Source organism: Pinus tabuliformis, chromosome 4_1, assembly GCF_031772625.1.
Source record: "Pinus tabuliformis cultivar Carrire ecotype Pingquan chromosome 4_1, CPIR1, whole genome shotgun sequence".
Taxonomy (NCBI): Eukaryota; Viridiplantae; Streptophyta; class Pinopsida; order Pinales; family Pinaceae; genus Pinus; species Pinus tabuliformis.
In genome coordinates this window covers 50,424,228-50,496,316 of record NC_142303.1, presented here as the reverse complement: position 1 = coordinate 50,496,316, position 72,089 = coordinate 50,424,228, and the positions used below count along the sequence as shown (strand labels likewise).

The following is a 72,089-nucleotide window of genomic DNA, read 5'->3' as shown; positions in this document are numbered from 1 at the left end:
ACTATTTCAGAACCAAAAGAAATTTCAGTTATAGTTCAAAATGAAATTATCCAAACTCAAGAGCTTTCAAATAGAAAGGATGATCAAGATACCTTAATCAAAGAATATTTTGTTCCCCCAGGCAGTAAGAATTATTGACATGAAATATTATGGCATAGTGAATTTGATGGATCAGTGAACAAGTTAGGAGCAGGGGTAGGAGTGTGGATTTACAATTTAGAGAATGATTATTCAAAGGGCCATGCTTACAAACTGAATTTCAAATTCACCAACAACATGGCTGAGTATGAAGCACTTCTTTTAGGCCTAAAATTGGTTAAAAATTTAGGAGCTATAAGAGTTTCTATTATGGGAGATTCTGAGTTTGTTATTAAACATATTAATGTTGTATATGTGACCAAAGATCCTAGATTAAGTTTTTATAGAGGAACAATTGTAGAAATATTGAACACTTTTCTAGAAACTAATCTTACAGTCATTCCAAGAAAACATAATATGCAGGCTCATAGTTTAGCAATGTTTGCCAGCACTTGTAAGTTACCGTTTCAACCTAATCATCAGTACACTGCTGAGGTTAGGCACAGACCTGCTATCCCAAGCAACTTGAAAAACTGGCAAGTATTTGCTAATGACCAACAAATAAACAATTTTTTAGAAGAAGAATTTGTAAATAGAAACATAGATACTGACATAACATTAGATATTGATTTTACAGATAAAATAGAAATTAACAAATTAGAATATGAAGAGATAGATATATTCCATCCCACAAAGTTTACAAAATCTGATATTCAAAACCTAAAGCAAGTTGAAATTGAATAGATAATTAATGAAGATTCTGAAATCATTAATCTCAAAGACAAATTTTTCTCCAAAGGATTAACCCCTTTGGAAGACTTGTTTGATTCAAATGATGTCCATAGAAAACCAAATATGGAACCCTTAAAATCTGATATAGAGGAGTGCAACATAGGGACTAAGGAAAATCCAAAATTGATCAAACTTTGAAAGTCCTTACCTCCTACTGAAAAAGTGAAGTACATAGAACTGATGAAGGAATTCCAAGATGTCTTTGCTTGGAGTTATGAGGACCTCCAGTCCTATGACACCAGTATAATACAACACACCATCCCCATAAAAGAAAACAAGAAACCTTTTAGACAAAAGCTTAGGAGGATTAATCCTATTCTATTGCCTTCTATTGAAAAGGAAATCAGAATAATGTATGAAGCCAAGATAATAGCACCAATTAGATTCTCTAATTGGGTTTCAAATTTGGTGCCCACAAGGAAAACGACTGGTGAGATTAGACTGTGTGTTGATCTCAGGAATCTCAATAAAGTTTCACTCAAATACAATTACCCTCTCCCTAAAATGGATCACATATTACAAAGGGTAGTAGGATCAACTAGGATCTCATTATTGGATGGGTTTTATGGTTACAATCAGATTTTAGTTCACCTAGATGAGCAGGAAAAAATAGCATTCACTACTTCTTGGGGCACATTCATGTATGTGAAGATACCTTCCGGATTAAAGAATGTAGGGGAAACTTTTCAAAGAGCTATGGATATAGCTTTTGCTAAGGAAATCCATGACTTCCTAGTAATATACTTAGATGATATCACTGTATTCTCTAAATATGATAAACGACACTTAGATCATCTAAGGCAGGTTTTCATCAAATGTAGGAAGTATGGAATTTATTTGAATCCTAAAACATATTTGTTTGGGTCAGAAGAGGGTAAATTGCTAGGCCACATAATCTCTAAAGATAGTATCCTAATAGATCCTACAAGAATTGGATCCATCTCATTGATACAGCATTCTAGGAGCATCAAAGAATTACAAGCCTTTTTAGGAAAAATAAACTTTCTTAGGAGATTTATTTCTAACTTAGCAGAATTAATTAGATCACTGAATAACATGTTGAAGAAATATTTGGCCATAAAATGGACAGTTGAGGCTAAGAAGTCTTTTGAATATATTAATTTAGCCTTAACGAAAACACCAATTTTTATTAGTCCAAAGTTTGATAGGGATTTCATTATATTTTCCTTTGCCTCACAACACACAATTGCTGCAGTCCTACTGCAGAAAAATGATGAGGGTTATGAACAACCTATTTCCCTTTTTAGCAAAGCCCTGAGAGATGCCCCTTTAAAGTACAATATAATGGAAAAACAAGCTTTTTCTTTGGTCAAAGCTATCAAAGATTTTAGATTTTATATTTTATATTCTCATATAATAGCCTATGTCCCCAATGCAGTAGTCAAGGATATCCTAACATAGGATGGTCCAAATGGAAAGAAAGGGAAATGAATTGCTACTATATTAGAATATGACCTAGAAATAAAGCCAACAAAGTTAATCAAAGGCCAAGGTTTAGCCAAGCTCATGGCTGAATTGAAATGTCAGGGTTTAGACATAAATTTTATTATAGAAATGGATAATGGAGAGGAGATGGCGACTCCACCAATCAGCCAGGCCTTTATTGAATCACCATGGTATTTGTGGAGCACCTGGAAGGTATGCTTTTTGATAAGTAATCTAGTGGTTTTTCAAATACTATTTCTAATCTTTTCTGCATATTGAGCCTAAAAATATAAGGGTTTTGGTAAATTATGTGAAAATGGACAAACGAAGCTCAATCACTAATAATCGATGTTTTCTATGCAGAAGGATGCGGAAATAGGGGATTATCGAGTAAAAACGAGAAGCGCAAGGAAAGTAACTGCTGCCCCGTCGACAGGGAACCGGATGCGGACAAGATCAAGTAAAATTGGGCCGAATAATCCAGGAAAAGAGCGCAGGATACCGTGACGGAGAATGCAAGAGACCTGAACGATTAGCGAATACCTCAGGATCTTCGATCCTGAGGGATCGCTGCTTTAAATCTTATCTTTTGTATCTAGACATCTCCGTCATTTATGTTATATAAAGGTACCACGCCATCGAGCGTGGGGGGAATGACTGTTATTATAATTAAAAACTCAGAACGATTTTGATCACTGAGCTTTTGTAAGATCTGATTTTGTACACTTTTGTTATGCAATCAATATAAAGGATTTGGTGTTCACTTCGTTTCTGTATCTGAAGTAACTCTAAGCAGTGTACCATCGTAGCCAAGGGCCCAGCTCCGACGGTCACTTGCTGTTGTATCATACAGTGATTTGTGTGGTTTGCTTATTTCTTTCATTACAGTAATCTGATACATTTCTTATATGATAGACTATGCTTCTTAATTAATATCTGAATCTGAATAAGTTCTGTAATTCACGTCTCTGTATTACACCAACTGAATCTATTCGAATTGCATCCATTTCTACAGTAAGTTATTGGTATGAATGTTATCATTATTGGATTCATATGAAATAAGTACTTGTGAGACTTGAAGATAATATCACTTTGTTCAGAAACATAGTCGCATCATACATTGCTCTCGGATCGCTACAGTAGTATAGACCGTGTACATACTTCGGGGTTGCTGTTCCATTTGGATTTGCTGTTCCATTTGGGTTTGCTGTTCCATTTGGTTTGCTGTTCCATTTGGGTTTGCTGTTCCATTTTATATGATTGACGTTTCCTGTTTATGATAGTTTGCTGTTCCATTTCTTTACTGCTGTTCCATCTCTTTACTGCTGTTCCATTTCATTATTGTTGTTCCATTTTAAGAATTGTTGTTCTAGTTTACTTTCACCAATCTGCCTTTATTGCTTTCGCGTGATAGCAGGCCTAAGGCTGTCATGAGCCCAGCAAGATGTTGCCTAGCTCCCTGACCTATAAGCCCATGCTTTGGTTTTATTTCTTTATCAGTTTCTAAAGGGAAGGGTTATTGGTTCCATACCCTTGACTGATCATTTGACTTGTGTGATTTCATTTCCTGAATTGGTTTAGTTACAGCTTAGTGTTTGTTTCCTTTCAAGTCATTAGAACGCTATACTACCGAGCACTACTTGGACAGAACAGCCTCGGATTGAGTTACTCCTTGAAAGAACAAAACGATCCCGGATTGACTTAATAATGTGGAATAATTGGTGGTGTGAGAGACCCTAGTTATAGCTCTACATTTTGGCGCCGTTACCGGGGAAGGGGTAATAGCCATTTGTCCTTTATAGAGTAGTGTGCAAATCTGCTAGGAGGGAGTTGGATTTTAAAAACGGAAGGTAAGAACCTGCGTACGGAGCATGTAAAAGCCCTGCTCCACCGTCCGCTCTCTTAGTAGAATTGCTGGTTAAATAGGATTTAGCAGTTTAATTGGAGTGCATGACTAAGCAGAAAAAGTTAGAAAAAGATCAAAAGCCTCCATCCAAAGCTAAGGGGCCGGTGACCCTTGGACGAATGACCTTCATAGATGAAATCTATAAGAAAGCCGACTCTCAGCCATCAGTAGGTTATAAGAAAGTCAATTCTAAGCAGCCTACTAGTTCCCTTCAGGCCTCGGGATCACCATCCGAAGCCTTTGCTGAGGTGCACAGTCGAACAGAGGAGCAGGATTTTCAAGAAATTGAAAATTTGACTCCTGGACCATTGCACGAAGGGACCCAAAGTAACCTTTGTGAAGGAGAAGGAGAAACAGGGGAAGTTGAGGAACCTAGATCTCCTATTGAATTGAACCAACCTTTGAATAGCCCGGACAAGGGAAGCGCTGTAAAAATCCTTGTTGAAGGAATTCATTCACCGCAGACAGTTGGGGCCATTATCATCCCTGATCAAGGGAGTGGTGTCAAGACAATCCCTGTTAAGACTACCCCTCCTCAACCAAGGAACACTCTCTTGGAAATTCCTGAAGATTACTGGCATATATTCGATCCCATGGCGCAGAACCAGCCAAACACCCAGACCTCCACATTGCAATATCCGATAGTAGATTCTGCAGCAAATGCGCCCATGAAAGCCATCCCTCTCCAGCATATTCCCACATTTCATGGCCTCACATCAGAAGATCCGGACGCCTTCTTGTTCGAATTTGATGTATTATGTAGAGGATACGATTACACCACCGACCCCCAGAAACTGAAATTGTTCCCCTCTACATTAAAAGGGGCTGCGTTGAGATGGTTTATGGGCTTAGGTGGTGGGGTTATTAACAATTGGGATCAAATGAAAGAAGCCTTTTTAAAGAAATACCAAGATTACTGTAGATCGAGGGAATTAAAAGATGAAATCTTTCAAATGTCAGCCAGACCAAACGAAACCTTAGAAGAATATGTGGAACGTTTCCAATATAACTTGCAGAGATCCCCTTATGCATCACTACCTCTGCCAGATAACGTGTTGAAAACTGCATTAATTAGAGGTATGAGAGAGCAATGGATCGAAACGTTAAACATCATGGGGAAAGGAGACATTTATCAGGAAAATTTTGCTGATATCATTGATCTGTGTATCAGGAGCTCAAGAGGCAGCACAAGGATAAAACCAGCGGAATATGATCGCTTCCCTAGAGATAACAGAACATTAACAGAGGGAGTAACACGGGTAGAACTTGGAAATTTGTTAGAAAATTTTAAAACTGATATCCTGGGAACACTAACTACACAACTTGACATTGTGCAGGCTAAACAAAAGCAAGCCGAGGCAGAGCAGAATCTAGCCATCTTTTGCCCACGATGCAGGAAGAAACACAGCCACAAAGAATGCCCGCTGGATACAGTCCAAATATGTGCTATCTGTACCAAGGACCACCTGACCGAAAGCTGCCCTTTACTGCCTGGTTTGAAGGCAGTATACAAAGAAGCAGAAGAGGAGTCAGAACCAGCATATTTTGTTAACCAGCGTCGCCAATGGCAGCCTAGGCAACCAGGTATGTTTTCAGACCCCTCCTCTTCTTTTCAACCCCCGCAGTTTAGTACTCAACAGCAGAACATGTGGCAAAATCAGTCCCAACCCCCGTTTTCAAATTGGTCACCTCAAATGTTTCCTACTCCGAATCCTTGGATGTCCCAATTTGGTTGGCCAAACTGCCCTTATCCTCCACCATATTGGCAGAATAGTTCCTATCCTCCACAGTGGACCCCTTCCACTTCGCAAGGCTCATCCTGGCAGACAAGCTGGCCAAGATCGACATATCAGCCAGCAGGATCAATCCCATTCCCTCAACCAACTCTGCCAACCTTACAACAAAATCCCCAGTCTAATCTGAGACCGCAACTCCCAGTCCAACCCAATCCCAACCCTAATAATAGGCCAGTCCAATCTATTCAAATCATAGACACATCAGAGATTGAGTCTGACCTAAGGGAGTGCAACGATCTTCAGTTAAGATCGGGACGAATAGTAGAAACAGAGGGAGACAAAATGGTTCATATTGAAAATCAGTTACCCGTAGAACAACCCTCACAACGGGAGGATGAAAACAAAGAGAAAAACAATAAGCAAGCAAGCACATCCTCTCCTCCTTTCCCAGAACGATTAGTCATATCTCGACCTATACAACCTCCAGACTTTGACATTCTGGGAGAATTACAAAATCTGTATATAAAGATTCCATTCCTCCAAGCTATACAAGATATTCCTATATATGCGAAAACCATAAAGGAATTATGCATCAAAAAATCAAGGAGGAATACAAATACTAACCCTAGAGTCCAAGTAGTTGGTACTTTATCCGACCTATTATCAGGAAAGGAGACACCTATCAAATATGAAGATCCCGGGAACCCAATTGTGACCGTTCAAATCTATGGCCAAACCCTGACTAACGCTCTAGTCGACCTGGGAGCTGCAATCAACATTTTGACAACCTCCACCTGCCAAAAGCTTGGCATTACGTCAGTAGAACCTACCTCTACTCTGTTAGATTTGGCAGATCGATCTGTAGTTCGACCAAAAGGTACTCTGAATGATGTCATGGTTTCCGTAGATTCATGGGAGTATCCCACAGATTTCCTGGTAATTAATCCTAAAACCCGACTAGATGGACATCCGTTAATCCTAGGCAGACCCTGGCTTGCTACTGCCGATGCCTACATAGGCTGCCGGCAGGGAAACATGACTATAGCTAAAGGACCCGATGTCAAAAATTTAATTCTGTACCCTCCAGCTCAGCCAAGCCTACCAATGATTAAAACTAACCCTTATCCTATATCATATCTCGCTAACAATATTGGATCTCCATTAACTATACAGAAGGCGTTAGATTTCAAAGATCAAACAGAAGACGACGCCATTAACAATTTTATTAGTCAAACTGAAGCTAGAAAACATATGCAGTGTCTTATGATAGAGGCAGCATTTGACAATGAGCTAGAAGAAGATCCCTTAAAAGATCCGCATGATCAGACAATACCAGTAACTGTTGTTGCTAATACTAAAGTAGTGGAAATTGAACCTGGTAAAACTCTGAATATTAACGCCAATCTTACACCAGATCAAGAGATAAAACTTGTTAATCTGTTACAAAAATACAAAGATGCATTTGCGTGGGATTACCCCGACATGAAGGGGATTGATCCTCAATTATGCACCCATCACATCTATATAGAGAAAGACGCAAGACCTGTCCGTCAGCCACAAAGGAGACTCAACCCGCACCTAAAAGAGATAGTGAAAGATGAACTTCAGAAGCTCTTAGATGTTAACTTTATTTACCCTATCTCTGACAGTAAATGGGTCTCTCCCCTTCTGGTGGTACCAAAGAAAAACGGAAAATGGAGGATCTGCGTCGATTACAGGGAGTTAAACAAGGCTACACAAAAGGATCACTTTCCCCTCCCATTTATAGATCAAGTATTGGACACGTTAGCAGGGAAGAAATTTTTCTCCTTTTTGGATGGCTTCAGTGGATATAACCAAATCCAAATTGCCCCTGAAGACCAGGATAAAACTCCCTTTACGTGCCCTTGGGGAACGTTTGCCTATCGTGTATTACCCTTCGGCCTATGTAACGCCCCTGCTACATTTCAAATGGCTATTCTCAGTATTTTTGCAGATCTAATAAACGATGGACTTAAGGTGTATATGGACGACTTCACACCGTATGGGGATGAATTTGATCCAGCTCTGGATACCCTGGAAAAAGTTCTACAACGCTGCATTGCTACCAGACTCTGCCTGAGCCACGAGAAGTGCTACATGATGATGACGGAAGGAATCATCCTAGGGCACTACATTTCAGCAGCTGGTATCCAGGTAGACCCTGCTAAAATTCAAATTCTTTTGCTCATCCCTACCCCCACTACTCAAACAGAGGTACGTAGTTTCCTTGGATTTTCTGGATATTACAGACGCTTTATAGAACATTATTCACGAATTGCAACACCTATATATGCTCTGACAGGCAATGTGGATTTTTTGTGGACAGATAAATGCAACCAAGCTTTTAAAGAATTGAAAAAGTTGCTGTCAATAGCTCCAGTCCTTCGAGGACCAAACTAGAATCTGCCATTCCAGATCTCATCGGATGCCTCGGATACAGCAATCGGTGCAGTCCTAGGACAAGAAGAGGATAAGAAGCCATACGCTATTTACTATATTAGCAAAAATTTATCCTCTGCCGAACTCAATTATACTGTTACTGAAAAGGAATTTCTGGCTGTAATTCATGCTGTTAATAAATTTAGGCATTATATTACAGGTTACCCTGTTGTGTTATATACAGATCATTCTGCTATTAAATATCTAGCAAACAAACCTGTCACGAATGCTAGAGTAACTCGATGGTTGATCCTGTTGTAGGAGTTTGACATCACAATTAAGGATCGACCCGACAAGGAGAACCCTGTAGCCGACTTCCTCTCAAGAATACCCAAATCAAGCGAAGTAGCAGCCGTGGAAGATCAATTCCCTGACGAACATCTGTTTGCCATTGCCGTTCGCACACCCTGGTATGCTGACGTCGCCAATTACCTTGCAGTGGGTAAGTTACCAAAACACCTAACCCCTCAGGAACGAAAACAAATTGTTCAAAAAAGCACACGATTTTCGTGGATTGGAGACCATTTATTCCATACAGGGGCAGACATGCAAATCAGAAGGTGTATTCGAGAGGATGAGATCCTAGACATCTTAAAGGCTTGTCACAGTGGACCATGCGGGGGGCACTTTGCCGATAAGAGAACAGCACATAAAATACTACAGGCAGGGTACTATTGGCCTACAATCTTTAAGGACGCAAAAAAAGTTTGTGCAGGCCTGTGATAGCTGCCAGCGAGCAGGAAAGCCTGGTCAAGTTGATGAAATGCCTCTGAGACCACAAGTGGTTATTGAGCCATTTGAACGATGGGCTCTCGATTTCGTCGGGCCCATTAATCCACCATCAAACCAAAGGACATACATCCTGGTAGCAACAGAATATGTTACTAAATGGGTTGAGGCTGAATCATTAGCTAGGGCTACAGAAGATTCGGTAATACAATTTTTGTTCCATTTGTTTGTACGATATGGACTTCCAAGAGAAGTGATTACAGATGGTGGACCACAATTTGTTGGAAACAAACTAGCCGCAACACTTAACAATTATCATATCCAACATAAGATTACTACCCCCTACCATCCGCAGGCAAATGGACAAGTAGAAAACAGTAACAAGATAATTGAGTCAATCTTAACAAAGACCATCGCATCACACAGGCGTGATTGGGCTGCTCGGCTACCTGAAGCACTGTGGGCTTATAGAACCACATGGAGAAGTACGACAGGCTATTCACCTTATCAATTGGTGTTTGGGAAACAACCAATCTTTCCTATCGAATTCGAGATCCAAACACTACGAACTGCACAAGAGGTTGGCCTGGATCTGAATGAGGCACAGATCAATCGACTACGACAAATCAACGAATTGGATGAGATTAGGCTCTTTGCATTACAAAACACAGCATTAATCCAACAGCAGCGAGCTAAGTGGCACGATGCACTTATAAAGAATAAAGTTTTCCATGAAGGAGACTGGGCTCTGTTATACGATTCTCGATTCCAGGACTTCTCAGGGAAACTCCAGACTCGCTGGTTAGGACCATATGAGATCCAGAAGGTGCACGACAATGGGACCCTCACTCTGATCACGATTGACGGTTATGGACATACGTTCCAAGTAAATGGCCACCGAGTTCGTCTCTATCGAAGACCCCTTACTCGGGAATCCTTTTGTCAACAGCTTCAGCAAGATACTGATCTGGAGATCCTAGCAGAGGAAGTGAAATCTTCCTCACCCATAACTTAAGCAATCTATTTTTCATAATTTGTACATAACATCCTGTATATATGTTCTTTTCATCTTTGTTTTGTAGTATTTTGGTTACCTTATTTTGCACAGCACTCGTTTGATTTTGCTGTTCCTTTTCAAAAGGAACAACACTCGTTTGATTTTGCTGTTCCTTTTTAAAAGGAACAGCACTTGTGTGATTCTGCTGTTCCTTTTCAAAAGGAACAACACTTTTGGTGTTTTGCTATTCCTTTGCAAAAAGGAACAACACTTGTTGTTTTGCTGTTCCTTTTCGAAAAGGAACAACACTTTTTATTTTGCTGTTCCTTTGCGAAAAGGAACAGCACTTTTGTGTTTTGGAATTTTTGTTGTTCCTTTGCGAAAAGAAACATCACTTTTGTGTTTTGGAATTTTTGTTGTTCCTTTGCGAAAAGGAACATCACGTTTGTGTTTTGGAATTTTTTCTGTTCCTTTGCGAAAAGGAACAGCACTTTGACGTTTTGGAATTTTTGCTGTTCCTTTGGAAAACGGAACAACACTTTTTTTTCTGTTGTCCCTTTGCGAAAAGGAACAGCACTTTTTGGATTGTTGATGTTCCTTTGCGAAAAGGAACAGCCCGTGTGGATTTTTGCTGTTCCTTTGCGAAAAGGAACAGCACGTGTGGATTTTTGCTGTCCTTTGCGAAAAGGAACAGCACTCTTTGTGCTTTGTTGTTCCTTTGCGAAAAGGAACAACACTCGCATATTTCTTTTTTCAAGATGCAGAATTTGGTTTTTCTTTTCCGCAAGAGGAGTCATTCGCATGTTTCGCTCAGAGAAGACACCATCAGAACCTTTCTGCTTCTATTTGGACGTTTGGTGATTATGCTCTCCTAAAACCTTTAGATATAGCAATGACATTATGCAATGAACATATAAGCATGTTATACTAAAACCTGCATATCATAAATCGCTATTGTTTTAAACAGTCAGCAGATATAAGAAGACAAGAGGAAGGACATTAACTTTCGTCTTTACTGTCATTACCTTGTTCCCGAACCATGGTTTGGTAATTTTTATCATGTCGATTTCCCTAAAAAATTTCTTGATCATTACTGAGGAATATGAGCAAACAATTTATATCTGTCTGTTGGGATTGTAAGACTTCTTCCACCATTCCCCGCTCTTAAGGAGTGTGGAACCACCCTTATGTGTAATCGAACAAAGAAAAAAGAAGTGTGCTGCAAAAGAAGAACAAAAGAAAAAAATAAAAATAAAGATATGAAATCATCAAATACAGGATAGGGGGTCTCATTCAGAGCCAGCCTACCATGATCATAAGGATGGAAGCGAAGTGGCATACCCATTACGGCCACCACACCAGGGATATGGTCCAAAGGTAAAATAACAAGCAAACCTTGGAACAGGAGGTCTCATCACGAGCCGGCCTGACCACGTTTCGTGCCTACCTTGTGAATGGCATTATGGTTATCTGGTCATCAAGCCAGCATAATGGCCTGCATTTTGACAAAGCACTCTTCAGTAGATACACAAAGGATAATGGTTCCGGAGGGTGAGATAAACAACTTTGCCAAGGTTATGAACACCTGTTGGCAGCAGAGCTCTGTTAATGGCATTGGAGTCGTAATATTTACACCAACAGGTATGATATTAAGTCTGTTTGTCTTTTATTTCCTTCGCATGTATCATATGTCACACCCTGATATAATTATTGCATGAGCATTATCACCAATCATGGCAACGGAATTGACAATGACTACTGGAGACTTGGTACAGTTGACAGAGGTCCAACCCTCGGTTCCTCATTATATCACACTGGCTTATCTTAAAAGCGATCCATTTTTCTGCCTCGGTTTCGGTACTTCATTGTCCTTTTACAACATGGCATAATTTCCACCTGCTGTACTTTATGATTTGACTCCCGACTGGCTGCTGCTCCTCTCTTTGACGGCTGGGGGCAGCCTATCAGATCGCGGGGGGGGAGGTGACCTCATTACTCCAATAGGTTACGTGGCTGCACATCATTCGGGCAAAATAATAACACGATTTAACGGTATGATGATTTCATTCTACGGACTGCCACCCACGGTATTTCTCTTTGCTGCATGCTCTGCGAAAATCCTTCCCAAAATAGCATCGAGTACCCTCTCTGTTCGGTAAATACCGCGGACAGTTGCTGTGTCATTCCCGAGTTCATTCCTGAGAGTAAGCTATGGGCGGGAAAACAATCCGAAGTGAACCGCACAAGCTGATCGCGTCTGATGCTGCCCGCGAAATTCTGGAAAATGCAGGATGGTTGAATTACTTCAACCGCCTGCAAGAATCGAACGAGGTTGTAGCGTTGGAATTCCTGCAAAATCTGCAGGAAAACCACTCTATAGTCAGAGGGAAGCGGATAGAAGTCACGGAGGATATCATTGCAGAAACCTCAGGATTACCAGCTGTTGGACCCAGATGGGAGCTGAAGAAGGAAAGACTGCAGAAAGTAATGGAAATTTTCCAAAGCGAAGGCCAAAGTCTGACAGTCAAAGGGAAAGGAGTTCTGCTGACGACACTGGGGGAACCCTGGACCGAGCTGGCGAAAATAGTGCAGAGCTATATCACCTGCGAGGGGAGAAAATATGTGGTAAGGGCTCGTCACTTAAAACTTCTAGCTGTTTTGAAGGGAAAATGCTCTGTAAATCTCCCTGCCTTTTTAAATTCATTATTACATGATGCGGCCCGAAGTTTGAAGAAAGCTTAGCACACAGAGACGGTTGTTAGCCACCACGGACTGATTCGGCTAATAATAAGCCACAGTCTTGCCCAACAGCAAGACACTTGGGAGGAATTGGTCGAAACAGTTAAAATGGGACTGGATTTACCTCGAACCTCCAGCACACTGGAACGTTCAGAAGAACACAAGGAACCAGCAGCAGAAAAGCATGCTGTTTCAAAACAAAAGTAGTCCTCTAGCACGCCGGAACAATAAGAGAAACGTAAGAAGTCGGCGGCAGAAAAACATGCTGTGTCGAAACGGAAGCGATCCTCCGATACGCCGGAATGACCAGAGGAACCTAGAGACCTGTTGGCACTCCCAACCTGCCTGAAAGACCCAGGAAGTCAGCTCGATTGGTTCGAATAAGGAGAAGGTTGGAAAATATTCAGAAAACTGCGACCCAACCAATCGAAATCGAGGGCGAACCTTCGGAAGAGGAAGGTGAATTACCCGAAGGAAATGCTGAGCAATTAGAGGCTGGAACTAACCAGCCAGAAGAAGGAATTGAGGAAGAAAATGCACAATCCATGGGTAGCCCGTTGCAAGACCATCCAGGAGAAGAGGAATTGGCAGCAGTTCTGGCCAATATGGGAGAATACGGCCAAGCCTCCAGTCTAGGAGGCATCCCTGATGGTCCTGCAGAAGAAGAGTTACCTGAAGAAGGGCATGCAGAAGAAGCAGGGGAAGAAAACCTGCCCGGTAAAGAAGCAGAAAACATCAATTCGGGACAATCTATCCCCAGGGCACCGGAAGATGTTCCGGGAGAGGAAGAAGAAGTAAAATTAAAGGCCAAACCCTCTACCGAGGCTAGGGAAATTGCCAAATTGAAGAAGAAGCACTAGAGGATGCTGGGCACGATAGCCAGACTTCGGCAACAAATCAGAATGTTGAAAGCCAGTCTGAGAATACAAAAAACTGCAAGGCAAAAGAAAAGGACCATGGCAGCGAGGACCCCGAGGGTTAGGGTTCATTTTGAAGGACGAAACCCCATCAGGAGACCTACTGTTGAGGAACAGTCCGCTGTTCCGAATGTCAATGAGGAACAGGGTGCTGTTCCAATGGAAACTGCTGTTCCATTTGGCCCGGAGGAACGAATGGACATTCCAATGGAACAGCAAGAGGCTCCGGTGGTAGGAAGACCACACCAACCCTTTGTTCGCATCAAAAAGGAGACGGATAGCAAAGAGGTTCAAACGAAAACACCCCCCTCGGGTGTAATTCGGGTCCTAAATTCCAAGCAACGCAATAGGAAGGTCCAGGTTAAACTTCCAGCTTCTACGGCTCTGTGGAAGAAAGACCCGAAGACCAGGACCTTGCATAAAATGATGAAGGAAGCCCAGCAGGAGGCCGAGCAGTTGCGAGAACAGACGGTCCCCAAGGAAAGATACGAGGAGCTCCAACAGCAACTTCGAAACATCAGTCAGTCTGAGAGCCAGGCCTTTGAAGGATGGCAGAAGGAGCAGGAAAAGGTTGCTAAGGTAACTCGTCGACTAGATAGTGTTGTTAAGCAGATGGACACCTTGTGTTCCTTGTATACTGATGTTTTGACTTGTAGAGCCCCTGCTAAAAATTATGCTTTGTTTTTGCTTGAACGTTATTTGAGATTAAAAATAAAAGCTGTTAGGGCAGGAGCACCCATCCATATCAACATTGTTAATGATTTTATAGATTGCTGCAAGCACTATGGAGTTAAAGTTCAAAGATTGTTATGTGAATTCTACTTGCACAATCTTGTCTTAGACCAGGAAACTGATTTGAATCCTGGCCCTTTCGTTGGCGATATACAATTTCAAGCCTTTATCTCATTTGGGGTGAATCAGTTAAAATGGTTTAAAGCTTACAACATCTTCTAGAGGCAAGAAAATAGTTTAGACCTTTGGGTACGAGCTGAACCTAGGGACCCAGCAGCATTATGGAGAGAGCATAGGAGTATGATGAGGATCCCAGGTGTCATGAAGATATTAGGTCCCATGCATGGAGACTTGATCCGAAATGGTCTGGAGTATTTCCTGACTATTAAAGACCAGGCCTTCCATGCTGCAAAGTTTCGATACCGAACCTCTAACCCAAACATCCAGCTCAGAGAACCCTTTAACTTTGAGAATTTTGAATTGGCTGCCAGTCGATTGAGTCTCTATGGGGAACGGATTCTGCGAGCAGGCCCATTTTGGTTGGGGTATCGGTTTCGCAGCCCAATTGTTTGGCATCCTGCACCTGGATATCAGGCTCTATATGAGATGCCTGCAGATCAGTTAGACCAGTTCTTTGACCATCTAGTTGCTAATCATGGTTGTCGGCCTCTTCGAGAGATCCCTTCTCTAGCCTACTCTCTCACAGCCCTGCATGTCAATTACAACGTTTTCATGAGGACATGAAACAGGGTAAGCAGGGGGGTGTGTGGAGCACCTGGAAGGTATGCTTTTTGATAAGTAATCTAGTGGTTTTTCAAATACTATTTCTAATCTTTTCTGCATATTGAGCCTAAAAATATAAGGGTTTTGGTAAATTATGTGAAAATGGACAAACGAAGCTCAATCACTAATAATCGATGTTTTCTATGCAGAAGGACGCGGAAATAGGGGATTATCGAGTAAAAACGAGAAGCGCAAGGAAAGTAACTGCTGCCCCGTCGACAGGGAACCGGATGCGGACAAGATCAAGTAAAATTGGAGCTGAATAATCCAAGAAAAGAGCGCAGGATACCGTGACGGAGAACGTAAGAGACCTGAACGATTAGCGAATCCCTCAGGATCTTCGATCCTGAGGGATCGCTGCTTTAAAGCTTATCTTTTGTATCTAGACATCTCCGTCATTTATGTTATATAAAGGTACCACACCATCGAGCGTGGGGGGAATGATTGTTATTATAATTAAAAACTCAAAACGATTTTGATCACTGAGCTTTTGTAAGATCTGATTTTGTACACTTTTGTTATGCAATCAATATAAAGGATTTGGTGTTCACTTCGTTTCTGTATCTGAAGTAACTCTAAGTAGTGTACCATCGTAGCCAAGGGCCCAGCTCCGACGGTCACTTGCTGTTGTATCATACGGTGATTTGTGTGGTTTGCTTATTTCTTTCATTACAGTAATCCGATACATTTCTTATATGATAGACTATGCTTCTTAATTAATATCTGAATCTGAATAAGTTCTGTAATTCACGTCTCTGTATTACACCAACTGAATCTATTCGAATTGCATCCATTTCTACAGCAAGTTATTGGTATGAATGTTATCATTATTGGATTCATATGAAATAAGTACTTGTGAGACTTGAAGATAATATCACTTTGTTCAGAAACATAGTCGCATCATACATTGCTCTCGGATCGCTACAGTAGTATAGACCGTGTACATACTTCGGGGTTGCTGTTCCATTTGGATTTGCTGTTCCATTTGGGTTTGCTGTTCCATTTGGTTTGCTGTTCTATTTGGGTTTGATGTTCCATTTTATATGATTGATGTTTCCTGTTTATGATAGTTTGCTGTTCCATTTCTTTACTGCTGTTCCATCTCTTTACTGCTGTTCCATTTCATTATTGTTGTTCCATTTTAAGAATTGTTGTTCCAGTTTACTTTTGCCAATCTGCCTTTATTGCTTTCGCGTGATAGCAGGCCTAAGGCTGTCATGAGCCCAGCAAGACGCTGCCTAGCTCCCTGACCTATAAGCCAATGCTTTGGTTTTCTTTCTTTATCAGTTTCTAAAGGGAAGGGTTATTGGTTCCGTACCCTTGACTGATCATTTGCCTTGTGTGATTTCATTTCCTGAATTGGTTTAGTTACAGCTTAGTGTTTGTTTCCTTTCAAGTCATTAGAACGCTATACTACCGAGCACTACTTGGACAGAACAGCCTCGGATTGAGTTACTCCTTGAAAGAACAAAACGATCCCGGATTGACTTAATAATGTGGAATAATTGGTGGTGTGAGAGACCCTAGTTATAGCTCTACAGTATTCTGACATCATATATTGTTTACAAAATTTACAGGCTCCTCCTAAATTATCCAGGACCAAAAGCAGGTTTTTAAAAATGAAATCTTTAAAATTTTGCATAATTGACAATGCTTTGTTTTGTAGGAATCATGAAGGTATCCTTCTTAACTATTTATTAAAATAAGAATCTGACAAGGTGTTACAAGAGTTTCATGTAGGTGACTGTGGAGGACATCTTTACTGGAAAACCACTGTTGACAAGATTCTTATAGCTAGTTTCTATTGGCCCAATTTGTTTTCTAATGTAAATAAATTTGTAACCTCATGTCATAAATGCCAAATCTTTGAAGGAAAGAAAAAGCTTTTACCCCTACCCCTAAAACCAATATCTGCTGAAGCACCTTTTTAACAATGGGATCTTGATTTCATTGGTGAAATCCATCCACCTTCTTCTACCCAACACAAATGGATTCTCACAGCTACAGATTACTTTACCAAATGGATAGAAGCCATACCATCAAGGCAAGCCATTGATATTGTTATAATAACCTTCCTTGAATCCAAAATCCTATCTATATTTGGGTGCCCAACCAAGATCATCACTGATAATGCAGTAGCCTTCAAATCGAAAAGAATGGTTGATTTCTGTAACAAGTACCATATAACTTTGGGACATTCCACAGCTTATTACCCCCAAGGAAATGGACTAGCAGAGTCCTCAAATAAAATTCTGGTGAACATCATCAAAAAACTGTTAGAAGACAAAAAGAAAACATGGAACAAGAAGCTAATGAATGCCTTATGGGTAGACAAGCTAACCGCAAAGAAATCCATTGGTGCAGGTCCTTATCAATTAGTTTATGGAATGGAAGTTGTTTTCCCATCTTCCTTGGAACACTAGTGATGAAGTTGCTCCAGGAGTTGCAGGTTGAACCAAAAGACATCCAAAGAAGAATCAACCAAACAATTCATTTGCAGCAGACCAAGGAAAAAGTTTACAAAACATCTCAAGTTGTGTAGGAAAGGATCAAAAAGGCTTTTGACAAAAGGACTAAGGCAGAATATTTTTAGCTAGGGGACAAAGTTTTGAAATGGGACTCAAGAAGAGAGGATAAAGGTAAACATGGGAAATTTGATTTCCTATGGAAAGGCCCATATATCATCTATGCATTCAGAGGTAATAATTCTTTCTTCCTCAGAGATATGGATGGCACAGAAGCAGAAGGAGGACCAGTTAATGGTCGAATGCTTAAACACTACATTGAACCTAGTCACTGATTCCACTAATTATGTGTACATGTTCTGTTTTTCAAAGTCTAGAGTAGATTGGATAGTTATTCTTTGGAGTTGAAGCCCAAAGAAGAGGCCCTAAGCTTCAAAGGTTTTACTGTCATAAATAGCAATAATGCAGAAAAGTGAAAAGGAAAAAGTTGTAGAGTGACATCAGAGCAATTCAAAAGGCCATTGATCTACAATTTATTAACATTTCACCAGGAAATGCCATCCCCAAGTGGAGCCACTATTAGGTTCCTATACCAATAGAAGTCATAATTTTTGAATGGCTGATATTAAACCTGTAATATGTACATACTTTTCTTTTCGCAAATGTTTTCCATATTCAAAAAAAAAAATTAAAAATGTAAAGAGGGTATGTTCTAAAATAAAAATCAAAGGACAAAAAGAATAAAAAGGTCAAAAAAGATGAAAAATATGAACCCCAAGAAAATAAAAGACCATGAAAGTGTGCTAGTCAAAATGCCACTACTATTTACTTTTTATGCAGAATAAATGATTGTGTGTAGTTTGTAACCTATGCCACAATCCATGATAGTCAAAATGTTTAAACTTGGCTATTTCATGTTTCAATTTCATGTTTATAGATAGAGAATAAAAATCTGACCAAACAGTGTAATCTTGGTAGATAAATAGATTAGGTAGAGTAAATAAAAAGGAGCTCAACTGTTTAATCTGAGCCCTTGGATGTAATAAGGTTAGATTTAGTTAGATTTCCATTGTAAAGAAAAGAAAAATGTTTGATAAGTGTTTGCTAGCTCAAATGCACCCTAATAAAGAGAAGTAAAAATGGTAGGATGAGAAGATGGGTAAGTAGAAGAAAGGTTGCAAAATTGTGATGATTGTTAGACAAAAACATATTTATCACCCTCAGCATGAAAGTTATAAGTATGAATGAGAAAATGGACTGGCATAAAGTTCACAAAGTCAAATTGATTAATTTCCCCTCACTCATTTCACCCTTTACTTAACTAGTGTCCCACAATAATTTGGAAGTACCGAAAATCTTAAGTCAAAGGGGCTCAGATAATTTCTATGACTTCTGGAGGGACCGAACCCTCGACCTAATGACTTATATATCTTAAGCACTAAAATCCCCCCATAATCATTCACCCACTTCAATTCATTCATTTTCCTCTAATAAATCCCTTTTCCTAAGGTTAAAACACCATTCTCCCAAGGAAAAGCAATCACCCCCATGGACACCCCTTTGTATGAAAAACCCACAAAAATGCACTTAGCCTAAGTTATAATGTTTTATGTAAAAAGCAATAAAATTACAAAAACACATTATGCTTAGCGCACTTCATTTATCCCCCGCAATTTTCATATTAACTTTTAACATTATTTATATGTTAATTCCCGAAAAAATCCCTTTCTTGTATATTTTATTAAACCCCTTTAATATTAATATCCCTACCCCTAAGTTTGAAATATAAACTTTATAATTACCCAACCCTGACAAATGACATAATTAATCGATCTGCGATTAATTAAAGTCAAATCATCCGCCAATCATATCTCATCCGATATTTTAATCCCCACCCAGACCCCTCATTAAACTAAAACTACCACGTTTAAATGCCTACCGAGACCCTCCATTACCCTTCGTGCAATTCCTACGCCTGGCCATTGCATGATCTCCCCCTCCCCATCCGATGGCCCATGTTGATTTTGGAAGGGCCTGAAGTTCGAACGATACCTTTGTTATAGACATTTTTGTGCCTTACAGCATTAAGCATAAAATTTCCATAATCTAAGGGATCCAAAGTCCCTAAACATGTTGTTCCTACCCCTAGAGGAACAAGCCTAACAAACCACAGCAATTCACAGAAGTTCTCCACCAGAAACTGCTCAAAAACAAGTCAATTCAGGATCAATTCAGTGGCTCCACTAGCTGTTTGCACTGAATGTCAAAGCCAACACTGGCTACCTGCACTGAATGTCAAAGGCAACACTGGCTACCTGCGCTGAGTGAGAGTTGACATGTGGCAAGTTCATTCCACGAGGTGTCAAATCCCAGGAAGCTTCCAAAATCTTCCTCAATGACACTTGCCTCAGGGAATTCGACTGGTGATGAGTAAGAGGTTCCAAATCTCCAAGTGGAAGCAAGAACCTCCAAGTGGAATCAAGAACTGACAGAGGGAGAGGACACTAGTCAGATCTCAAGCTGACTCATCCTCTCTCCAAACATCTATATATGGATCTCTCCTCCATGAGATCTAGAGGCTGGAATTTTGTTATTGCAAAGAATTGCTGTTGGTTTGAGATTGGAATCATTGGGTGCTTAATGCTTTAAAGGGGGTGAAGATAGGAATTCCATTTTCTGGGAAGGAGATGCTGGATTGGAGCCCTCTGGGTTGTATCTCTTCCTGAACCTTGTTATTCATCAATAAAACTATCTTGGTTTCTCCTATATGCTGATGTATTTTTGATGTATGATTGCATTAGTATGTTTAGTTTATTTCTAATCCTGAACTAGTTATGAATATGAATCCATGTCTTGTGTAGCGTTCTCTTCTTGTGATCTTGCAGAAACCTCTTGAAGCTGGGCGAGCGAGAAGGCAAGTAGCTGGGAACTCTCCAAGAGAAGGGAAACTGGATCGAGGGACAAACGGAAGACACCGGTTAGTCCATCCATCTCTCTTCATTCTTAATTCATAAAGGAAGAATACTAGAATAGCTGTCTCTGTTTGTTGCTAAGGCACTGTCACACCTTAGGTGGGTAGGATCATCCTGCATAGGCATTTTTCCCCAGTGGCGACGCAACCCCATGACTTATATATTGTCGCAACAGTTACTGGGGGGCAAGTATTCAAAATGGATAGCGATCCTTCAAGAGTTTGATCTGGAATTTGTAAAATCCAAATCAAAGAAAGCTTTAGTTTTCGCAGAATTATTGTGCGATCTCCCATCGTCGTCCAATGATGAAACATCCGAAGAATCAATCGTGGACGAGAATTTGTTTCTGATATCTGCAAGCAATGAGTGGTATGGAGATATAATAATTTATCTCCAAACCCAAAAATTCAGGCCTAACACCTCTCACTCAGAACAGAAACGTATACGATACCAAGCGAAAGACTACATGATCGTCGGTGATACGCTTTACCATCGTGGTATCGATACAGTTCTAAGAAGGTGCCTCACCCATGAGGAGGCCGAAAAAGCCCTGAATGAGTGTGATTCAAGCGCGTGTGGGGGCCATCAATCTGGATATGCTACAGCACAGAAAATCTTACGAGCAGGATACTTCTGGCCAACCATGTTCAAAGATTGCATAACCGCAGTCAGAAGTTGCCATGCTTGTCAAATTTTTGACAGCAAAACCAGAAGACCACCCGCACCTTTACAGCCAATAGTTGCTGTTGGGCCTTTCGCCAAATGGGGCATCGATTTCATGACATGTAACCCCATCTCGACCGGGGGGCATGGGTATATTATAGTCGCCGTTGACTATTTTACCAAATGGGCCGAGGCGATGCCTACATTAGATAACACTGGTGAAACAGTTGCCCTTTTCTTTTTCAATCATGTAGTCGCCAGGTTCGGCGTACCACAGGCTATAGTTACAGATCATGGATCGCATTTTCGCAATCACATGATGGTTGAATTAGCTACCAAGCTAGGGCTATCTCACGACAGCTCTACCCCATATTATCCACAAGCCAACGGACAAGTTGAAGCGATCAACAAGGTCCTCAAGCGTATGTTGCAAAGGATGATCGGAGTTCACAAAAGAAGGTGGCACCTAATCTTGTACTCAGCCTTGTGGGCTTACCGAACATTGGTAAGGAATGCGACCGAGTTCACACCTTTCCAACTGGTGTATGGCCTGGAAGCAGTCTTGCCAATCCAGTGTGAAATCTCGTCTCTTAAACTCGCAATTGATCTCCTCCCCAGAACTTCAAAAGAAGAGGCCCGTTTCTTGGAATTAATCCAATTGGATGAAACCCGTCATGATGCTGCTTTGGCTAACAAAGCCCATAAGAAACGAGTCAAGGCGCAGTTCGACAAAAATGTCAAACCCCGTGTCTTCTCATAAGGTGACTTGGTCTTGCTTTATGACCAAGAATCCGATAAATTGGGAGCAGGTAAATTTAATTCTTTATGGATGGGCCCCTATATTGTTAAACGAGTGTTAGCAAAAGGAGCCTACGAGTTAATGGATTATGACGGAATTCCACTGGCGCAACCCCGTAATGGGTTGTACCTCAAGCGTTACTATGCTTAAATAGTGACCAATATGCATGAGCCTCGATTTGCGTTATTATGTTGGGGGCATGCAAACTGGGTAATCGAGCAGTTTTAGCAAATAGTTCATGCTCGTTAAAAAATAAACGCAAGATCCGAGCAGTTTTAACGCGGACTTCATGCTCGTTAAAAAATAAACATAAGCAATGAGCAAGTGTTTCCACCAGTGTTTAAGCTCATTTTAAAATAAAAAATGAACCACTACTCGGTAAATAACCACTGTGAATGTAACCTTATCAGCCATTAAAGCCTTGGTCGTGTTTGCACCGTCACCTCCACTTTTCATTTGGCTGATCGTTCACCTCCATATGATTGTTTACCCATTTTGAGGAACAGCTGCGAAGAGTGATTTCACCTATCCATCCTTGTGACACTGCCGTGATTGGAAAATTCCAACCTATACCTGGAATCAGCTGCTAACCCTGTTTATCACTCGTTCCTCAAAAGACGAGTCTTCTTTAAGCTCTTTTCAACTGACTCGTAAAATATGAAAAGATTGCTGAGTCCTTGGCCTTCCAGCTCGTTAAAGGGACAGGAAGTGCTATCCCTCCTCTAGATTTTAATATTTTTGGACCTGAGGGATTATTGCACAAAAAGATCGAGCGCTTGTTTTATTCAGCTCGTTAAAACTATCGAAAACTCATCCCTTCTGTATCGTTTTATACTTTTTCGGAATTAAGGGATTAGATGACAAAAAAGGACTTTTGGAGTTAACTTTATGTACCTTTTCAGACTCTCTAAAAATGAAAAGGACCGAGTTATCCTTGTCGTTAGACTCGTTAAAATCATTAAATAGCGACAAACTTGTCTTTAGACGAGAATGAGTTTCACTATCGCTAGGCTCGTTAAAACATAGTGATGGGCTTTCCCGAAGGGCAGGTTATAGAACAAGCATATGTTATCCTCCTCAAGCTTGACAAAAATAAAGAGGTACTGGTCAGTAATGACTGGGGAAAAATTGGGAGAAACTCAAGAAAACTTTGATGGTAGCAATTCGCTCTTGAACATGACACTTTTCTTCCATACCACAATCGGGTTGGGTTGTTTCATTCACCGGTCACATCCATGGTCTCGCCATACCATCCATATTTAGGGTAATGCTACCGATCCATCACATTAGTGTCTCCATATGTTCAAGAGAAGTCGTTCAGAAAAGTCAACCGTGTCCCATCCACTGCCATACATTATCCTTCATCCTTTCATGACCGCCACCCTGAATCATATGTCACAGATTGTTTTCACCTCCATCAAAATCATTAGCTCTATTCCGTGTCATTGATGTGGGATTCATTAAGGCCCTCATTTGATGGATCGCTTCTTGTCGACATTAGCTCATTATCCAAGAAGTTGATCTAGGAACAACCCCTTCAGTACTTTGAAGCTTGCATACCTCAATGGCAAGTTTCTCACTTCCGGCGACAGGTATACATCAATGACCTTCGATCGAAAGATTTTGCGTGGTGTTCGATGCCAAGTCCTTTATTCACACCACGTGAATTGTACTGCAGTACCTTGAGGGTCATTATCATTATCGGTGATTCCTCTCGCGCTTGTTAACGGTTTACATCATTGACCGGTAATCAAGCGATGTCTTTCCATGTTCGACTTCAGAACATTTCTCACATGGATCGACTTGTACTTAGAGTGAAGATCGAACGAGTTTGAAGACCCCGGATCTAGTTTCATCCATCCGGGCTGCGATATATATTCAGGAAAGATAAAGACATTGACATGTACATCATTGCAACAGATAATCATCCTACTCAAAGGATGATAATTTCATCAAAATTATCAGTCTACCATTAGACGATTGTCTGTTCTATGTACAGAAAAATGAATTTATAAAGCTGGGCATGGGAATGCCCGCCTCAACTAGATCATGAAAGCAGTATGAAAAATAATGTATTGTATTGTATCTTATTACAGGTCTCCTCCAAGCATTGGATGAACTTCGGATCCCCCTGATAAAGCATTTCACCCGATAAATAGCCTCATACTTTAGGGGGCAACTGTTATAGACATTTTTGTGCCTTACAGCATTAAGCATAAAATGTCCATAATCTAAGGGATCCAAAGTCCCTAAAAATATTGTTCCTACCCCTAGAGGAACAAGGCTAACAAACCACAGCAATTCACAGAAGTTTTCCACCAGAAACTGCTAAAAAACAAGTCAATTCAGGATCAATTCAGTGGCTCCACTAGCTGTTTGCACTTAATGTCAAAGCCAACACTGGCTACCTACGCTGAATGTCAAAGGCAACACTGGATACCTGTGCTGAGCGAGAGTTGACATGTGGCAAGTTCATTCCACGAGGTGTCAAATCCCAGAAAGCTTCCAAAATCTTCCTCAATGACACTTGCCTCAGGGAATTCGACTGGTGATGAGTAAGAGGTTCCAAATCTCCAAGTGGAAGCAAGAACCTCCAAGTGGAATTAAGAACTGACAGAGGGAGAGGACACTAGTTAGTTCTCAAGCTGACTCATCCTCTCTCCAAACATCTATATATGGATCTCTCCTCCATGAGATCTAGAGGCTGGAATTTTGTTATTGCAAAGAATTGTTGTTGGTTTGAGATTGGAATCATTGGGTGCTTAATGCTTTGAAGGGGGTGAAGATAGGAATTCCATTTGCTGGGAAGGAGATGCTGGATTGGAGCCCTCTGGGTTGTATGTCTTCCTGAACCTTGTTATTCATCAATAAAGCTATCTTGGTTTCTCCTATATGCTGATGTATTTTTGATGTATGATTGCATTAGTATGTTTAGTTTATTTCTAATCTTGAACTAGTTATGAATATGAATCCATGTCTTGTGTAGCGTTCTCTTCTTGTGATCTTGCAGAAACCTCTTGAAGCTGGGCGAGCGAGAAGGCAAGTAGCTGGGAACTCTCCAAGAGAAGGGAAACTGGATCGAGGGACAAACGGAAGACACCGGTTAGTCCATCCATCTCTCTTCATTCTTAATTCATAAAGGAAGAATACTAGAATAGCTGTCTTTGTTTGTTGCTAAGGCACTGTCGCACCTTAGGTGGATAGGATCATCCTGCATAGGCATTTTACCCCACAACAACCTTCCCTAAATGGGTTGTTTTCCGTTGGGCCCCTAAGGCGACGAGGCACTTGATGAGTTGAATCAGGCGGCCTTCCCTCAATACTGCCAAGTGCCCAAAGACTGTGTGAAGTAAACCACTCACCGTCAGCTCGCTACCCGCCAAAACTGTCAATGTTCATCCTGCTACGTGACAAACGGTCATTGTTCACTTGTACCCGCCAAATTGACTTTTTGCGCATAAATCCAAAAAGGCCCAAATAATTGTTTTTATCATTTTAACTGTAATTTTCCATGCACGCACCTATGAATGTTGAAAAGTTGTTAACCCCCCAAGAGAGGGCGAACCGTATGTACCTCTTATACAGAATGGAGAAGCAGTAACATCAAAGTTCTTTAGAGTTTTACACATGTGCCCTTTACCCAACAATGTCTTTAAATGAGGTTAAACTAATATAGAGACATGTGTAACTGCTTTTGATCCATCAGTACACTTGCACCTTGAAGACACCAAAAGCTCGCAGATTGCCTTCCAGCTTGATTGAAGCCTTTTCAACCGTTTAGAATTTCCAGTTACCTGGTTCACACCCTATTTTCATCAATTCTAGGTATTTAAGCCATAATCCATTGAAATCCCTGTTAATTTCTGAACTAGTCTCTAAAGCTTTCTTAATTGAAATTAAAAGGAACTTTAGTAACATAAAACCCACCTGGAATTGAACCCCCATTACCTCAAAGACTGAAAATTTACTTTCCCCCCATTCTTAAATCCACAAGAACTAAGGATGTTTACCCCTATTGCCATGGATGTCAAGCCAATTACTACTCCTCACTTGGACTTGCACCACCTTCATCTTGCTGATAAAGATTTCCAAATCAAGGACACCTCTGTCCTAGAATCCCCTATCAAACTGTACCGCCGATACAGAGACAAATACCTAAACCAAGCAAATAAAATAGGTCTGTGGGAATCTAATTTTCCCAAGCATCAATTCCCTGAGGTGCACATCTTCCTTGAAATCGTTCATTATTGCCATGCAAACTACATTCCCAGTCAAAGAGCAGTGATGTACCCCAACCAAACCATACTTTTCACCATCATTGTTGAGTCAATCAGTGAGATGCGGCAACTACAACCAGGGCAGAACTTAATCCCTACTTCAATTGGAGGCCTACTAGACAAATATCCCAAGCTTACCACTGCCAAGATTGTCGAAATGCTCCAAACCTTCATCACGGAGGAAAAGAATGTCCCAACTGAACCTCCTCCATATGTGCCTACCATATTTTCCCGATTTGGTCAGGATATAGTAGTAATGATTTCTTGTGTTTTAGGCTATATCGCCAGTGACTACATAGATGAAATCATTCTAGCATTCATGTCCATTTTCACTCCAGGATGGCGCCCTATTGTAATATATGAATATGCCTAATACATAGCTGATAGGATGCATGACCAATTTCTGAGAATGAGTAATGAAAGAGTGTTTAAGTATTCTTCAGTTTTGTACCATCGTTTCTTATAATACCAAGCTGACAAGTTCCCTTTCACTCTCCAAAAGCTTGACACTAAAGGTCATCCTAGGTCAGTAATTTTTTGGACTCCTCTGATACATAAGCATGTTTCCCCTTATCCATACATAAATTTCATTGATATTTTTGTACATCTAGTAGTGACCATGCTGCTAGGAAGTCCTCCTCCAAGAATCAGTTCAGATATCAACAGGATCCTACAGTTGTCAAAACAACACAAAGTGGGAGATTGGTACTTGTACCAAAATCACACAGAAATTAGGATCTATGGCTATGAGTTGGCCCCATATAAGCTGCCCAGATACCTTTGAATGAGGTTATTTGCTCTAGAATACTACAGGCAAATAATCAACTCAGATGCGGTGCATTTTGTTAAGGCCAAAAAGAAGGTCTAGCTCAGAATCAAAGATCAACTAGGCCCCTTTGTATGTAATAGCAGAGAAGATGGGAAAGAAGCAGAGGAAATCCTCCAGAGACTTAAACTTAAACAAAGCTTCATGTGGAGATATGACCCTTGTGACTTCATCTACAACAGGAGACAGAAAAACAAGATGGCTTCATACATTCACCACTGAATCCCTGAGATAGAGAAATATGCAAACCGATTGGAATGGGTGGAGAATACTTTAGTAGACAGGGATAGTATTCAAGTAGTAGTTGAAAATGCTCTAATTGATTTAGAGAGAAGGCTTGATGAGGGTTCTTTCTTGTAGGTGCCAAGAGAATCTCAAGCACAAATTGAATCACGGGTATAAAGTGAATCTCATATAGAAGAAGAGACCCAAGTGCAAGAAGAGTCAGAGCAGCTAGACCTATCAGAGGAACTAGGTCAAACAGGTATATAGCAGCCCACTATGAGTACTCCCCCTAACTTGCAAACTCCTATAAATGAGGAGAAAAGCCTCAGGAGGAAAAGGGAAGAGGCCACTATATCAGGTAGAGCAACCATACAAACATATGCAGAAACCAACCTAGTCAAAAGGCAGCGATTAAATCCTATGTCAAAATAGGAATTCACAAAAGAAACTGGTTGGACCACTAGCATAGAGAAAGAAAGAAGTAGTCTTGCCACTCCTTCTGGGGGCACACTAGAACCGTCCACGTCAAACACTCAGATGTTGGAAAGGCAACAGAGTGTTGAAGTGTCCTCCTTTAGGATGCTAGCTGACAGGGATCAAGATATCAAAGAAAGGTACAAGATATAAAGGCCAAGTGATCCAAAACAAATTTTGGATAGACTCCTAAGTCTAATTGTTCCTCACTGAGGAAAATGAAATTCCAAGGAAGTTCCTGGAACTAGCCCCATTGCATAGATCGTCTTGTTCTAGATCTGCTACAACTTGAATGGGAAAAAATGACTTAGGATGCAGAAGTTATCACTCAAAGAAGATGCCCTTTGTTCCATAGAAAAGGAGGCAAAATCCTTTAAAAATGGCCTAAAAGGCTTTATGAAGAAAATCACATCAGAGGAGGTCAAAGGTTGATTTAAGAAGAAAAGGGGAAGCACCCTTGATCGCCGATCCCCGACATATCGGGTCGGAGGTAGGCACATGCATATAACATCAAGCGAGACCTGGTCCGATCGCTGATATCGGGGGATCGTAATCGGTGACAGCATAAGGCAAAGCCGTGACCCTGTGACGAGTGATATCGTGATTGCCGATATCAGTGGATCACAATTGGTGTTGGCATCAGCCATGCCATATGCACATAACCGCGGGTCCATGCGATACATGAGTGTGATATCAAAAAACCACATCAGAGCTACACAGAGGAGCGGGGCTATATACATATATATATATATATATATATATATATATATATATATATATATATATATATATATATATATATATATGTGCGATGCAATAGTCGGACCTAATAGAGCTATAAATGATATTCCATAAAATTTGAGATCCATCAAACGACAGTTTCTATTTATTTTTGTATATTTTGTTTATTAAACGAAATACGAAGGGAAGCGTCGATGCAATGAAAATCGGACCCGAAAGGGTTTCTGAATGAAAATATATAATATTTCAAGTCCATCTAAAGCCATTTTTACGGCATTTTCCAATGTTTTGATGTATTTTCAAATATAAAGGAGAATCACAAAACAGGCGGGATTTCGGGAGGACCGAAGGTAGGAAGTGGTTTGGATAGGGCTCCGCCGATCCAATACAATGGCTGCCACGTGTCCATGGTGAGGAGAGAGAAAACCACCCTTATCAGGCGGTTAACCCTCGTATTCCTGGGCCGCCCGAGATTGCATATGGACCGTTGGATCGAGGATCCCGTAGATTGACGATGAGGATTGCACTAACTCCCAAAGGCGGACCTGATAGGGAAATATTGTGGATTTGGGGATATCTGAAGTCCGATAAACAAAATTTATATGGATTTTTCCTGTGTTTAGTGTATTTTCCTGTGTAAGCCTCTAACATCCCATTCAAGGATATTCCCCAAAACCCAGTAAACGCCAACCAAATAACACACAAGTGATGTAGTAGTCGTGAAGATCAAAGTGATATAAATAATAGTAATGCAACATACAATAATATAAACACGGAATACAAGCAGATACTCAAGAAATACAGAGAGAAATGCTAAGCCATTTTATTATACTGAGTAATGGGAAGAGTACAGGAGGTGATCAAGAAGATAGCACCTCAACTTGCTCAAGGCAAGTGAAGAAATACACTCAGAATAGCAAGGAAATGAACTCTCTCTGAACTGTGTCCAAGCTACCGGAGAACTTCTGTGCTGCTGCTACTGCTGGAACCAAATGAGGATTTGGGGCTATTTTCCATCCTTGGAAAATGTTGGAACTCTGGAATCAATCTCTACTCAATAAACCCAGAAAAGTCCAGAAAGCTTTTCTAAAATAGTTGACCCCCAAAAATTACCCCCTTGGGGATCTACGTTGTCCCTCAAGGATCTGCGCTGCCACTGAATAGAATCCTCAAAAACTTGGCCCGAAACTCTGCCAAAATCCTCCAAGATGCAAGGGCTGATCCCTTGCTCAATCTCCCAGCTCAAATCCTCCTCAAAAACCCCAATCCGGAACTCCCACTAAAAGAAACTGTGTCCCTCTCTCAAGACTGCGCAGTCATCAAATATGCTCAGTTCCTCCTCAACTCCAAAGATCAATCCCCCTGCAAAACACTGCTAAAAACTACCTTGCCCAAGCAAGCACTTGAAGTCCCCCAGGGCTAAGGGTGAGATCTCCAAACGGAGACACTCAAAGCACTAAACAGTGTTGCAGACAGGCTAAACAGCCAGTGTGCTCTAAGTCGAAGTGACTAGCTCAAATGCACATCATCGAATGCCAAAATGAGGAGGCTCCTCTCTTCTTTATAGCATTGGCCTCTATCAACCCTAAGGCCCACCTCCTCCAATGTAGCCTCTCTCTTGCCACGTGTTCTTCTCCATCTGCGCAGTCCTTCCAAGTGTTTGCGTGGGCCCCTTCTCTATGTGGCCTTTTGGCCCCCTTGGCTCCCGTTTTAAGTCACAATGTTGTGCTACTAGGGAGTTACTTTATTCTAAAAGTGAGTTATGTCCCCCTTTCCTCACCTTTTTATTTATAAATAACTATAGAAGGAAAAATTGAGCAAAATCGAATATTCCAATTAGCCATGGCTAATTAGTAATATTACAGTCTCCCCCAGCAAAATGTTGCTTGTCCTCAAGCAACTAAAGTGATGGATGCTGCAAAATTTTGTCACTCTCCCAAGTGGCATCCTCATCCAGTAAATTCTTCCACCTCACCAAGAATTCCCAGACCATCTTTCTCTGTAGCTGCCTCTCCCTGGTATCAATAATAGCCTCTGGCTGCAACACCAAATGCCCCTCATCATCTGTGGGTGGTAGCTCATCTGTCACTATCACATGCTTCCCCAATGCCTTCTTCAGGCATGATACATGAAAAACGTTATGAATCGTGCTGCCTTGTGGCAGCTCCAACTCATACACAACCTGTCCAATCCTGCGTATCACCCTGTATGGCCCATAAAAGTGGGGCTTGAGCTTCTCAGCCCCATTCTGCTTCAGTGACGACTGTCGGTATGACTGTAATCATAGGTAGACCAAGTCCCCTACCTCAAATTGTCTCTCCACCTGACCCCTGTCAACATACAGCTTCTGTTGGTTATGTGCTGTATCCATATTATCCTTGAGAGCTCAGAGAATATCTTGACTCTCTTGGATCCAAATCTTGGCTCTCGGAGCCTTGCTAGCACCAAAAATCATGTTAGCAAAAGATAAAGGATGATATCCATACAAAGCATAGAATGGTGACATACCAAGGGACAGGTGATGCATAGTGTTGTAGCAGTACTCCCCCAGATGTAGCCACTTCAGCCATGCTCGCTGCTGCCCACTGACATAGTTACGCAAGTAGCCCTCTAGCCACTTGTTAACTATTTCTGTCTACCCGTCTGTCTGTGGGTGATAACTGGTACTCGGTGTCAACTCCATCCGCACCAACCAGAAAATCTCCTACCAAAACCCACCCATGAAATAGTTATCCCTGTCACTGGTGATGGTATTAGGAAGACCATGTAACCTGAAGACCTCTCTGAATAACAGCTCGGCCACCTACGCTACTGTGTAGTGTGCGGATATGGTGAAAAAATGTGCGTGCTTTGTCAGTCGATCAACGACGACAAAGATGCAATTTTTTCCCTGTACCATGGGCAACCCTGTGATGAAGTCCATCGAAATACACTCCCATTTCCCCTCTAGAATGGGAAGAGGCTGCAATAATCCTGCGGGATGGCTCATCTCCCCCTTGTTCCTCTGGTAAACATCGCACTCCTGGACATGCTAGAGTATGTCCTCCTTGAGGCCCTTCCATAAGAACCTCTCTCTAATGGCCCTGTAGGTTTTGGTAAACCCATGATGGCTGGCCAATGGTGAATCATGTGATGCCTAAAGTATCTTCTTCTTGAGCTAATATCCCTTAGTCAAGAAGATCCAGTCCCTATAGTAGATGATCTCATTGACCACCCTGTACATGTCATCACCACCTGCCCATCCAGAACCTCACATGCAAATCTGTCCTTGGAGTACTCTACTAAGAGTTGAACCCTCTAGTCTGTGTCCATGCTCATAAGAGACAATGTGGCTGGTCTACGTGAAAGGTCATTTGCTACCACGTTGTTCTTACCCTTGACATACTCAATGTCAAAGTCATATGCTTGGATCTTACTGATCCACTTCTGCTGCCTCTCCTATAGCTGCTTCTGCTCCAAAAAGAACCTGAGGCTGTTGTGGTCAGTCGTCACCCTGAACCTGTTACCCACTAAATACTGTCGGAACTTGGCCAATGCATGCATGATGGCCAGCATCTCCTTGTCGTATATAGAATACAACCTCTCGTGCGGAAGGAGATTCCGGCTCTCAAAGGCTATAGGGTGACCTCCCTGCATCAGTACTACACCAATCCCCTCCACCGATGCATCACACTCCAAAACAAATGGCTGCATAAAATCCGACAATGCAAGCACTGGGAATCTGCTCATAACCTCCTTGAGCCTATCAAAGGCTCGCTGCACTGTATCCAACCAACTGAATGCCTTCTTCCTCGTCAGATCTATCAGGGGTGTAGCAAGCTGTGAGAAACTCTTGACGAACTTCTGGTAGTAGGTACAAATGCCAATGAATCCTTGAAGTTCTCTCACGTTCCTTAGCTCTGGCCAATCTCTGATGGCCCTAATATTCTCCTCGTGGACCCTCACTCCATCCACCCCTATGATGTGTCCCAAGTACAACATCTCTGTCAACCCAAACTCACACTTGGAGAGCTTTGCATAGAATTGATGCTCCTCCAAGATGCGCAATACTGTCTCAATATGTTGGAGATGCTCCTCCCAAGTCTTGTTGTAAATGAGGATATCATCAAAGAACACCAACACAAACTTCCTTAAGTGACTGCGGAAGATGTGATTCATGCAATACTAGAATGTAGCTGGGGCGCTGGTTAGCCCGAAGGGCATCACCAAAAAATCAAAGTGCCCATAGTGACACCTAAAGGCAGTCTTGGGAGTGTCCTGCTCCCGCACGCAAATCTAATGGTACCCAAATCTCAAATCAATCTTTGAGAAGAACCGTGCTCCTCTCAACTCATCCATCTTGGGTATAGGGTACCTGTTCTTCAGGGTCTTCTTGTTTAGGGCCCTGTAGTCAATGCACATCCTCAATGTGCTGTTCTTCTTCTTCACCAACACCACGAAAGAAACAAAAGGACTTGTGCTCGGCCGAATTTTCCTAAGAGCCAGCAACTCTTGAATGGCCTGCTCAATCTCATCTCAATATGCCTTGGGATGCCTATAGGGGGTAGTAATCACTACCTGTATGCCCTGCTCAAGCTCAATGGTGTGCTCAAAACTCCGGTCTGGTGGCTGTCCCGACGGAATCTTCCCAAACAATGTGGAATACTAGTTAATGATGGACTATATCTCTGGGTGCACCGTCTACCCTGTAGTCCCTGCCTCTGATGCACGCAACTCCACTGCCCACTCTACGTCTCCCTTCCAAAAGACTACCTCCATCTGATGAGCTAAAACAATTTGAGGCAATATGTGTGCTGTCCCCGTATCTTCTCATGCCTCCCTGTCTTCTCATCATCCCACTCCATATCTAGGGCCTTCCAATCTGTCGTGACCTTCCCTAGAGTGATAAGCCACTGAGCACCCAGTACCATGTTGGTATCCGGAATATTGACCACGAAAAAGTGGTCAGTTAGTGTGTAGGTGCCCATCGTCACTGACAACTCTGGAACATAATGATCACACACCATGGTTTGATCTCTTGGGACCAAAACTGAAAACCCATCGAATCTCTCTGTCTGTATACCTCTCCGCTCAACCATCTGTGTATCGATGAAGTTGTGGGTTGCCCCACTGTCAACCAAAACTGAGACTCGCTGGCCACGTACTGTCCCCCGTACGCGCGGCGTCAAATACTTGGGAACTCCTAGAAATGCTGCAAGGGCCCCTTTGCTAGGTACAAAAGCTTCACCACCTACTGGTGGTGGTGGAGGTGGCAAAGGATCCCGTGCAACATGGCTATCTCCTGCCTCCACATCATCCTCCTCATCCTCTTCCCCACTGCTCTTGGAGAAGACCTTAATAAAATGTGCTTTGCCAGTAGCACATCTATGTCCCAGTGCCCACGAATCCTGATAGGTAAAACACAACCGCTTCTTCTTTAGCTCCCTCCTGGCATCATCATCAATCTGGGCTCATCCTGGATTCCCCTTTGGAGGTGGAATCCTCACATCCTTCCCCTTAGGCTGGAAATCCTGTCGCTGGGGGTAAGGTGTTTGAGTCCTAGGTAAGACATCTTGTAAGTCCCGGGTCCTACTAATAGCATCCTGAAGTGTGGCTGGTCTAGAAGATCTGACTAGACCTCGAAGTGGCTCTGCTAACACCTCAACATACATGTAGACCCTTCGTGCCACGGACAGATCTGGCACCATCACTAAAACCTGCAAGAAGTCTGCAATGTAGGTCTTTGGGTTCCCAGTCTATTTGAGCCTCGTCAGCTCAACAAAGTGTTGTTCTGGATCCCTCTGGTCAAACCTCTCCATCAATCTCCTAGTGAACTCGGCATATGTTGTCACCGTGGAGTGTCCGAGTGTAACCAACCCATGGAACCACCAATCCTAGGCCTCACCATCCAAATGTAATGTCGCCACCTTGATGGCCTCTGTCTCCGACATCTGGTTAAGCTGGAAATAGATATCCAGCTTCTCCACCCAAGACCTTGCCGAACTGTTTAATGACCCATCAAACATAGGCAAGTGGAATCTACTAGATGTGTAGTGGGTGTCCCCATCATGATAATGCCGGTATCCTCTATGATGGTCATGAGGTATACTATCCTGCTGCAGCTGAACAAAGTCTCTAAATGAGAGAGCATCCTTGAACTCCTACCCATAGGCCTGGTACTCTGCAAAATAATCGCCCATATGACTGGGCTCTGCCTCCTGCGAGGCTCCGGCCCCCGTGTCTATCCCTAGGAAAGTGGGCATGGTAGAGCAGGTAGGGGCATGTGAGGCCATCTGCTGAGTAGTATCACACTGGGTGGCACCCTGCTCTAGAAAATGGTGGGATGTGCCCGATCTCTCACCAACCTGGAAAACTCGTGGGTTCTCATGTTGTCTAGCCTCTATTGCTGTGAATCTCTATCATGTTACCTCAATTTTCCTCGACAGATCCTGCACTAATTTGAGGAGCATGTCTACAAATCTCTTCCCATCCTCATCTGCCATCGGATCCTCCTGCTCTACGTCCACCATAGGCTCCTCCTGTTCTGTGTCCACCACATGAACATAGTCTCCCTCTGCATAGGTGTTCTCCAACCTACGCTCAGTGTCTCTGTATTTCCTACCTCTGTAACAAATGTAGGGATTTTCCCCTATTGTCATAGATTGCTAGCTCCACAAGCTGAGCTAGATCTATGCTCCGATACCAATATAATATCCTGTTCAGGGACATTCCCCAAACCCTAGTAAACTCCAACCAAATAACACACAAGTGACGTAGTAGCCGAGAAGCTCAAAGTGATATAAATAATAGTAATGCAATGTATAATAATATAAACACGGAATACAAGCAGATACTCAAGAAATACAGAGAGAAATGCTAAGCCATTTTTTTTATACTAAGTAATGGGAAGAGTACAGGAGGTGATTAGGAAGATAGCACCTAGACTTTCTCAAGGCAAGTGAAGAAATACACTTAGAATACCAAGGAAATGACCTCTCTCTAAACTGCATCCAAGTTGCCGGAGAACTGCTATGCTGCTGCTACTGCTGGAACCAAATAATGATTTGGGGTTGTTTCCCCTCCTCAGAAAATGCTAGAACTCTGGAATCAACCTCTACTCAATAAACCTAGAAAATCCCAGAAAGATTTTCTAAAATAGTTGACCCCCGAAAATCACCCCCTTGGGGATCTACGCTATCCCTCAAGGCTCTGCGCTGCCACTGAATAGAATCCTCAAACACTTAGCCTGAAACTCTGCCAAAATCCTCCAAGATGCAAGTGTTGATCCCTTGCTCAATCTCCCAGCTCAAATCCTCCTCAAAGACCCCAATTCGTAACTCCCACTAAAAGAAACTGCGTCCCTATCTCAAGACTGCGCAGTCGTCGAATATGCTTAGTTCTTCCTCAACTCCAAAGATCAATCCCCCTACAAAAGACTTCTGAAAACTACCTTGCTCAAATAGGGACTCGAAGTCCCTCAGGGCTAAGGGTGAGATCTCCGAACGGAGACACTCGATGCACTAAACAGTGCTACAGATAGGCTAAACAGCCAGCGTGGTCTAAGTCGAAGTAACTAGCTCAAATGCACATCATCGAATGCCAAAATGAGGAGGCTCCTCTCTCCTTTATAGCATTGGCCTCTTTCAACCCTAAGGCCCACCTCCTCCAATGTAGCCCCTCTCTTACCACATTCTCTTCTCCATCTACACAGTCCTTCTAAGTGTCTGCATGGGCCCCTTCTCTACGTGGTCCATTGGCCCCCTTGGCTCCCCTTTTAAGTCACAACATTGTTCTACTAGGGAGTGACTTTATTCTAAAACTAAGTTATGTCCCCCTTTCCTCACCTTTTTATTTATAAATAACTATAGAAGGCAAAATTGAGCAAAATCAAATATTCCAATTAGCCATGGCTAATTAGGAATATTACAAAGCCGAGAACGCTAATTTTGAGGATTTCAAAGGCTTGAAGGTCCTTTCCATTGTAGAATAGATGGCCACCATAACCTGGGACATTAGCAATGATTGTTAAATTCTCTAGAAGGAAGATGAAGGGACAGTGGCTAGAAGCCAGAGAGCCCGAGAGGGAAAATGAACAGACAATCACTGATTGGCTTAAAAGCCATGAATGTAAGAGACAGAGGGGTTGTTGGAGTTGCTGCTAAAATAGCAAATGTGCAAAGGCCGAGATAGAGCCAAGGAGATGAGATCCTAAGAGCCAGCGTGAGATCCTATGAGCCAAAGCCAAAGCAAGAAGGACGAGAGCTTCAAGAGCCAGGGAGAGATGGTGTTCTGAGCCCATTGTTCCTGTGTAAAATAGTCGAGTTGAGCCAAAGAGATTGTAAAAGGACTTTTCATAGTCCCAGAGAGCCTAGTCGAGTTGACTAGAGCTCACAGAGATGTAGCCCAAGATTTTTGGGTGAACTTCTAATTAAATTGTTGTTTTGTGTGTTTTTTTATTGATGCATTTGTATTTATCGTATTTATTTACATATCAGCATACACAGCAGATGTTAAAGATCATAAATAGCCAACAATAAATATAAGCATACACCTATAAATTCAAGTATTTTTAATTCTGTATTGGTTAATCAATAAGACTGGGGATTATTTAAAGCTTTGGAAGTGGAAGCGGTTCTTGTAAGTTAGATAAGGAGCCTAAGTGCCCCATTTTCAGATCAGTTGGTATCAAAGCCTAAGTTTGATTAAACCCACTCTCAAAGGAGGTTATATCAGAATTCTTGATTGACAAAGCAAAGATTGCTTGTCTAAAAGGTGTTTAAATAGTCAGAGGTTGATTGTATGCTTGTTTGCAGACTGACTATTGTTTGAGTTTGCAGAAGTGAAAGGAAAGCTACTAATAGCTCAGTCCAATAAGGACAAGAAAGAAGAAGGGCTGAAGGCACTCTTCTTATCCCAAAGGACCTCAAGGCAATCCTTGGAGCACAAGAGGTTTGTTACAAAAGGTTGTTGAATAAGCTCCTTATTAATCTTGTTTGAAGTTATTTTGTTCATTGGTATAATGACAACTTCTACAAGTGAATCCTCAAATTCCTCCTTCATCACAAGACTCTATGATGGATACTTAAAGAAATACTTTTTCATCATGATGGAAAAGGTGAGAGAAATGTATGAGGATGGAAGAAAGAGCAGCATACTTAGAGTGCAAGTAAATTCCATGAAGGAAGAGAAGCAGTTTCTTTCTGACAGACTGCAGGAAATGGAGAGGCAACTTCATATTGCAATTATGAACCTGAAAAGGATGCATGAGTTGGAGTCACGACTCTTTGTTGCCAAAGAGGCCTTGGTCAAGTATCAACTTGAAGAAGAGGTAAACCATTCCAGTTTGTCTTCAAATTCTTCTAAAAATGCTTATATTGGTTCTTTTGAAAAACATACTAGAGGCATAGGTTCCAAGCTAATGTCCAAGATGGGCTATGAAGGAAAGGGCTTGGGAAAGCATGCACAAGGTATTATTGAGCCAATAATGGTTGAGGAAATGCCTAATTATTTGGGTCTTGGCTATGGACAGTCTTATGGAGAGAGTTCTGAAGCTGCCATGAAGGCCATTGAAATAGCTCCAATAAGAAGTTGCATTGCAGAGTGTGAAGGTTGTGTTTAGGAGGAATGCAATAGCTTGAAACATCACTTGCAAGATGCAAGTGTTCAGAAGCACACACTTGAACCAAAGAGTTATGGAAACTATGAAAGCATTGAAGAGACTGAGGGTGTTCCAAAGGGAGCCACTTCTTCATTTGCTTCACCTCCTCATGAAGGCAATAAAGGTGAAAGAGGCAGGTATAAATCTGGTTCTAAACATATCCCTTTTGATTTTGAAAAGCATGGTAAATTTCCACATAAGCATGGGAAAAGTGCTGCATGTTCCTTTTGTGGTTTGGATAACCATCCTGTTTCTAGATGTTGGAAGAGAATGGCCACATATAGGAAACTTTTGAAGGAGAAGAAGCAGAAAACCAAAGGTCCATTGGGCAAGGCAAATCATGTTGCCAAGAGGATGCACGTGTGTTGCACTTGCTTCCATAAGCAAGGGCATCTTGCTTAAAGGTGTTGGACTCTAAATCCAGCAATGCTTCCACACAGGTTGAGGAAAGTGGAAAGAGAAGATGGCAGAAATGGAAAGAAAGATTCCATGAATGATGTGTCTCAGGATGATTCACATGTTGATGCTGATGTGCAGATAAAGGGAGGACCTTTGAAATGTATTGGTAAGAAATGGTTAGAGTTCTTTTCTAATTAAGGTTGTATGTCTATTGATGCATCTATTTTCATTTCTTTGTTGATGAGATGAAAGTTGCAAAACTTTACCAAGATGATGAATGGAAAAAGGTTGAGTAGGAGACTCACTTTGTTGTTGCAACAATATGTTTTATTTCAGCATTGAAAGTACAGTGTGCTTAAGTGAAAGTTGAAGGATGAAATGCATGCATGAGCATGAGATGCATGAACACAAGGATGTTGATGTTTTCCTTGTATATGAACATGTATGTGTAATTAATGTGAAGGGTTGATTGCTTTGTTGTAAACATGCATGTATGCAATATTAACTTGGAAAAAAGTTGAATTGGTCTCCAAGATGGAGGTAATAATGAAGTGTTTCATATTTTGAAAAAGAGTCCAAATGGTATTTTTCTACATGCTTGACTTGAAGGGTCATTTGTCTTAAAGGCATGTTTTGTGGGCTTGTTGCCTATTCCATCATTTGTATGCAGATGTAAGACATGGACATGTTCACAAGATATGAAATCTGTTCCTTTTGTTGAAGCAGGAGTTTAGGCCATCTAGTTGTTCTCTGTATTTCTGTTGTTCTTAACAGTTGTTGTTGATTGCTTGTTAAACAGGTACAAGTGAAAGTTTTGTGGAGCACATGTACTTCACATTTGTTTGAGCCACCTTGGATCAATGATCAAGGAAGAGAGGCTCAAACTACCTTCTATAACCATTTCAGCAGGAGTTCCGTAGGAAGGTAGGGAAGAAGACAGTTCTACCCAGGAAGGCTAGCCCATTCAAGAAGGGAAGTGGTCATAAACTTTGGTTCAGAGGCACTATGTAAGGAAAAGTGTCAGGAGGCTGAAAGAAGAGGGTGAGTCACTCTCATTTACTATTTAGATCAGTATATCATTATTTTGGAGACCAAAAGTTCTTTTAGTGGGAAGGTGTGATCCAAAACAGGTTTTTGATAGACTCCTAAGTCTAAGTGTTCCTCACTGAGGAAAATGAAAGTCCAAGGAGGTTCTTGGAACTAGCCCCATTGCAGAGATCGTCTCGTTCTGGATCCGCTGCAACTTGAATGGGAAAAAACAAACTTAGGATGCAGACGTTATCACTCAAAGAAGATGCCCTTTGTTCCTTAGAAAAAGAGGCAAAATCCTGCAAAAATTGCCTAAAAGACTTTATGAAGAAAATCACATCAGAGGAAATCAAACGCTGATTTAACTGGAAAAGGGGAAGCACCCTCGATCCCGATCCCCGACATATCGGTTCGGAGGCAGGTACATGCATATAAAATCAAGCGAGACATGGGCCAATGCAATATTGAGATTTCCGATATCGGCAGATCGCAATTGGTGACGGCATAAGGCAAAGGTGTGACCCTGCAACGAGTGATATCGCGATCGCCAATATCGGCGGATCGCAATAGGCGTTGGCATTGACCATGCCATATGCATAGAACCCCAAGTCCATGCGATATGTGATTGCGATATCGCATAATCACACTGGAGCTACAAAGAGGAGCAGGCTATATACATACATATATATATATATATATATATATATATATATATATATATATATATATATATATATATATATATATATATATATATATGCGCGATGCAATAGCCGGACCCAATAGAGCTATAAATGATATTCCATAAAATTTGAGATCCATCAAATGACAGTTTCTATGTATTTTCGCGTATTTTGTTTATTAAATGAAATATGAAGGGAAGCGCTGATGCGATGAAAACTAGACCCAAAAGGGTTTGTGAATGAAAATATATAATATTTCAAGTCCATCTAAAGCCATTTTTACGGGATTTTCCAATGTTTTCATGTATTTTCAAATATAAAGGGAAATCACAAAACAGGCGGGATTTCGGGAGGACCGAAGGCGGGAAGTGGTTTGGGTTGGGCTCCGCCTGATCCCATACAATGGTTGCCACGTGTCCAGGATGAGGAGAGAGAAAACCACCCTTATCGGGCGGTTAACCCTCGTATTCCTAGGCTGCCCGAGATTGCATATGGACTGTTGGATCAGGGATCCTGTAGATCGATGATGGGGATTGCACTAGCGCCCAAAGGTAGACCCGATAGGAAAATAGTGCGGATTTAGGGATATTTGAAGTCTGATAAACAAATTTTCTGTGAATTTTTCCTATGTTTAGTGTATTTTCCTGTGTAAGCCGAGAACGCTAATTTTCAGGATTTCAAAGGCTCGAAGGTCCTTTCCGTTGTAGAATAGGTGGCCACCATAACCTGGGACGTTAGCAATGATTGTTAAACGCTCCAGAAGGAATATGAAGGGACAGCGGCCGGAAGACAGAGAGCTTGAGAGGGAAAATGAACAAACAATCACCAATTGGTTTAAAAGCCACGAATGTTAGAGACAGAGGGGTTGTTGGAGTTGCTACTAAAACAGTGAATGTGCAGAGGTCGAGACAGAGCCAAAGAGCCAAGAGCCTAAGGGCTAGCGTGAGAGCCTATGAGCCAAAGCCAGCGCAAGAAGGCCGAGAGCTTCAAGAGCCAGGGAGAGATGGTGTTCTGAGCCCATTGTTCCTGTGTAAAACAGTGGAGTTGAGCCAAAGAGCTTGTAAAAGTCCTTGCCATAATCCCATAGAGCCTAGTCGAGTTGACTAGAGCTCACGGAGACGTAGCCCAAGAGTTTTGGTTGAACTCCTAATTAAATTGTTATTCTGTGTGTTTTGTTTATTGATGCATTTGTATTATTGTATGTATTTACATATTAGCATACACAGCAGATTTTAAGGCACATAAACAACCAACAATAAATATAAGCATATACCTATAAATTCAAGTATTTTTAATTCCGCATTGGTTAATCAATAAGACATGGGAATATTTAAAGCTTTGGAAGTGGGAGAGGTTCTTGTAAGTTAGACAAAGAGCCTAAGTGCCCCATTTTCAGATCACCGGGAATGAGAGGTTAAAAGCCCAAACTTATGCACAGTACCTAAAAATGACACCTACAAACCAGACAAGGTTTATGTCAGCCTATGATGTAAAAGAGGGCAAAATGCAAATGACATTTATGAAGCCTACTACCCAACAAACAAGGACAGGAACAGACTTTTAAAGGGTAGATTTTGAAGTACTAGCAAAGGACATACATCCTATTGACTAGATTGAGATGCACAAACAAAGAAGGGAGATGATTTACTCCACCTTGATAGGGAAAGCCATTGCAACTCATCAATTGCAAAATTCCCTAAATAATACATCAACTCAATTCCAATTAGAGAAAGCCTCTTCATAGGCAAAAGATACCAAAATAAAGTCCTTAGAGGACTTAATCATTGATTTGGGACATGATCCCAAAGATGTGAAGGCCACTGAAAGATTGATCAAGAAGAAAAATGATGACATAGCTGATTTGAAGAAGCAACATAAGATTCCACCACTACATCATCCACAGACAGCAGAGGTCCTAGAGACCCAAAAAGGACAAGAAGAGCTTATGGACTTTGTCCTAAAGCCAAGTGACCAATTGAAAGAAACAAAGAAAGAAATGGAAACATTGATTTTTTCCAAATAAAGTGAACTGGCCACTACTTCTACAAATGTTATTCCCACAGGCACAACTACAGTTCCTTCAACACTGGCAGCATCTTTGGCACCAACAACTCCACCTGCCACAACACTGCCAGTCACGACTGAGTCTACAACAGAAGGTACCCCAATAAAGAAGACAACAGAGTTAGTGAAAGCCATGGAGGAAATGTCCATCCAGGCAATAGAGATTATGAGGCTTAAGGAGAAAGTGGAAAGCCTAGAAACTGACTACAAGCTTGCCCAAATACAACAAAGAGAGGAAACACAAAAGGCCCTAAGGATGGGTGAGAAGATTAAGGTCCTAGAGAAGGGTATAACTCTACAAAATCCACTAGGACAAACTAAGGAGATGCTCTGGGCCAATATCGTTGACTCTGTCAATGATATTTGGCCATCAATTCAAGTAATATTTGAGCAAACAGAACTGGTGAAAGTGGCCACCAAAGCAATACAAAAGGTAAAGGAAGACCTAGGAGACCAGCCTGAGGATTCTAATCAACTCATCCATTTTTTAAATAGAAAAAAAAGGCATGAACTAAATGATCTTGGTGTGGAGGACAGAACTGAAGCCATCATTGAATTCAAAAAGGTTCTGTCTAAAAGAAAGCTTATGCTTAACCTAGAGGAAAAATGCCATAACATGCAGGTTGGAATTGACAGATTCATGGCAAAGTTTCAAATTTTGAGGGATAAATTCCTTCCAAGTCCTATGGTCATCCATGACAAGCTAATGACCCAATTGGATTATGTGGACAGATTAAGGAAGTTGTCCAAAGAACAGGCAAGCACTTCCAGGATCAAAGAATTGCCAATAGGGAAAGTATTGTATGATACTTTAGAAAATCTATTTTTCCTAGAGCATGAAGTGAAACATCTATTTGTCACCAAGCCAAATATTTCCAAATATACTAAGGCAGATGAGATATATAAAATGACGCTCAATGTAAAATTACCTAAAGATGAAGGGTGGGAAAATATGACAGATTTAATATTCCAGTGTACACATATTAGCCAGCCTAAAAGGGCTCTCAACTGCAATAGCCACCACTACCACAATAAGAGGGACAACATGATGTAGTTTTCCTTCTGTCTCTATCTTCATGCTTGAAGATACTTTATTTCCTTAATTAAATCTCAAACTGTTATGAGATATTTTGTAATATGTTTTGTATAAATACTTCCCATTTCGAAGTATTTAGTGTGGATTCAAAGACATTTTTGTAGACTTGTATCTAAAATCAAAGTGCTATAGTATCAAGACTGGATTGGCTTGCTGGATCAAGGAATAAAGTTCAGACATTTTACAAGATTCTTGTGTTAAGAGAAAATCAAATAAGTATTCTCTCGTGTGTATTATTGTTTTCCTTATGTTTATTAATAATCATATGTGTTTCTATGAAATCTGAATGGCAAACTAGGAATGATATTTCAGAATTTTCTTTAATGCAGTCTATTTTAACTGTTTACCTTCTTAATGTCTTCTACTAAACTATCTTAGTTAGGGAATTCTTAAATTCTCCCTTACTTCTGTAGTTTCTCCTTGTGGCCTATGTAGCAAAGAATTCTTAATTTCTCTTGTTACACTAAAATTTGTCACCATGACTATTTGCAGTTAGTATGGCTCCATCAACTGTCATACTATTCTCCTTGGTAAGTCTTATACCTCTGCTCTTCATGTCAAACCCCAAGAAAGAGAGAAAGTCCTTAAAAATCAATATAACTCTGGTTACACAGTTTCTCTTAACCTTACCTGCGTGTACGCACCTTAGGTTCACAATACCTGCGTACTTGGATGCTCTGTCTGTAAAGGGGTGGGTGCGTACTCCTGTAAAGGTCAAAAGGCGCAAGTTTTACTTCAAAAAAGTTACTTGTGGTCAATTCTAGAGCATTCTAGAAGATGGTTTGACGTGTATTGAGCGCCTCCAGATGGTTCATGCATCCCAAAGAAAGAGGAACTTATCCCATCAAGAGGGGAGCTATCCCATTGAAAGAGGGGCTTATCCCATTGATGGTGGACCTGATTAACTTCCTCCAAAGCATGATAAATACTGGCATTGGGCCAGAGGGAGGGGAGGTTGAAAGCTGAACATTCCTAAGGGTAGATGCTGCTAAAATTAGGACTCCCTTTATAGCTTGAGAGGAGAGATTCCAATCCTTTCTTAGCTTCATTTGGAAGTGGGTGAGCTGATCAAAGTAAAGGAGAACTCTTGCTGGACCCTGGGAGGGACCTGCACAACACCAAGGCACTGGTTGTAATGGTTTCTTTTGTTTCCAATTAATACAATTAAGTTCATTTTTCTCAACAAGTTGTTATATATAATTTGTTTCATAAACTCCTTGGTCTTTATGATGAATATGTTTTATTATATGAGTTATTTAGGTGCTATGTAATCGTTTGCTTGTTAGTGAATGCAGGTTTCAAAGAGAAGGAGGAGCTCATATGGATCGGAGAGGCTTGGCTACTGCAAACAAGCGTTGGACTAGAGGTAAGCCTTAAACACCTGGTTACTTTTATTTTAAATGCATATTTAGGGAAAGATAGTGCTTGATTGTTTTGTTTGTCACTAGAAAGCCTTATCTTCTAGGGAGGTCGGTTTTGTCCACAAAATTGACTCTTTCCGCATGAAAAAATGGCGACCATACTGGGGAATCCATGGATTTGATTGATTTCTCTTTTCATTGATACTTTGATTTGAGAAAAGTCGATTTCTTTCTGGTTTTTGGCTGATTGACTGTGAATTTGGGTGGAATAGCTTAGGATTGAATTAGTTTTTTATTTTTCTTGATTTTGAGAGCAGTACGCACCCTCTGCGTTAAGCACAGTGCGTACCTATACGCACTTTTGCTGTGTACACAGAGCGTGGCCGCACCTGTGCAAACAGGCTGCCTGCGTACCCCTGTCAAAAGCTTAGAAAATTTCCATTTTTTTCTTTTTCTCCCATTAGATTTTGTTTATAGATTGTTTTTGCTGCCCAGATCCACTGTTTACCTGTCAAAACTTTTCATCTAAGCTTGTTTCATTAGCATCAAGGGTTTTAGTGAACTTCATAGAGATTCTAGCCCTAGGTTTGATTTTTGCATTGGTCTTGTAGTGACTTTGGCTTTAGAAGTTGTAAAAACCTTGGATCTCCCTGGTCTTTTTAGTCTTCTTAGCAGTCGGACCTTTCGTAAAATTCACCTTTGTGAGAAACCTACCATTGTGTTGTCTCTTTGCGGAATTTCGAGAAGGCTTGTTGGTTAAGCTGTGAATTTAATTCTTAAGAAAAATAACAAAAGATTTTCATTTTTGTTTTTGACTAGTTTATGATTCTGCATGAATTAGTCCTTGGTTGAATTGTAACTAAGTAAAACATCCTGGAATTATATTTTGTAGGCTTTTACCTCATTAGATTTGCTTTTAGGTAAATTTCTCTTAGATTTGCTTTTAGGTAAAATTGATTTGATTTTCATAGATTTTTTAAAATTGATTTTTGTTAAGTAGTTTTACATGCTTTGTTAAAATAGAAAAAATACAAAAAATCTCTTTTGAGGAAAGTTTGTTTTAGTAGCGTTTGAAGTCTTTGAAAAGAGAAAGGAAGTTTTCGTGAAATAATTAGTGGTCATGTGTTGTGTGCTTTGGAAAAGATAAAAGGGATTGTTTCTTTGATTTTCATTGCCCAAAAAGTTGTCTTTATAAGTTTTGCATTCTCCAACTCTCTTAGCTAGGGAATTCATTGAAAAGGAAAGATTGATTTGTTTCATCCTAGGTGCATCCTTTTAGTGGATTTGAGTCGAGTCTACACACCCTCATTTTCATCTCCGCTACCTTTTGTCCTAAAGAAAAGCCATAAAAATTAACGCTTAAAGTAAAATCAACGTAGTAACTTTTTATTTACTAGGGCTCTGAAACACCAATATAGATCAGGCTAGTGTCTTGGAGTAGGAGAGTAATTAACTCTCCAAGACAGCAAAACCAAAGAAGTAGCTTATCTTGTGGTAGGATAAATCCAATTGTTTCATTTGTACTCTGGGAAAGCTCCTCTTAAAGGAGAAGCACGAGACCATGTCCGAACCAGTGAGGGAATCAATCCTCCTTCATTGGGAGTGATGCCAGATACGCACGTACTACAAACAGTAAACCTCAGATTAACCATTTTCGAGGAGCCTGGGGTCACTTTTTGGTAAACCTTGGATTATTGTCAAGGATCTGGCAAGGGGATTGAGCTTGTTACTCTGCCCTTGCATGCTATCGGGTCGTAGACTGTTCCCCCATGTATATTTGTTGTTGTTGGTAACCTTAGTGACTATTATCTTTAGGATTCTACCTAAGGTGACGGTGGAGGGAAGATCCCACTGTACCTGGAGCAGACGTCGGCTAGACTCACTTGGATTTTCTGGGGGGTTCACTTCACTCGAGACGGTTTAAGTGGAGGAAATTGGTCCAGTCTATTCATTAAGCAGGTTGCCAGGGTAACTGTTCCACCCGCCACTTCTGTACTGAATTTGGCGATGTTGGATTTCATCACCAACTAGTGTTTTCGGTCCGGAAGGTTACTGTTTGTGTTTGGTTTGACGCCCTAGATTCTTTAGGCGTGTGATTCAAATTTGTTTGGTTCTTTAGAGACTTTAGGTGGTTTGCTTTGAGATTTTACTTTGTTTGCGTGTGCAGTAGTTAAAAGTTTTAACTGTGGCTGAATTACCGAGACAATCTCGTAGACTTTGGGGCCAGTCTCCTGAAGTTGTAACCGTGGCTGATTTGTTGAGGAAGTCCCGTAGACTTCGGGGCCAACATCCTGAAGACGTCTTGGGTCATTACGAAGGTTTAAAAGTCCTTGTAACTCCTAGTGGTAGTAAAGTAGGATCACCTGAAGAAGGAGAGTCGTCATTGGTTGTTCATCCTGATTACCAAAGTCTAGAAACAGGTTATAATCCTGAAGCTATTGTAGTTTCTGAGCTTGCTGGTATTTTTTCATCTACTAGTGATATAGGCGAAGAACCTGAGATATCTGAACCTATTACTCCAACATCGGGGTCAGTCTCTCCAACTTCTAGTGCTCCTGATTCACTTAGGGTAGAAAGAGTCATCACCGAAAATCTTCCTTCTGGTTTAATAGCTATTGAAGAACTTGCTCTAGAAGAAGAAAAATGTGTCCCTATCCCTGAAAATCAACCTACTATTGATCTAAGGGAGCGTGAATCCATTTTCTACAGTCCACCTAGAAGTACTACTTGGTATCTTTCTTTAACTAATTATTTGGACAACTCAGGGTTAAGTTTTTCTCCACCTCGTGCTCCTTATCCACCTAGAGGTCTTTATACTCCTGTAAATATGTCTGGTCAGTCGTCGATGTTTACTCAATCGCCTGAATCCTTTTTGTACGACGGTCCTTCTGTTCCCTCTAGGTATCAGTCACTTTCTGGTACCTTTGCGGGAGCATCTCCTCAACCCATTGAACATGGGTTATTAACTGGAAACAATAGTAATAAACCATTGAGCGTACGAGACATTTACATGATGTCAGGTTCAATTCCCAGTTCTCAACCTCAAGGTGGCCAGTTACCGCCTGGGGGGCAACTTCAAGGTACACAAATTGTGTCTGGGGGCAACCTCAAGGACAGTATGTACCCATCGTGCAGTACATTCCTCAAGGTCAACCTCAGCCTCAATATGTACCCCAAGGCCAACCTCAGTATCAATTTATACCTCAGGGTCAACCCTAGTATTAGTACCTACCTCAAGGGTATCTACCCCAAGGTCAGTACTCGAGTCAAGGTTTCCAACCACCCCAAGGTCAATCTTATGTTCAAGGTATGGGAAATGTACCTTTTAATTATCAATGCTACCCTCAATCCAGTTATGGATCTCAATATCCTCAACCTGTTATGGGTCAATACCCCGGAATGAACATAGTGTGGGATCCATCGCAAGTTCAACAGGTATTGCAGCCAAGCGTACAGTTGTCATCTCAAACTGGAGAACCCTTAGTTTCTGGTTCACCCCAGCAACCAGTCCAGTCTAATATTCAAACTTCTGTACCTTCAGTAGTTTCTCAGTCCGGGCCTATTTCGCCTCGTACTCCATCTCAAACGACTGCTGCAACTACCGCAACATCTATTTCATCTACCACACTTATTTCTGGAGTATCGACAGCTCCGGTTTCTACTGTCCCTGTAACTACCCCTCAGATATCTTTACCATCGTCTGGATCCACGATTCAAACTACGGTTCATATGCCTGTAGGACAACCTGGTTTAAGTACGGTTGTCACAAGTCAACCACAATTCACTTATCAACCATACCAGGGTCAGTACCAATTCGGTCTTGCTGTCCAGCAACCAGTTTACCAGTATCAACCGTTTCCTGGGTACACTTATCAACAATCACAGCAACCCCAGTACGGTCCGGTTAATCCTGGTTTTCCAGGAGGATACAATATCCCGAACGCGATTCCTATTCCTAGTTATCCTAGATATCCTCCTCCTGGGACTGGTCTTGTGACCCAGAGTTTTAGGGATCCTAATTGGCAATTACCGTTTATCGCAACTTTGGATTTACCAGACTTGTCGCGCCTAACGAATGATCCAATAAATTATCTTCCGTTTTGGCCGCCAATTCCAAATAAGTTGCCCAGTGGCATTCCCAAGTTCGAAGGTAAGTTTGGAGAGGACCCGTCGAATCATGTGATGACTTACCACCTCTGGTGTGCCTCTAATTCCATCTCGAATGATTCGATCCGCTTACATATTTTCCAGCGTACTCTCATTGGTCTCGCGGCCAAGTGGTACATTGAGTTACCACGGGCCTCTTTTTATAATTTTAGCCAGTTAGCTACCTCGTTTTTAACTCATCTTCAGTTGCCGGTCAGATATGATAATGGCACGGAGTTATTAACTTCATTAAAACAATTGACATCCACATATATTTCCGATCATATTCATGAATGGAGACGTCGAAGGCGGTTAGTGAAAGTTTTTATCCCGGACCAGATCTTAGCTGAATGATTTGTTAAATCATTGTTACCGAAGATTACTGAAGACGTAGCTAAGGCCGGAGTAGTTACTGAGGAGCAAGTGATTGCTCAAGCGCAGTACCTTGACTTAGTTTATACTCAGTCAGGTACGTTACACGAAAATATCCCAGATCTTCCTAAGTCAAATCAAATCGCTGTTGCTCCTTTGGGATCTCATGCTGCTGATGGCATGATTGGTACGGTGAACACTAAAAGCAAGAAGAAATCCCCAAAGAATTCTTCTCCTATTATAACCTTACCAGACTCCCCGACAGGAGATTCTTCTGCTGAAGTTTCCGCCGATATTCACGCTATAGAGTCATCTACGGCTAAATCAAAATCTGGTGGGAAAAAGAAAGGCAAGAAGAAGAATAAATCAGACAAAACTCCAAAGGAGAAAACTGAAAAGTTGGAAACCAATGATGAAAAGCACAAACCTCGTTATCCTTGTCTTATTTGTGAAGAGGATCATTTTACAAGAGATTGCCCTCATCGGGCAGAGGTTGTGAAAATCGTCAAAGGTTCCCCAACTCCTGCTGTTTTGAAAGATCCATTTCCAAAGCAGGAGAGTAAGATGATAGGTTCTTCCTCGAGTGCTAGTGAAGAACCCATATTGATGATGTCTCATGTAAGGATTGCGACTCGATCGAAAGATTATGGTAGTAAAAGTCCTATTGATGGCAAAGAAGCAGAATCTTCTCACTCTAATCCATCAACCTCAGCTCCCGGTTCCGATCCACTACAGATCGAGAAACCTAACCCGGACTTAGTAATCAAACCGTCCGCCAAGGGTATACTTCAAAAGTCTGCTTTCAATCCACATGCGAGAGCGGCCCAGAATTATAACATTGTTGAGGACTTAGCTGTTTCACCCTCAGCAATGTTGGCTTTGGAAGTGCTGCAATCATGTCCAGCACAACGCAAATTACTTTTGTCGGCTATAGGAGCTGTTGATGTTTAGGACCCGAACCTAATAATCTTTGATCTAGAAAATAGTACACCGCGTTTACCTCATCAAATGGCTTTCTAGATCCCAGTGATAGTCAAAAACAGGCCTATTCATCAGACTGTAATTGATGAGGGAGCTTCCACGTGTATTATGTCGATACAATGTTGGAGATCGCTTGGTTCTCCTTCACTAAATCAATCCCTGACAATTCTTAAGGCCTTTGATGGCCGTGGGTTTCATCCTTTTGGCATTCTTCAGGATTTGCCTATAGGGGTTGAAGGAAAAACCATTAGTCTGGATGTGGAGGTGGTTGATGCCCCTCTAGACTACAACCTTCTCTTGGGTTGAAGTTGGTCTTACGCTATGACAATGGTCGTTTCATCGGTCTTCCGAGTAATAAAGTTTCCACATAATGGCAAGATCGTAACAATAGACCAGCTAGCTTACTTTTCATCCGACCCAGCCTCTTCAGAGAGTATTCAGCATGTCGGTAAAATGACTATCCCTTATAAGGATGTTGGAGTAGGATTAGTTAAAGATGCCAGTCTACTGGGAACTTTTCCTTTTCCTCCAATCAACGCATTGTCTTCATTTGCATCCATTCATATGATTACATCAGAGACCATTGTTTATGACGATCCTTGGATCGTTCCTTCTGAATTTGAGATAGACTCATTTGGTGATGCTATGCCTTTGAGTCCATATGAAATTGCCTATGAGGCCGTGCAGTCTTTTACCGACCCGCGTTCAACCAAAATCGACCAAATGAATGTGGTCCATGAGGAATCACTTTTCACATCAACCTCGGAGTTAATAGCATTTCCCGAAGTTGTGTCGTCTGACGAGCAACTTCGTGAAGTCCTGTGTGTAGATGATTTACCATGGGAAGATCTCCATCACAGATCTTCGTTTTTACTTGAGGATGATCATTTTGAAAATGATTTCTCATCAATCTTTACAGCTAAATATGTCAAAGAAGCTAAGAATCCAATGAAACATCCTGATTAAGAGCTGAATTTGGGAAACATCTCTCGAACTATTCCCATTGACATTTCAGTCAAGCCCGGAATTGTTGAGAACATTCATATAGGTGCCTCGTGTACAGATGACGAAATTCAAACAACAAGGCCCTATTTCAAGAATTCCGCGACGTGTTTGCCTGGTCCTATGAGGAAATGCCAGGAATTGATCCCGCAATTGGTGTCCATGAGATCAAGACTTACCTGGACGCTAAACCCGTCCGGCAACGTTTGCGTCAGATTCACCCACGAAAAGCGGCTGCAATTAAAGAAGAAGTTGAGAATCTGTTGAAAGCAGGGCTCATTTATCCGATCCCATTAACGGATTGGGTATCGAATATTGTTCTGGTTAATAAAAAACAGGGAAAAATAAGAATATGCATCGACTATAGGGACATTAATCGAGCTTGCCCAAAGGACAACTACCCAACACCCTATATCGATCAAATAATTGACGATTGTGCCGGCGGTGAAATATTTTCCTTTATGGACGGTTTTTCCGGTTACAATCAGATCAATATTCTACCTGCCGATCAACCAAAAACGGCTTTCATTTGTCCATGGGGGACATTTTCTTATCGCAAATTATCTTTTGGGCTAAAGAATGCCGGAGCAACTTTTCAAAGGGCAATGTCTTATGCGTTTCATGACATCAAACAAATTGTGCAACCGTATCTTGATGATTTTCCCGCTCATTCGTTACATCGAGCTGACCACCTTGTCCATTTACGAGAAATTTTCATGAGGTGTAGGCATTATCGAATTCGGTTGAACCCACACAAATGTGTCTTCTGTATAGAAGTGGGACGATTGCTGGGATTTGTAGTTTCAAAATCCGGCATTCGCGTCGATCCCTCGAAGGTCGAAGCTATCATCAAATTGCCTCCTCCTTCGAGTCTTCACCAACTCCAAAGTTTGCAAGGGAAAGCAAACTTTTTACGACGATTCATTCCTAACTACGCCGAGGTTACAAAGGGTTTTACACGGTTGTTGAAACAGAACGCTCAATTCACTTGGGATGAGATAGCTCAGAAATCTTTTGATGCACTCAAGCACGCGTTGACCCATGCACCGTTGCTGCATCCTCCCAACTACAACCAGGATTACTTTTTGTACCTCGCCGCCGCCCATTCCACCATCGGGATGGTCTTAGTATAGGAAGATGAATTCGGAACAGAACATGTGATATATTACCTTAGTAGGACGTTAAATCCCACTGAGCTAAAATACTCACATGTGGAGAAATTGACATTGGCAGCCGTTCAAGCTGTCCAACGTTTTCGTCACTACATTTTACTCCATAAAACTACAGTCATTTCGGATTGCAGCCCTATGATCTACGTTTTGACTAAACAATTGCTAGGGGGAAAGTACTCCAATTGGATTGTTATCCTGCAGGAGTTCGACTTGGAGTTTGAGAAATCTAAGTCTAAGAAATCTTTAGTTTTTTCAGAGTTAATGTGTGACTTCCCGCGTGCTGACACGAAAACTGTGGCAGAGGAGCCCATTGCAGACAAGTCTTTGTTTCTGATCAGCACTTTAGATCCGTGGTATGGGGATATCATCATCTATCTCCAGACCCAATCCTTTCCGCCCGAATTTTCAAAGACGGAACGACGGAAAAATCGATTCCAGTCCCAACAATACAAAATTATTGGAGATACTCTTTATCGTCGTGGGGCATACTTGGTTTCCCGATGTTATCACAAAATCAGTACTAAGGGCTGCAACCAAGCAAGATTTCATGTAACTCTTTCAACCAGACTTTAGACCAAAGATTAGCCTCTTTGGTCAGAGAGGGCTCTCTCACAGGCTCTTGATAAAAATCCTTCACTACAACAGATGGCTAACTCTTTACTCATTCATGAAAACAAAAGCTGGTTGGATACATATCAAATTGGTCTTCATTGGGCTATAGAGCCTTGACTTCCATGAAATGACTGTGCCTTTGTCTATTAAATGTGTAGGCCATATCATAATTTCTGGGGATATCACCAAGAAATGCGATACACATATAAAGCACTTTTAGTGGTTGCACAGTCTCTAGTATTCGGTATTGTTCTTCGTATGTATGAAGGATCCTTTTGACAAGACTAAATGGCTTAGAGAGGTTATAAAGGCTATCTAGGTATCCATCTATCTTATTCTTTAGTATGCAATTCTACAGCCTCCAGGGAATGCCATTCAATCTTCCACGGATGTCATTCACTAGTGCGAAATCTCGTGCATATTCATCATTTGCAACTTCAGTGAAACCTTTCTCGGCCCTTTCCAGAGCAGGGAAAACAATCCTTTCCTCCATTTGAGCATGTTCCTGCATTAAATCCACAAGCTATGCGTAGTTTTTATCTTTTTATTTGCATGGAACTACTTCTCTTAGCAGGATCTATAACCTTAAACCCTTGCTGCATTTTATTCGTCTTTTATAACTCGTCATTCACAAAGGAGGACATCAAACTTTGTGCTCAACGAAGTTTATTGGGTGAGAATATGGAAGTACAAACATGTGGAAAGCCTATTGATTCTTTGCTTGAAAAGGTTCTCTGTATGAACATCCTGTCTTCAGATTACTTCAAGGAACTGTACAGGCTGAAGATCTACCATGAAGTTATTGATGAGATCTATAATCAAGTTGATCATGTAGAACCATGGATGACAGGGAATTGTAGGGGCCCGTTTACAGCATTTTGTCTTCTCTACAAATTTTTTACCATGAAGTTGACAGTGAAGCAAATACATGGGCTTCTTAAGCACGAGGATTCTCCATACATAAGATGTATTGGTTTCCTGTACCTGCGTTATGTTGCAGATCCTAAGACGTTATGGGGTTGGGTTGAGCCTTATGTTAAGGACGAGGAGGAATTTTCTCCAGGATCAAATGGAAGGATGACCACAATGGGTGTTTATGTTCGTGATTTACTTCTAGGCCAGTACTATTTTGATACACTTTTTCCTCGCATACCGGTACCTATCATGTGTCAAATTACTGCTCATTTGGAACGAATGAATCCTCCTACTCGGCATGCAGGAGTGACTGGTGATACTAATCACTATGGATCAGATGACACTGCCCGAAGGCCACCATCAGTTAAAGCTGCTTTATCTGTGTAATTTGGCCAGCGTGCACCACATCATGCTTCTACCCGAGATGCCTCACCTGTGCGTCGAACACTGCCTCGTGACAGGAATGGCAGTGATGCTATTCCAAAATCAACCAATGGTGATCGTTATCATGACAGAGAGAGGAGCAGGGATCCTGTTAGGGACTATTAAAAGTACAGTAGAATTTATTACGCATATCACAAGACTGTGTTTTTGAAATCACACAGCAGTTTCGTAGCGCGCTACGAAACTGCTGTAGGTGATGATTTTAAAGTGCAGAGCAGCTAGTGTGATACTGTGAGCGGGAGTTGAGGAAGAGAAGCACCTGTCTATTAATATCACTTACAGCACATCTAAAACATGGCAGCATTCCATACTTGGGGTTATTAAAAGAGCTGAGACATGTTGCTGAACTTTCGGAGAATATTGGGAGACAGAGAACGTTAAAATAGGAGCACATCTTTTGGTCAATTAATGAGCCATCAGCGCTTTCAAGCATCCAAAGTCAGCATTCATTGCATCTGTAGCTCAGCCCTCTTAACCCAAGCAGCGAAAGGACATGTGTCAAGAGCCAGAAAAACATCATGCTACGAGGAGCAAAGATTGTGGATTTTGATTAAATGAAAACCATTTGTAATTTCAGTTTAGCCATTATGTAATTAATAAGTTAGTTATGCACTAGATAGGGATAGTCAATAGCCACCTTCGAGGCTCCCCTCATGCTGGAGGAGGAAGCTCGAGGTGATTTAGTTTGCTTGCCTATATATGGATCAAGGTTGGATGTAGAAAGGGTTGGACATTTTATACAAAAACAGAGTTATTTGGGCCATTGTAAGACTTGTGACAGTAATAGTAAAACAGTGTTGATTTCTTCTCAAGATTCTCGATGGATTATTGTGTTCAAATATAATGATGGTGTTTTATATTTTATGTTCTTTTACAGCCTTGTTGTAACACAATCACTCAGAATTCATAATCTTATGCTCTGACTTCCTGTGTGTTTGGCAAGCTGTGGTTTTGATGGAGTATGTTTGACATGTAATGCAAAGAGCCTTGACTTCCATGAAATGACTATGTTTTTCTTGTTTACCTAGTATATGAGACTCCATAGCCCAATGAAAACCAGTTTGATATGTTTCCAACCAGCTTTTGCTTTCATGAATGAGTAAAGAGTTAGCCATCTGTTGTAGTGAAGGATTTTTATCAAGAGTTTGTGAGAGAGCCCTCTCTGATCAAAGAGGCTGATCTTTGATCTAAAGTTAGGTTGAAAGAGTTACATGAAATCTTGCTTGGTTGCAGCCCTCAGTAGTGATTTTGTGATAACACCCGACGTTGCTTAACTCACGAAGAAGCTGAAAGAGTTCTGAATGACTGTCACTCTGGAGCGTGTGGCGGTCACATGTCTGGGTATGCCACAGCCCAAAAGATATTGCGCGCTGGCTACTTCTAGCCGTCCTTGTTTAAAGATTGTATTACTGCGGTCCGAAAATGCCACAACTGTCAAGTGTTTGATCGAAATATGCGCGCTCCACCTGCTCCTCTCCACCCTATAACTGCCGTTGGTCCTTTTTCTAAATGGGGTATCGATTTTTTTACATGTAACCCTCACTCAGCCGGGGGGCATGCGTATATCATCCTTGCGGTTAATTATTTTACTAAGTGGGCCGAGGCGATGCTTACATTCGAGGTAGACGGCAAGACAGCTGCAATTTTCATATTCAATCATATAATTGCTAGGTTTGGTGTCCCACAAGCGATAATCACTGACCATGGGTGCCATTTTCGAAACATTATGATGACAGAACTTACAGGCCAGCTTGGTTTGCGTCACGATAGTTCAACTCCTTATTATCCACAAGCAAATGGTCTGGTTGAGTCCATCAACAAAGTTTTAGTTATCATGATCCGATGAATCATTGGTATTCATCGGTCGAATTGGCACAACATGTTATTTTCAGCGCTTTGGGCATACCAAACCTCAGTGAAAACATCAACAGGGTTCACTCCTTTCCAACTAGTTTATGGTTTGGAAGCTGTGCTACCCATTGAATGCGAAATCCCGTCACTGCAAATGGCCATCGAGTTACTTCCAACTACTTTCGAAGAGGAAAAGCGTTTAGTATACTTAGCTCAATTAGATGAGACTCGACGTGATGCTACATTAGCGATCGAGACTCACGCAAAACGGATGAAAGCTCAGTATGATCGAAATGTGACCCCTCGAAATTTTTCGGAAGGAGACCTAGTGTTGTTATATGATCAAGCTAATGATAAATTAGGTGCTGAAAAATTCGTTCCTATGTGGCATGGGCCCTATATTGTCAAGCGAAAACTAGCAAAAGGGGCCTATGAGCTGGTAGACTTTGACAAGGACTCTTTAGGTAAACCCAGAAATGGTCTTTACCTAAAGAGGTATTATGCTTAAAAGATGGGTATGGAGATTTTTAGTTAGATTAGTTTTTCTTTCTAGGTTAGTTTTTCTTTCTAGCTAGTGTGTTTGTTAGTTTAGACAGTGTGCTTAGCTTAGAAAATGTGTTATCGTCGTTATTCTGGCTTATCTTGGTTTTACTCTTGATGATGCAGGTGTCGATGCCTCTCCAAACATACATTAGTTTCGCTGATGGTGCTTGTCGTAGTACACGGAATATCTCTTCTGTAGCTTGGGTCATCTATTCGCCCTCTGAAGAGTTAGTTTCTATGCATGGGGTGAGCCTCAGTCAAACAACAAACAACATTGCCGAGTACAATGCAGTGATTGAGTTATTGTCTGAATCTATTTCTTTTGGGATTCGGAGTTTGATAGTGAGGTTAGATTCTGAACTCGTTGTATTACAGCTTAATAGAGTCTATGCCATTAGAAATCCAGTGTTATTAAGGTTATTTTTGAGAGTGCGTCTCTTGGAACGTGAATTTGATTACATTGAACATCAGCATATTCCAAGGTCTTTAAATACATTAGCAGATGCAATTGCTTCTCGAATGTTAAATAGACATTTGCAATAATCATACATGTAAATTTAAAAACATTTCATCACACATGTTTAACAAGATAAGCCGGTAATAATGATATATATAGATAGGAGTGTGTCAAAAAATACATCGTCTTCGATCATAGGTTGAAAAACACCTTATGATCGGCAAAAATGATAAGTACAAAAAACCAAAATGTCGCATGTGTCTACAAAACGACCATCCAATCACTGGTGATGCTCTCTATATGACACCACTGCACGGGCTACTCTACACAAGAACCTTCTGAAAGGTCCTGGGACTGCGACTACATAGCACTGAAGCCTGATAGGAATATCATCTATAGTAGTCTCTGGTATATCTGCTCTAAGACGCTATAGGTCTTGTTCCAACTCAACCTAAGTCTCTGTGGCCTCGTCCTGTGGGGCCGGCGCCGCTACAACTGGCAGTCTCCTCTCGAAAGGCCGGAGATTGGATGGACGACGTGGGCCTACATCTGCATTTTGAAAATTGTTACCTGTCAGTTTTGAGACGATATACAAACAAAAAAAAATAAATAGTTTAAAAACTTGTGAAAAATGAATTACCTGTGTCATCCCATTGTTCTCCCGATGGAAGAATCATGTCCGGATCTCCACGAAAATCAACTCCGGCATAAGGAAAATCCTGTATCGAAAAGACCTGGTCCTCTAACCAGTGAAAGTACTCTGGAGTAAATCGAACAACCTCCGTTCCCTCATCAGGATGACGGGCCATAACCGCAACCCATCGCATCAATTTGGGCTCTCGAGAAGCCCAGCCTCAACAGTGAGTTGTTGTGGGATCAGCATCGGAACCCTCTCTAAGCCAAAACTCACAATTAAAGGCCCATAACCAAAAGTCTTTAGCTGTCCATTTTTGGCTCGAGTTAGTTGGCCTTTTACATTGGCCAACACAGCGTCACACCAGTTAAAAATGGTACCTCGATAGCAATCAATCGCCATCCGCATCTGGGACCCAGTGGCAATGTGCAAAGTGGTAGCCCCGCAAAGTCTGGTAACTGTAAAGGAAATCACCATAAGTTCAGGTCGGGATATAGTTTTGATCTCTATCCCCTTCTCCTGGTTCTGAGTGTTACACGACTCTAGTCGGAGACTAGCGATGGACTGGCCACCCAGTCTAGTCTAGAACAGAGTCAAGTGTTCGCCTCTCTTGGGCAAACCAGTGAGAAAGTAAATATCTGAGGGCTCTATCTTGAGTTGGTTCCCTCCGATATAAAAACATTGATCCTGAACATTCCACCTTTCTACCAGCCACTCTAGAAATCTCACCTGGGCCCTCATGCCAGGTATGGCCCAGTATTTGTAAAGGCCACATGCCTTCAAAGCATCAATGGACGATTGATGATTAATGGCAGCCAAATCAACATCTTCATGCTCTCTCTCGCACCAATCAAGCATGGTGAACGATCTACACACCAGAAAACATCCATTAGAATCCATGAAATTAAAAAATATTGGTCCAATTTGGAGAATTTGGGGTGTGTAAACCCTTTGCGCGGAGTACGCACCCCGCCTTTAGGAACAGAGCGTGGGTACGCAGGTTTCGTTAAGGCAAGGTGCATACGCCCAGCATTTTCCCAATTGAGAAAATGTCGGGGTACGCGGGTCCCCAGTGGAGCACCTGCGTACCCCGAAAGGCAGATCTTGAAACCCCAAAGCCTCAAAAAAATGAAACTAGGGGCTAAAAACGAATTCCAAATGGATGAAAATGAAGAGGAAGATGTTGTAGAATACCTGAAAGAGACGACGTTCGGTTTCGACGGTCGGATTCTCTGCAATGTCCACGAGAAGTTTCTTGCCAAAAGCCCTTTTTCTCTCCTCAACAGTAAAATGGTAAAAATGAATTGGTAAAAGCCCTTTTTATAGGATTTTTGGGTAAATAAATGGTAAATTTGTTTATTTTTCACCATGAAAAGGTATTTTTCAAAATATTTTTATCTATCTTTAAACAGGTATGAGTAATGTGTTGGTTTTTGTGCAGGATAAAGGATTTTCAGGAAAAATTGTCATTTTTCACAAACAAAAACAACAGAGTCATCTTTAAGCCCTTTTCTGACTCCTAAAACATGAAAAGATTGCTGAGCATTTCTTTTACACTCGTTAAAACGGAATTAAAAGACGGTCCTCTTATAGCCCTTTTCTGACTGTAAAAACATGAAAAGATTGCCGGATTTTTGTCGTTTCAAATTCGATATTGGAAATAAAACGACGTGTCCTTGATCGCTTTTTTACTTTTCAGGTCAGAGACACTAATTATGAAAGTACTCCTTGGTCGTAAAGATAAAGCGGTTCTCTCAAGTATTATTTTATACTTTTTCGGGCTTGGGAGACACAAATTTACGAAAAAGTTCAACCCTGGAGTCTTCTTAAGTTTTTTCAGACTCTCTAAAATTGAAAAACGCTGAGTTTCTCCTATACTGGACTCGTTAAAATTTCACAGTAAAGGACCTGTTCGATTACAAACAGGAACGGACCACTCCTTCTTAGGGTTCGAATCTAAACTAAGTTGGACTTATCCGAAGGATGAGCTTATAATCAAGCAAATGTTATCCTCCTCAATCTTGTAAAAAATAAAGAGGTACTTGCCAGAAATGCTGGGGGAAAAGAGAGAAAAGTGAGCCTATTTGTTATCCTTTGTCTCAGAGAAACCTTATCACCACTCTTGAACACGACACTTTTCATTCACCTGGGTTGGGAAATCCTTTGCCTCACATTTCATCAAACGACATTGAAATTCTTCATTCGGGTATTAACTTTGGGTCAATCGTCACCAAGCCATCTGTCGTGTCGTTATGTGTTCAAGAGGTCACTGCAAATAAACCGTTCATCTGCAAAATACCTGTCATCCATCTTGACCATCCCTGAGTCAGTCCTTACAGCTACATTTCTTCAACTTGATTTATGATTTCATGTTGTGGGCTTGCCTACGACGGATTACTTTCTATCGACATCAGCACATTATTTAGAAAGATGATCTAGAAATCATCAGTACCTTGAAGTCTGCATGCATCAATGGCAGGTTTCTCGCCTTTGACGACAGTTTACATCATTGACTTTCAATCGAAGGATTCCGTGACATGTTCGACGTCAACACATTCATTCACATCTCATGGAATGTACTGGGTACTTTGAGAACCATTGACATCACTGGTGGTCTCTCTCACACTTGTTAACAATTTACATCATTGACTGGTAATCAAGTGGTTTCTACCATGTTCGACATCAACTCATTTATTCACATGGATAGAATCATACTATTTCGGGAAGTAGAAATGAAGACCCTGGATCTAGTTTCCACCATCCAGGCTGCGAAGAGTTTTGTATTCATTATATAGTAGACTAATTATAAACAGATGGTTGCGTCCATACTATGTCTACATGAGTCTATGATTATGATGTACTGCGAAATCATTCCTGTATCAGAGCAGTAGTTAGTTTGTTAGTTAAAGTTTTCGATCTGAGTATGGGAATGCCTACCTCAGCGATGATATGATCTCATATATGTATTTTGTGTTGAATATTTACAGGTTCTAACTGGGCTCTCCACAAGATAATCCTTGAAATGATAAAGTACTTCACCCTTCCTAGATGATATGAAACCCTAATCTACTACAGGCTTCGCACTTTAGGGGGCAATCTGTTACACTAAAATTTGTCACCATGACTATTTGCAGTTAGTATGGCTCCATCAACTGTCATACTATCCTCCTTGGCAAGTCTTATACCTCTGCTCTTCATGTCAAACCCCAAGAAAGAGAGAAAGTCCTTAAAAATCAATATAACTCTGGTTACGCAGTTTCTCTTAACCTTACCTGCGTGTACGCACCTTAAGTTCACAATACCTGCGTACTTGTATGCTCTGTCTGTAAAGGGGTGGGTGCATACTCCTGTAAAGGTCAAAAGGCGCAAGTTTTACTTCAAAAACGTTACTTGTGGTCGATTCTAGAGCATTCTAGAAGATGGTTTGACGTGTATTGAGCGCCTCTAGATGGTTCGTGCATCCCAAAGAAAGAGGAACTTATCCCATCAAGAGGGAAGCTATCCCATTGAAAGAGGGGCTTATCCCATTGATGGTGGACCTGATTAACTTCCACCAAAGCTTTATAAATACATGCATTGGGCCAGAGGGAGGGGAGGTTGAAACCTAAACATTCCTAAGGGTAGATGTTGCTGAAATTAGGACTCCCTTTAGAGCTTGAGAGGAGAGATTCCAATCCTTTCTTAGCTTCATTTGGAAGTGGGTGAGCTGATCAAAGTAAAGGAGAACTCTTGCTGGACCCTGGGAGGGACCTGCACAACACCAAGGCACTGGTTGTAATGGTTTCTTTTGTTTCCAATTAATACAATTAAGTTCATTTTTCTCAACAAGTTGTTATATATAATTTGTTTCATAAACTCCTTGGTCTCTATGATGAATATGTTTTATTATATGAGTTATTCAGGTGCTATGTAATCCTTTGCTTGTTAGTGAATGTGGGTTTCAAAGAGAAGGAGGAGCTCATCTGGATTGGAGAGGCTTGGCTGCTGCAAACAAGCGCTGGACTAGAGGTAAGCCTTAAACACCTGGTTACTTTTATTTTAAATGCATATTTAGGGAAAGATAATGCTTGATTGTTTTGTTTGTCACTAGAAAGCCTTAGCTTCTAGGGAGGTCGGTTTTGTCCGCAAAATTGACTCTTTCCGCATGATAGCTCCTTGCTGATGGTGACCCTTTGCTCCTCATTCTGATCCTGATCTAAGGATTCTTCATTTCCCTTTTACCTTGGTTAGAATCGTTCCATCCATCAGCCCTTTGAAGATTTGCCTTTTGCTTTGCGAGCCCGCCCTATAAACAATCCCTTTAATGATCTGGTCCAGTTAAGCTATCCTTTATTTAACGCCATAGCCCAGTGGCTTAAAAACCTAGTTCTATCCATCTGTTCCAAGAATTCCACCACCCAAATTTCAATCAAAATCCTCATGAACACTAAGAACTAGCCTAAAATCTAATAAAAACAAAGTTAAATTATAAAGATAGAGCCCTCTCTAGACTTAGGTTGGTTAGAACCCGAGTCTAAAAGATTTGGTTTGTGGTTACCTCAGATTATTCCTTCTTTTAATAACTTCTAGGGAAAACTTCGAAGTGATAACAGAGTACATTTCTTGACACATATTCTCAATCCCCTTGGCTTGGTTGGTGGCTTGAGGGGGCCTGACCCAGGTTCAACATTAGTTAGTGTTAAGGATAAATTCCACTAGGGTCTTGGGTTGATACCCTACCAGATTAGAGGTTATTTACAAAGAGAAACACACATTCCATACAACCATGATGCTAATATAAACAAGCTATTCGAAGAGGGGTGCACCTGGGGGTCCTTCATTTGAGAAGATCCAGTTAGGGTCCAAACCCTCTTGGAGTTCCTTTAGTCCTTCAACCTGCAAAACAAACAATTCCAAAAAGTACAACAATATATTGACCAAGCATCATAAAGAAATCATCTTCATAACATAAGGAAAGGTAGTTAATTATACAATTAAAAACAACCATTCATATGTGAATCATAACATTGATATCATAAACATGAAGAAGATTTATATCAAGAACAAGACAAGTGTTTCTTTTATTATAAATAACTAAAGTACAGAAAGGAATGATTTCACCTGATTCATCCTTTCGCAGGCTCCAAGCGGAACTGTCCTCTGGATTCGTCCAATCTCAAGCCTTCAACAAACTCCTTCCATGACTTACTCCATGACCTTTCAAGTAGTAGAAAGACATCATCACATAAGGAAACAAGGGTTTCCTGCAAATGGGGGAAGTGCTGGAAGCACAAGGATCTTCAGACGTGGTCAGGGAAAATCTCAGCAGAGTGATCGTTTTCTCTATTCTCTCCTCCTTTAAGCCTTCCCATTGAAACCTTTTTATACTTCTCCCAAAGTAGTTTTTTAGTTGGGAATTCGTTGGGAACAGTTGGGCCACGGCCACTAATAGGTAATCAACAGGTAAAACCCACGATCTCCACCCGAAATTAAGGAGTTTTAATTTTTTTAAGTGTTTTAAGACATATACGCAGGTTGGGTATACATAGACATATGTACACATGCATTTAGCTCTGGACAATGTCATGTATAGGGAGTAAAACATTGTTTTTTGAATGTTTGGACCAGGTATAGAAGGAGGGGTTTCCCTAGGCCATGAGTGCAGCATCAAAAACATGAAGAGTGAGGTTTGGAGCTATAACAGATGCCCCCTAATATATGAGGGCAAAAGGGGTACATGATGGCCAAAATGTATTAAGCAAGTACATGGAAAGGAAATCTGCCAAGAACTGAGAAGGACTTCACCAGAGTTCAGCCTGCCAAACCACAAAAGGAGATCAGAAAGAAACACTGTCTGAGGCAGGCATACCCATGCTTAGAGAAATTAAAGCATGTCCGCATATCAAATACAAGCGGATCCATTGAGTATACAAGTATAAAGAACTAGAAAATACATAATGGATCATCTGATCACGATCGAACAAGTACATGTCTGAATATCACATATAAGAATGTCAATGATGTTGAAGAATAAACCGGATCACTGATATCAAAGGCTGATCACAAAAGGTACCAAGTGAACATGATGGAGTAGGATGGTACTACACTGCAAACTCAGGTTCCACCATATAGAATGTCACCATGGATGACTGCAACATATAAGGTAGAGTGGTATCAACTAGCAGCAATAGGAATAACTGTCAAGTGACCCAATGAATGCTGATATAACCTGAGGTCTTCACCGACTGCCGTGGTACATTTCTACACTATGGGAATAAATTATCTGGAGTCGACCATGTGAGAAATCATTTGATTACTGGTCATTGATGTATACCGTTAACAAATGCGAGACTACTGACCGATAATGATAATGAGTGTCAAGGTACCCAGTACAATCTAACAAGTGTGAATAAATGAGCTGGAGTCGAACACCTATAAGAATCTATCAATCAAGAGACAACGATGGTTTCCCACTATCGATAGCGAAGGATCTGCCACTAATGACTGCAAACCCCAAGGTACTGCCAAATGGACTCTAGATCTTTGCCCCAGAGCAATGAGTTGTAGTCGATGGGGAAAGATCCGCTAGAAGGAAGGCATTAAGGCATCTTTCATCAATCTAGCATGAGTGTAACCCGTAGGCCAATAATGTGGAAGGAATCGGACGAAAAAAGATGTAGTAACCCAACTGAAGCATGTTTCCGGTGTACACAAGATATGGCTAGCGCACGACAGAAACCCTCTAAACCAACCAATAATGAAAGCTGATACAGAGGCAAGGTATCCACCAATAGGGTCAAATGGAAACCAAGGTACTGCATGAATCCCAATGTGTATAATGTAAGCTAATGTCGAACACAAGGGAAACCACTCAGTCAAAGACCCATGATACTGATTGATGTTGAGTACAAGGTGACCTATCAATAATAAAAATAGGGCCAGGGTGCAACTCTAGGCTTGTCCAAAGAGCAAGATGTCATCGTCGATAAGGACAAGACCCGCCAGCAAGAAGTCGATGGGGACCTTCTCAAACCGGCACGAGTAAAGGACCAATATAGCTGATGTGATTATAGACAAGACACTAACAACCAAGGATGGCCGACTGAAATATGAGTCAAGATACACTGCAAAGAGGCCGACTCAAGCTAACTTAACTTGAACAAAAGCATGACTCAATGTGACTATGTGGCAGCATATGATGACTTTGTATAAGTTCGTCATGCAGGAGGCATGAACGAACCCTCCATATGATTCGAAGAGATAACCAATCGGGGGAGAACTAAGTCGATAACAAGGTCAAGGCGTGCCTAGGTCAAACTAAATCCCGCCCAAATGGAGGAGACTTTGCTTCGAGTGCTTTGTTCAAGGGCGACATGACTGACTCTAGCTACCAACAATAAGTGGAAATATTGTCCCGTTCCCAGTATTTTTGGAAAATATAATTTTTTTATATTTTTCTTTAAGCTAGAAAAAGAATAAAAGAATGATATAGTACAGTGGAAAGAATGAGTGTCAGTGAAACAGATGATCTAGTTCCTAGGATTGGAACGTTCCTATGCTCAATGTAGGAAGGTGAAAACTGGTCAAAGACACTCAAAGGTGTGTTCCTTCCTCAGATCAAGGTTTGTCAAGTTGCAGAAGGCAAGGGCATGCAAGTTTGATTTTGCAATAGTCATGGTCAAAATTTGGCTTAAACACGAGTCCAAGTGAAGCTGGCTTAAGGCCAAAAGGGTGCAAATGGTCAAAATGCAATGCAGTAGTACAACTCAACACAAAGGATCCTCTAGGGTATAAGGCAAAAACGAAGTGAAGAAGCAAAGAGGAATGAGTTTTCATCGCGTAAGTCATGGTGGGACTATAGGGACTCCCGAGCCTACTCAGAGTCAGCAGTCATGGAACTGACTCGAAACTGCTGAAAAATGTCCAAAATGTCCTGAAAATCAAACCATTCTCGACATTCCAAGCTCCCAAGTTAAAAGTTACATGAGACCAAACAAAATCAAGTTCTGAAAAAAAATTGCATTTTCTAAGCTTATAAATAGTTTTTGGACTCACCATTTTCACCATTTGAGTTTGGGGGCAGAGGAGTGGAGCAAAAGAAGCAAACATTTCCATACGCTGAATTCAATTGTTCAGATCCTTTCAAAATCACAAGGTAACCTTTATACTTGTCTTGCATTCAATTGTGACTAGTTTTAGAATTTTTAATTTAAGTTTTACCGTTGAATTTTTGTCAAAAATTTCACCGCGGCGTATACATGGGTTGGATATATGAAACCCACGTACATGCAGGCCCTACACGCGACTGTGTGTAAATGGACCCGCTTATATGCCGTGAAAATTTCAAACCAAAAAACTAATGGTCTAAAATCATTCTTTCTTCAGGATGCCAGTCACTTGGCAAGAAAGAGAGCATACCTTAGTGGATGATGAGGTTATGAACGATCCCAATGCTTTGGATGCCTTACGGGGATGTGGTTTGCTAAAATTCTTCAAAATTCCAAATATGAAAGCAAACACACACCTGCTTGAGATGCTCATTCACTACTGGAGTATCGAGGATGATTCATTTATGATTGACCAGATGCCACTCAGGATAGAAGTGGAAGACATTTATTTCATCATAAGCCTTTCCTAAAGGGGAGAGGTAGTACACTCCAGGGGTAGGACACGAGGCAGTCCCTCGATCGAGGACTACGTACATATATATTGCCTGGGACATCTAGAGAAGATTGTAAGTCAAATTCTAATCAAACATGTGGAGAGTCTATCATTGAGGATAATTTTGTTCACTATAACTAGAGTGAACGGATCAGCTTCTCTGCACCAGGCATCACGACCAGCTATGAGCTTGGAAGTAGATTGTCTCACCACCATATTTGACTAGTGTACTCCTCTTCTGGCCAGCCTAAAAAGCCAGCTTACTTCCATCAAGAGAGGGCAGACCAAAAACTTCAGATATGGGACTATTTTGTGTTCTTTCCTTTTTGAGAGGGTCCCTGCACTTCGACCTAGAGTATCGGTTTCAATTAGCACCCCACGAGATCCACGAATGGGCAGGTGGGTTGACTTGATGAAACGTCTAGGAGGTGGGGACGTCCCACGGATTGCATTTGACGATGAATTCTTCTCCTAGTGGGAGCAACAGATCATTGCCATAGATGACTACCCTTATGCTGGGTTGGATTTCCGAGGAGATCCCGATCTAGTATTACCACCGACTGCAACATGGGGCGACATTGGTAAGTGTTTTTTGATTTTTTGATTTTATGATTTTTTTTATTTTTCAAATATAATAATGAATTTTGAAAAATGTTTTTGATAGGATTCAAAAGACTAATATGATGATCATGTTCTAGATATTGGGTCGGTACGATCAGATGAGTTCCCACGGCACAGACATCGTGGCCGAGGGGCTGAAGAGGCGGTTGCGGACACAGAGCAACTGCTACACACCATTTAGTGGCACTTGGTGAGACTCACTCACGGAGTACCGATGGCGGCCATAGAGGATCTTCCTATAGATATGCAACGTCATGTAGTTAGCATGCCACATGACTGGGTCCGCACTCTCAGGCGTGTGGCCAATGCAATAGTTACCTACTTAGCCGCTCATCCTGAGCTAGGGCATTAGATGTACTGGACATGATTATGGGAATTTGAGTCCCAATTTTTGTATATTATTTTGGACACACTTATGTACACTCGAGATGTTTTATACAGTTGACTTTTTGATGTTTACATTTACTGTGATGAATGATTGATGTGACAGTCTAATGCTTGATTAGCAATAGAATCAGCTAACCAATTATGAGATCTTGGAATGTGCAAACAATTAATGTAAGTAAATGCTCTTTGCAACAACCTCACCCTTAAATACTGGTGATATAAACATGGATCCCTTACCCAATAAATGTTATTTAATTGTGACACTATCAATTATGAATCAAGATAGACTACCAACGAATCGATTTCATAAGAAATTGGTTTGGATAGTAAATTAATGACGGTAGTATACTCAACCATATTATTTGAAGTGGGACCAATGCATACTCACCTTGACACCATCAATTGACCAATTGGATAGTAGAGTACCCAAGCTGCGGAAGCGAGGTTCCGAGTGTGTCGACTAGCACCATCGGTGAATCCAAAATAGACCAATTCATCCATCAACACCTGCCACAGCAGACCAAAAAGTGTCGATATCAAAAACTCTTGATGAGATATGTACAAATATACAAAATGTACAAAGAATCCATTTCCTAGTTACTACTTAAGCAAAGTACTTCTTGAGGTAGAGCCCGTTTCAGGGCTCCGCCAACTTGTTTCCCTCAAAATCGATTAACTCATACGACCCTTTTTCTAAAACGCATTTAATTATGAAGGGACCGTACCACATAGGCTTGAACTTGCCTGCCCCCAAGGTGTTCTTATCTTGGTCGTAGACCAAGAGAAGTTCGCCTTCAAAAAATATTCGAGGATGGATAGCTTTACCATACTACGTTTTAACCCTTTTCTTATGAGCCTCATTGATTGTGGCGGCATCTCGACGCTGCTCATCGAGATGTTCCAAATGAAGGAGGCGCTCTTCGAGACTAGAAGTCTTTGGAAGGAGCTCAACAACTAACTTAAGAGATGGAATTTCACATTCGATAGGAAAGATAGATTCCATCCCATAAACTAACTGAAAAGGTGTAAAACCAGTAGCAGTCTTTACAGAGGTTCGGTATGCCCAAAGAGCCGGATACAACATAAGATGCCAATTGGACCGATTTTTGTCGATTGTCCTTTGCAGGATCGTCTTAAGAGTTTTGTTGACTGCCTCAACCTGTCCATTGGCCTGAGGATAATAAGGAGATGAATGTTCCTGCTGGAAACCCAATTTAAGAGCCAATTCAGACATTAGTTGATTCTGGAAATGACTGCCATGGTCAGTGACAATATCTCTTGGGATACCGAATCTTGAGATAATCTGATTAAAAAGGAACAATGCTGCCATTTCACTTTTGTTTTTATAAGTGGGCATGGCCTCGGCCCACTTCGTAAAGTAGTCTATAGCCACGATAATGTACTTTCGATTCACCGCTGAAGGCGGATTATAAGTTGTAAAATGAATACCCCACTTAGTAAAAGGACCGATAGTGACAATGGGAAAAAGATGAGTTGGATGTGCGTGCATCTTCTGAGTATAGATTTGACAGGGGTGATAGTGTTTGAACACTTCAACACAATCTTTGAAGAGCGAAGGCCAAAAATAGTCGGCATGTAAGATACGTTGGGTTGTAGCAAGCCCTGAAAGATGACCACCACAAGCTCCACTGTGGCAGTCATTGAGCACTGACTATGCTTCCTCTAGGTTTAAATAGCGCTGAAGGATTGAATAAACCCCTCGACGGTATAATGTATCACTGATGATAGCATAATTCTTGGCTAGGTGACATAATTTCTGGCATTCATCCTTAGAGAAATTAGAGGGAAACTTCGAAGTCTGGAGATAGACAATGCTATCTCCATACCAAGGGTCGAGTGAAGAGATGAGGAATAAATGTTCATCGGGAAAACTTTCCTCATAAATAGTATCCTCTCCACAAGGCAGCTCAGAAATTAGCTCGACAAAAACCATGGATTTCTTAGACTTGGCGAATAAGAACTCGAGATCAAATTCTTGTAGAATGACTATCCCTCGATTATATTTGCCCCCAATCACTTACCTACTAAGGAAAAACTAAAATTGATTGACCGCTGCTAAGAAAAAAGTTTTGCGTAGCAAGATATAATGATGGAGCTGCTGGATAGCATGGATAACTACCAAAGCCAACTTCTCAACCAGAGAATAGCAAATTTCAGGACCTATCAAGCCTCATCTCAAATAATAAATCACATGCTCCATGAGAGCATCATCTTCCTGAACGAGAACCATATCAATGGTTGATTTTGCTGCAGCGAGATATAAAAGGAAGTCCCTACCATAATCCGATGGACTCAAAAGCGGGGCAGAGACTAATGACTTTTTCAAAGCATCGAATGACTGTTGTGCAAAGTCATCCCACACGAATGGAACTACTTTACAAAGCAAATGCATAAACCCTTTAGTGATCTTGGCATAATTCGCTATAAATCGTCTTAATAAATTAGCCTTCCCTTGAAGACTATGAAGTTTCCGAATTGATGATGGGGGAGGCAATTGAATTATTGCCTCAACCTTGAAGGGATCAACTCGAATCCCTTCATTTGACACGATGAACCCTAATAGCCGACCAGATGTAACCATGAAAACACACTTATTGGGATTCAACTAGATCTTATAAAAACGACATCGCTCCAAAACCAATCGAAGATGACTAGGATGATCAGTTCTCTTTCGAGAACGAGCAGCTAGATCGTCCAAGTATGCTTCGATGATATGTTTAATGTCGTGGAAAGCATATGACATGGCCCGCTGGAAAGTAGCTCCAGCATTTTGAAGACCAAAAGGCATCTTTATGTATGCGAAGGTACCCAGGGACATATAAAAGTTGTCTTATGTTGATCTTTAGGACAGATAGAGATTTGATTATAACCGGAAAAACTGCTCATGAAGGAAAAAATCTCGTGACCTGCACACTCGTCAATAATCTGATCAATGAATGGCGTGGAGTAATTATCTTTCGGACAAGACTTGTTTAGGTCTTTAAATTCGATGCATACTCAGATTGTTCCTTGCTTTTTATCTACAGGGACTGGATTAGAAACCCAATCGGTAAGAGGAACAGGGAATATAAAACCCACCTTCAGCAACTTCTCTACTTCAGATTTAATTGCTGCTGCCTTCCTAGGATTAACTGGCTAAAGTCTTTGACGAATTGGTTTGGTGTTTTCATACGTCTTGATCTCATGTTGAACTATAGATGGATCAATGCCAGGCATTTCTTCATAAGACCAAGTGAATACATCTCGAAATTCCTTGAAAAGGTCGGTGTAAACTTGAATTTCTTTAGGGGAACATTCGACTTCAATGAAGAGATTCTCAATCATGTTATGGTTCCTAGAGATGTTTATAGATATCATTTTTGAAATCACCGACATATTACCTTCGGCACGAAAGTGTGCTAGAGCCAAAGGATTTGATATCGTACAAACATCACTAGTAAAGAGCTCGGAGAACCTAGATTCTACTTCTTGCAATGGGGGAAGAAAATATGAATGATGGTGTAAGTCTTCCCAAGGTCAATATACACCCATCATTACTTCTAAGATTTCTTCTTCAACAGGTAAAACCGTAACTAAGCAGTCCAAGGTGGAGGTAGAATCAAGGGTCTAGGCTGGGGCCACATCACCATCTAGCTCCTCCTCAGAAAAAGGAGTAGAGTGGTTGTCTGCAGAGTTAACGTTAGACTGGTATCTAAGCTCAACTACAGACATAGGGAATGCCACTCCATTAAATTTTCCTTCAGCTAATGTGGTTGTAGGTGAAGGCAAGGTCCAAGGATCTGAAAAATAATGAGTTCGAAAGAACTCTTTTCGAGGAGACTCCTTAGATGATGAAACGACATTGATTCTAGTGATATGAGAGGGAAGATCAAAGGTACCCATCAATGAAGAATACATCCCAACTCCTAGATTCTTAGTAGGTAGACGAGGGTTATCCACTAAAGGAACAGTAGAGTCAGAAGCTGCTTGAGGATCGACTAGACAATAATCCAATTTATCAACCTTAACGATTTTCCCTTCATGAGGAAAGCAAATGACACGAAACAGAGTCGAAACAATGGTGTTCATTTCGTATACCCTGTTCCTTCCTAAGAGGAGATTGTAGTTTAGGTTAGCATCAATGACTTCTACTTCAATATTAACGACCTTCCCCCCAACACATATGGGAAGGGCCGGGATAATCCCATGTGGCTTATGAGAATTTCCATGAAATGCAGTCAGGAGGGTAGGTGAAGGAACAACCGAAGGTGATCCAATAGCCTTCC

The 72,089-nt window shown here is 41.2% G+C and overlaps 1 pseudogene; it reads left to right on the top strand.

Annotated features, from left to right (window-relative positions):
* The first annotated feature begins 53,978 nt into the window (after positions 1-53,978).
* Positions 53,979-54,775, top strand: LOC149174113 (pre-mRNA splicing factor SR-like 1 pseudogene; annotated as a pseudogene).
* The last annotated feature ends 17,314 nt before the right edge of the window (positions 54,776-72,089 follow it).